This window comes from Rhododendron vialii, chromosome 11a (genome assembly GCF_030253575.1).
Source record: "Rhododendron vialii isolate Sample 1 chromosome 11a, ASM3025357v1".
In the NCBI taxonomy this organism is placed as follows: Eukaryota; Viridiplantae; Streptophyta; class Magnoliopsida; order Ericales; family Ericaceae; genus Rhododendron; species Rhododendron vialii.
The window spans coordinates 34,916,429-34,978,742 of NC_080567.1; the positions used below are offsets into that span (position 1 = coordinate 34,916,429).

General features: G+C 37.6%; 6 protein-coding genes and 1 long non-coding RNA gene across 9 annotated transcripts; 2 read left to right on the top strand and 5 right to left on the bottom strand.

Moving 5' to 3' along the window:
• Window positions 1–19,849: 19,849 nt before the first annotated feature.
• On the bottom strand, window positions 19,850–21,149 carry LOC131308177 (uncharacterized). Its single transcript, XR_009194365.1, has 2 exons — window positions 20,910–21,149; window positions 19,850–20,198 (listed from the first exon to the last, which is right to left on the bottom strand). It is a non-coding gene; the product is annotated as an uncharacterized LOC131308177 (long non-coding RNA).
• A 3,364-nt stretch (window positions 21,150–24,513) lies between these two features.
• Window positions 24,514–26,405, bottom strand: LOC131307732 (ADP-ribosylation factor-like protein 8a). Its single transcript, XM_058334391.1, has 5 exons — window positions 26,287–26,405; window positions 26,155–26,187; window positions 25,929–26,050; window positions 25,160–25,321; window positions 24,514–24,849 (listed from the first exon to the last, which is right to left on the bottom strand). The coding sequence occupies exons 1-5, from the start codon at window positions 26,347–26,349 to the stop codon at window positions 24,732–24,734; spliced, it is 498 nt and encodes a 165-aa protein (XP_058190374.1). The 5' UTR covers window positions 26,350–26,405; the 3' UTR covers window positions 24,514–24,731.
• A 4,123-nt stretch (window positions 26,406–30,528) lies between these two features.
• LOC131307160 (endo-1,4-beta-xylanase 5-like) lies at window positions 30,529–36,282 on the bottom strand. Its single transcript, XM_058333569.1, has 8 exons — window positions 36,195–36,282; window positions 33,771–33,817; window positions 33,383–33,605; window positions 33,093–33,256; window positions 32,889–32,987; window positions 32,206–32,622; window positions 31,702–32,064; window positions 30,529–30,976 (listed from the first exon to the last, which is right to left on the bottom strand). The coding sequence occupies exons 1-8, from the start codon at window positions 36,280–36,282 to the stop codon at window positions 30,602–30,604; spliced, it is 1,776 nt and encodes a 591-aa protein (XP_058189552.1). The 3' UTR covers window positions 30,529–30,601.
• Window positions 36,283–39,916: 3,634 nt separating this feature from the next.
• LOC131308252 (endo-1,4-beta-xylanase 5-like) lies at window positions 39,917–43,958 on the bottom strand. Its single transcript, XM_058335119.1, has 8 exons — window positions 43,890–43,958; window positions 43,653–43,699; window positions 43,295–43,517; window positions 42,986–43,149; window positions 42,780–42,878; window positions 41,192–41,608; window positions 40,599–40,964; window positions 39,917–40,463 (listed from the first exon to the last, which is right to left on the bottom strand). Exons 1-8 carry the CDS (start codon window positions 43,942–43,944, stop codon window positions 40,095–40,097), a joined length of 1,740 nt encoding a protein of 579 aa, XP_058191102.1. The 5' UTR covers window positions 43,945–43,958; the 3' UTR covers window positions 39,917–40,094.
• A 3,503-nt stretch (window positions 43,959–47,461) lies between these two features.
• On the top strand, window positions 47,462–49,117 carry LOC131308323 (uncharacterized). Its single transcript, XM_058335235.1, has 2 exons — window positions 47,462–48,078; window positions 48,833–49,117. Exons 1-2 carry the CDS (start codon window positions 47,470–47,472, stop codon window positions 49,001–49,003), a joined length of 780 nt encoding a protein of 259 aa, XP_058191218.1. The 5' UTR covers window positions 47,462–47,469; the 3' UTR covers window positions 49,004–49,117.
• A 956-nt stretch (window positions 49,118–50,073) lies between these two features.
• Window positions 50,074–54,934, top strand: LOC131308322 (uncharacterized). 2 transcript variants are annotated; one of them, XM_058335233.1, is made up of 15 exons: window positions 50,080–50,297; window positions 50,496–50,585; window positions 50,793–50,934; window positions 51,073–51,153; window positions 51,339–51,421; window positions 51,504–51,610; window positions 51,713–51,799; window positions 51,905–52,014; window positions 52,849–53,098; window positions 53,182–53,259; window positions 53,350–53,400; window positions 53,486–53,572; window positions 53,786–53,836; window positions 54,305–54,382; window positions 54,683–54,934. In XM_058335233.1, the coding sequence occupies exons 1-15, from the start codon at window positions 50,270–50,272 to the stop codon at window positions 54,713–54,715; spliced, it is 1,356 nt and encodes a 451-aa protein (XP_058191216.1). In that variant the 5' UTR covers window positions 50,080–50,269; the 3' UTR covers window positions 54,716–54,934. The 2 variants fall into 2 exon arrangements, with proteins under 2 accessions (XP_058191217.1, XP_058191216.1); XM_058335234.1 differs by lacking the exon at window positions 51,073–51,153 and having other exon boundaries at window positions 50,074–50,297.
• Window positions 54,935–55,465: 531 nt separating this feature from the next.
• On the bottom strand, window positions 55,466–60,611 carry LOC131308397 (uncharacterized). Of its 2 annotated transcripts, none has more exons than XM_058335322.1 (9): window positions 60,351–60,611; window positions 59,749–59,911; window positions 59,488–59,598; window positions 59,092–59,226; window positions 57,941–58,045; window positions 57,651–57,820; window positions 57,434–57,533; window positions 56,526–56,786; window positions 55,466–55,898 (listed from the first exon to the last, which is right to left on the bottom strand). In XM_058335322.1, the coding sequence occupies exons 1-8, from the start codon at window positions 60,440–60,442 to the stop codon at window positions 56,544–56,546; spliced, it is 1,119 nt and encodes a 372-aa protein (XP_058191305.1). In that variant the 5' UTR covers window positions 60,443–60,611; the 3' UTR covers window positions 55,466–55,898; window positions 56,526–56,543. The 2 variants fall into 2 exon arrangements, with proteins under 2 accessions (XP_058191305.1, XP_058191304.1); XM_058335321.1 differs by having other exon boundaries at window positions 55,466–55,906; window positions 60,351–60,558.
• Between the last annotated feature and the right edge of the window lie 1,703 nt (window positions 60,612–62,314).

Sequence of the window (62,314 nt, forward strand, 5' to 3'; positions counted from 1 at the left end):
GTTTTTGATCGCTCTTCCGCTTGACTTCTAGGGTCGTTGGATCTCATCCAAGGATCAATTCACTTCTGCCTGCCGCAATCTCTTTAGATCACGAAATCGGCCCAACAAAATCGCTGCGGTCAAGAGGTCGAACAAAGAGGCTCTTGATCAATTGATTGCAAGGAAGAGTGATCAGAAACTTGTAGAGGATCAATTCACTTCTGTCTGCCGCGATTTAAAGAGATTGCGAAATCGGCTCAACAAAATAGCTGCGGTCAAGAGGTTGAACAGAGAGGTTCTTGATCAATTGAGTCTAGAATTGAGGTTTTTCCCTATAATTTCAGTTTCTTGTGATACTGAAGTTAATGCTCTCTTGGATTTCGATTTTGGATGGACTGGGTATACGTTATCCATTTCTAGGTGCCCTTTGGGCAAGAGAGAATCTCTTAGGCAGTTATGCACCGAGAGTGTATTTTAGATGAAGGAATAGATGGTTAGTTGAGCACAAAATGTGATTATTTTCCTAACAGAAATGCTATTAGCAATGTACCAAAACAAGTGGTCGTGTCATTCAGTTCGAAATTAACACTTTAAACTCCCAATCGAACTAAAACTCTGCCGAAAAGCAGGAGCACAAAATGTGATTATTTCAGAATCTTGGTTCAGATTAATGCAAAAAAAAAAGTTGTAAATTCGCTTGAACAAACTCTCTCTCTCTCTTAATAGGTGTATGTATATACGTATGTACTTATGTATTATGTACGAGATTTTGTCATCTTTGATAAGAAAGTTGCGGGGGAGGAGATTTGGGCTGTGAGAGAGCTCAATAAAGTAATGTAATTGTAACGCTCCGAAAATTCGGAGATATTTTAAAAAATTTTGAAAAGAGATTTCCAATAATAATTTTTTTTCCAGGCTTTAAAATTTCCAAAGACAATTTTCCCAATAGAAATCCATAGATTTACTACATCATTGTTCCAAAAGCCCGTGTCACCATATTACAACCATATCAAATGTAATTTAAGTTTTTAAATTTGTCAAAATATTACGATTTCCAATAAACAAGAAAGCTCTCAAAATATAGTTGATTTAATTTAGTCAGAGCAACTAAAGGACGGTATTCAGAATCGACAATCTCTTCATTGGTTGTCGTCAAATCATTCTTTGCCTACAGCCCTTCTGCTCCGTCTTCAATACCTAGCGTTCGAGTTACCAGGACAACATAGTACCGTAAGCGATAACGCTCAATAGCCAAAACCCACCCAAAACCCATAACTTACAAACAAAGGCATGTACAATACGGTTAAATTAAAAGGCAATTTAAGCAGCAACCGATCAAATTCAATTACTAGCCATTAACTCAGAATTTCACTTGACATACTTTATAGGTTCTGCTAGTAGACTACTCTCAAAATCCTAGGTCCATTAGGCTGCCCTTAGGGTCCTGCTAGGCTATCCTCAATATTTGAGGTCCTGCCAAGCTATCCCTGAGGTCCTGCTTGGCCACCCTAGCTACACTGGGTCTTTCAGGTTGCCCTCGAGGTCCTACCAGGCTACCCCCGATAACACGAGGTCCTGTCAGGCTACCCCCGAGGTCCTGCTAAGCCCACCACCTTTCATCTATTTCCCTTTTCCATTAATCCTATTTTCACGTATAAGGTGATAAATCCACACATCGCAACCAATCCAGGAACCTATTTGTCCAATTTATCAGTACAACAACATATAACGCAATCCAACATTTTTACGAAACATGTTAACAGGCTAACAACAATTTAATTCATGACAATGATAAATCATGCGATAAAAACTAAACACGCGAATTATTTATCATACAATAAAAATTAATCATGCGATTCAATAATCTAACTAACATACCAACATGCTAAAAATATTTAACCGTGCAAAAACACTAATCAAGTAATTAAAACAAATTAAGTAATTCTTTTTATTTCTTCTTTTCCTTTTTCGGACCAAAATCTATGTGTACTCTAAATCATTTTGGAGTGTTGACAGTATTAGAAAAATTCGTATTTTCGAAAAAACTAGGATCGATCGGAGACTAATTAACTTTGGGGTTTTATATTCGATTCCAAAATGCTGGGGTGGATTTATAAACTAACCTAACTCGAGGGGTTAAACTGTGATTATTCAAAAACCTTCAAAATTTTCTGCGGCTGTCCTTCCTTTTTCTTTTTAGAAACAGAGGTAGTGGTGTTCGACGAAGTGGGCTTCAGGCCCGGACTCGACCGGTGACGTCGGGTCCAAATATAATCACACCAAACGCTAAAAATCAATATAGAGCACGATATATACGTAGGGAGGTGAGTTCCGGACTACCTCTCGTCCAGCGAAATGGGTTTCGGAAAGGTTCGACGGCGGGTCAGAGCGGCGATGGAGCTCGGCTGGTGAGGATGGTGCTACGGCTGGAGGTGGTGATCTCGGCTGATTATGGTGAGGAGTGGTGGTGATGGTGGTACCCGACTGGTGGGATGATGGAAATGGTGTTGCTCCGGTCTCCTCCTCTCTCTCTCTCCCTCACGCTGCAACTCTCTCTCTCTCCCGAGTGGGAACAAAGAAAGGAGGCAGGGGAGTTGTTTGTTTCCGAAAAGTAACAATTGGCCTAGGAACAGCGAAGTAGTACAATTCTAGGCTTGATGCGGGCGTGCCTGGGCAGGATTGCTGCCCAAATTCGTATTAAGGCCTGAATGCCTCAAATCTGACTTCGTACAGACCATTGTGTACGACCTAAGGGGTGAGGCCGTATGTGGTTCGTGGTTTGCCTTGTCGGGCTAAGGACTTAATATTTCCTAATCGTGTGAAAAATGGAAAGAAAAGAAGAGCAATGCTTAAAACATAAATAAAAGGACTTTATTAACGGTTTAATAAAGTCTGGTTACAAGGAAATAAAAAGAAATAAAATCTAGGCCGGGCTAGATTGGACTGAAAGATAAAATACTTTGCGGGAATGTAAAGATAATTGAAAAATAAATTTGCATAAGCCGTAGGCTTGATGGTCGGGGACCCTTGCCAAGGCCTCCAGAACTGTAATTTATAGGCAGGGGCTTCAGGCCTTAAGCTGCTTCCACAGGCCTTCATGCATAGCTGTCAAGTGTCTCTCTTGAGCTGCTTCAAAATCCTCCAATGAGAGGCCTTTCTTCTGGTCAAAACGTGCCTTTTACTCCAAGGAAATGGTAAAGGCCTGAGAAATCCTTCTTCCTTGTATAAAACTTTGTAAAAGGGCAAAAAGAATTTCAGCTCCTGCAGCATAATTGCTTGAATGGACTCCTTTTGGGCCCACCACTGCTGAAGACCAATACTTTTCCAGGCCTTCCTACCATTTTATTGGTCCTCTATCTCTTGTGGGCCCTTAGATCCTCTAATCTTGACCTCTTATGGAAGAAGAATCGAGAAACAAAGGCTCAGCCAGATCTGGGTGAGCTGCTTGTGAGCAGCTTGCTTAGGTCTGCATGAATCATTTACCAGCAACTCTAAGGGGCTGCATGTACGTCACCTATCCTTGGCCTTGCTTTATGCTGAAGGATGGGGTCCACTCAGACCTTGAGCTGCTTGTAAGCAGCTTACCCAGGTCTGCTCAGCAAGAACATTTTGGGCCTTTGAGCTGCTTGTGCAGGCCTAAGCTGCTTGTAAGCTGCTTGGGATGTCTCCATGCATGGCTGCCATGTGTCCTTGGTCTGGTTGAGCTGCTTGCGTGCATGGATGCTTGTAAAAAAGGGATATTTGGGCCCACCAAGGCCAAAAATGCAGACTTGGTTGAGCTGCTTGAGCAGCTTGCTAGGGAGAAGCTTCTAGGCCTTTGAGCTGCTTGTGAGCAGCTTGCTTTCCAAGCATGACTAAGCAACTTATGGCCTTTTTGACTTGGTCAGTTTTAGGCCTAAATAAATCCAAAAAAGATGGGCCCAGACCTGGAAAACGAATCTTGGCCTTATTGGGCTAACTAGGCCTAAAAAACTAGTCCGGGCTTTGATTAGTTGGGCCAAGGCCTGAAAATGGGCCTAGATCTGAAAATCAATTTGGGACTTGACTAATTAGGCCATGCTCCAAATATTAATGCGGCCTAGTCAATTTTCAAACTCTCCCCTACCTTTCCAAACTCAATTTGGCCTAGTTGTGGCCACTTTAAATTCTTCCAAAGGCCCAATTCTGTAAGTGACCGATTAATAAGGCCTCTCAAGGCCTGAGACTAACAATCAAGGCCACCATTTGACCGACAAATTGATTTTCTGAATTTTGGCCAAAAATGAGTGTAAACATGAGTATAAATAAATGAGTTGGATTTATACATGAAAGAGAATAACTCTTGGATAAAAATGATGTGTCAAATAGGGAGGAAAAAGATGAGGGAATTAAGGGATTTCGCCTTTTTATATATTATTATCCTCTTTTTTTTCTTCTTCCGAGGATTGAAGAATGTGGGGGGGGGAGGGGGGGGGGGGGGGGGGGGTGGTGGTGGTGGTTGGGTTTGGGTTGGAAAATGATCCGGTTTAACATATTCACACGTTAGGAAAATTAATCGCTGGATATGCGCGAGCACATAATCGATTTTTGAATAAAATTAGGTGTGACGACATAAATAATTTTTCAAACAAAACAAAAATTTTTTTTTTTGATAATTATTATTATTTATAAAATGTCTTAGGACCTTTTCCAGCAAAAAATATTTTCAACCATATGAACTGGTAAAATATTTTTCTATCTTTTGCACAACTAAATACCAAAAAATAAGTAAAATATTTTTTAGAAAAATATTTTACGCCCAAACAAACTGATGATAATTTGTTATGTTCGCTTCTTAAGCAGCATAATTAATTTTACAGATTTTCAACCCCAATAGGTTATTGTGTGGGACGTAGTTAATTTGAATAGACATTTCGATTACCTTGAAAGTGTTTATGGGAAAAATGCTTCGGCTGTTATGTTTATCATGAACTTATAGTGGAACGACGTCAGTTCTGAACGAGTTTAATACAATAGAAGTTATCAGAATTGGGCTCGAGGCACATTTTGGGGCCCCGAACCTCCCTTACACGAGAGCTTCTATTGACAAACTTGCTGCTGTCGGGGTGCCCATTTCGTTAACCGAAGTCGATGTCACATATCATGCATGTTATAGGGTTTTGGTTTTCACATTGCAGAAATTGAACCCCAAAAACTTTTTGAACTAGAATTTCAATGCGTCCTTTTTTATTTCCTATTTCACCCCTTGCTATGGTAACCACAACATTCGCAATATTGGATACAAATCTTTTGACGGAGGACTAAAAAGAGGTGTATATTAGTATGTGTTAGCACAGTGTTATATATGTAGCGATTATTAGAGGGTCAATTACTTTTCACACGTACGTAGGATTTTAGTTTCGGTTCCGACATAGATGCGGTGGCATCCCGTGTAGATCCGGTGGGTGTATATTAGTATGTGTTAGCACAGTGTTATATATGTTGTCGTCGTCTATGGGAGAAGGTGGGTGGGTCGGTGGATTTTGTAGAGAGAGAGAGAGAGTTGTGAGCAGGGCGGTAGTTTTTTTTTTTGTAAAAACTGTGTACAAAACCAAAACCAGGTGGGTTTTGTCTTTTCTTTAAAAAGACATAATGGATGATAAAAAAAATGTTACTCACACAACACTAAATACAACCTCTCACATATATGTGGATCCCCCACACACTATTATGTGTGGGGCCTATATCTATATGAAAGGTTGTATTTGGTGTTGTGTTTGCATTGTTGTGTGTAGAGCATTGTTGTAAAAAAAAAGTGGGTGTCATGTTTTAATATTTTAAATAAGTGTGTGATATTTTTATACTTTTAACATGTCATATTTTTTAAAAATAACCATGGATAAAAAAAATAAAAAACCAATTTTTAATATTATTAAATTTATTAGTAAAACTAATTAATTTATGGCAAAAATGTGAAAAATTAATTATATTTGCATTTATATATACAGTCATTTTCAAATGAGGAGGTGCTTATTTTAGTTAAAATAAGTATCTCCCCATTTTCCGATCAAATTTCAATGATCCGAGCCGCTCAATCCGTACAAAACATGATTTTAAGGGTATACGCATGAAATCAGCAAAAAAAAAAAGACCAGAAAAGGGAGGTCCACATTTTATTGAGTTAAGGCGGTTCTTATGGGAAGTGAACTGATTTTATATATATATATATATATATATATATATATATATATATATATATATAATGTAATACATAATTAAGTTTGTGACTGAACAAAGGTAAATTCGTCATTCAACACCTTTTTACATTGATCATTCACTTTTCCTTATCCTTCCATTTTATTCCTTATCCAAACCAAGTACTTCTTCTATCTCAATTCTTTTGTCCTTTTTGGGGATTCCAACTAATTTAGGAAATACAATCATTACACTTTTGAAAATTTATTTTCCTCATTTTACCTTTCAATCATTACAATTTCCTTTTTTTTTTTGTACTATTAACTAAAAAATGAAAGGGTAAATGAGAAAATTTCTTATTTATTACTCATTTAGTTATCATATGGGACAATCTTTTTGGGACGGAAAAAAATGCTAATTTGGGTTATAGAATTGGGACGGATAGGGTACTATTTAATCTCCCCTCTATAAAAGTCACATCAATGTGGACACACCCTCCATAACTAATCCCCATACTATTTTATCCCCCTCCATAAATAATCCCCCATAATTATATCTGCATCTGGGCTTTAAGGTCACAAGTTTGATTCCCACTCCCACCTCCTTTTTCGCAGAAAATTGTTAATTTTTACAAAAAAATAAAGAAGCTTGAAGACTACTGCCATCAGGACTCGAACATGAGACCGAAGGGTCTAAAGCCTATATTTCACAGCATCTGCCCCGTTCGGCTAAATAAGCCAGTTGACTTATTTTTTTGTCCTTGTTCAAATTTTTTTCGTATTTGTTAATTTTTCGTCAATTTTTTTTTAGGATTATTGCATCATCATGACAAGAGGAATTTAAAAAGTAAAAAATTAAGTTCGAAACATAATTTTTTTGAATAAAGACAAAAATAAGCCAATAAACTAATTTTTTCGTCTTTATTAAAAAAATTAGATTTCGATCATAATTTTTTACTTTTTAGATTCCTCTAGTCATAACAATGCAATAATCCCTTAAAAATTGACGAAAAACTAACAAATACGAAAAAATTTAAATAAAGACAAAAAAATAAGCCAGTTGGCTTATTTAGCCGAACGGGGAAGTCACACGTACATTATATTTTGGGAAAATGATGGCCCATAACGTGTTTTGATAATTAATATTTGCCTTAGACATTTTCAGCATTAAAAAATGTTCTCAATATGTTCTTGGCGAATATTAATTATCAAAATACGTCTTTGGCCGTCATTTTCCCTTATGTTTTCCTTGTCAAACAACCAATATATATGGAAAAGATGGAGGCCCCATTTTCTAACCTCGCATGGGGCCTCAAAAATCTCAGGACCGGGCCTGAATAATCCACAAAAATTTATCGCAAAATTAACAAAAGCGAATTTTTTTTGAATATTGACAAAAAGGAAAAGGAAAAAAAACCCAAAAAGTGCTTAGCGGCCGAACCTATCCTTAAAAGTAACTTGCTAGATTTTAATTGAGATTCTTGCTACTATCATATTTGATTCGAACATGAATGGATAAACATGGGATATTTCGAATGTTGGACTAACGAATGAAGGATTCCTTATCAGCAACTAAATTGTTCTTGCGTCTACCCAATTATGAATAAGTATGAACTAAAGGTACTTCCTCTTTAAAAACACGATAGTGAAAAAACTTTCAATTTTCATTAATCAAATTATAAACAACCTAATAACCCCAAGGGTTACATCTTTATTTATAACCCCAAGGGTTACATCTTTATTTATAATGAGATAGCCTAGAAATACTAAAAAGGAAATAAAGGAAAGATAACAAACTAAATCTTGAAGAACAAGAAAATAATAAAAATAAAATAGAATCAACCTAAATAAGAAAATCTAATCTTCTAGACAATTTACGCTAAAACGGAACGATTCCTATTAAAATACTAAATTCAAAATAATAAACAAAAATGAAGATATTTCCAGAATAACTAAAATATTGGTCTGCATCAGTTTAACACTTTTTTTTTCACGACTTGCGGCCCCTGCCAAAATGAAAAATTGCTTCTGCCATGATTATGAAACTCTATTTGGAGTTCGCTTTAGTCTTCCACCTTTTTTTTTTAATTAAACCAAGTGATATCCGTTTTCGGTGCGCATTGCATTGTAAATTACTTCAAACGCATGAAACCATGCACCCAAAACTACATATATTAAGCGGGATAGAGCTTTTTCTTCCCGGGATTTGAACACATGAAATTAATCTATGATGTGATGACATACCTCATCGATCGATATTTGTAAACTGTTGAGCTAGCTAGCCTTTTGAACTTATTTGTTGATCGGTTATCATAGAATTTACATGATCGCATCATAATAAGAGTATATAGCGCAAGGACTAACTCAAGTACGTACTAATTTGACAATAATAAGAGGGGAATACTACAAGACTGACGATCAATCTTCTTCTTGCCGCCATAACACAAGATACAGCAGCCATGATCACGGTCATTGTAAATGAACTCGCATCATCGAAAATGGCAGAAAATCACATTTCCTGTAATTCCCATGGACTCAAGGCACGCAGCCATAGCCCATTAAGAATCATTACCAAGATGTCCATCGATCACTCACGAAAGGCACTCTTTTTAGGGCCTCAACTCGATCGAGAGAGAGAGAGAGAGAGAGAGGGTGGCTGCTGGTTAATTAGTGGAACATTTTTACTACGTGCATGTTTCTACGTTATTTTGAAGGCGAAAATGGAGTGAGAGAAGTACCGAAAACGCTGCTAATGGTTCGAGGATGCTTCCTTCTGCATTGCAACTATTGGTACAATACAATGGGTCCCTCAAGGCCCAAGCCAAGGATCATATTTAAGCAGAGGAGGGTCGTAGGAAATTTCCTTAATTCTCTCAACGTGTAGATATCTGGACTGTTTGTACAAATTATGTGGTTTCTTTTCTCTTTTTTTGACTTGTTTAAGGCTTCAACTAATGAACACAAACGGTCATATAGGCATCTTCTCGGTATTGTCTATCATTAAGTTGTTAATAACTAGGTTTTCGGACTAGCTAAATTTTATTTGCAAAATAACTAGGTTTAAAATATTTTGCAAATCGTATTTGATATAGAGCTTGTCTGGTCCATAGCTGGGTGCGTCAATCCCAAATGAATTTTTGGAGTCTTTGGGACTTTATTAAGACATTCATGAGTTGTAAGATGACTTCCATGTAGATATGTGAGAAATGGTAGAGTCTTAGAGACACACAAACAAATGCACAAATACTTGCGCATGCACTCTTGTTGAATAAGTAATCCACGAACACGGTAAGCAAACACTGCGATGGTGGAGGGTGGTCATGGGAGGTGGAGAAGAGGATGGTAGTCGTGGTGGTGTTTGGGCTAGGCAAGGCCAGCCCAAGCACAAGGCCCAAGAGACCTGGGTCTTGGACATTTCAAAAATCTCAAATTTTAGGGTCAACTCAACATTTTTATTACTTGGGTTTGTATATAACTCTTTTTAAGCCCAATAGAATGGGAAAAAAAAATGTCCAATTGAAGGTAATGAGTTGTTAGCTCAACCCACTATCTCATAAGCCCGACCAAGTGCCCAACTCCAATATTTTTACTACTTATGTTCGTACGTAATAATTAGTAGAATTGGTTTGGCTTTTTTGTATTATGATATATTGTTGCTGTAAAAATTGTTAAGTATTAACTTTTGAAGGACATATTTTTTTTATTAGACTTTGGATACTAAAAATCCTTGGGCCAGTCCTAGGGTTAGGGGTGATAGCTGTTGGCCTGTTTGGGCTTGGGGGTGTCCTGAAGGGCGGGACATCCTACACACCCTATAGTGCGCATTCGAGCCGTCTATATCGGCAATGGAAACTCGAATTTTAATTCAAACAATGGATAGCTTGTATCAATAGGAGTTCGGATTAAATTTAAACCGTCAATGCCCAAATGGACGGTCAGAACAACCGCTCTATACGCCCTGCAGTGCAGATTGCATTGCAGGAATCCCCAATCTCTTCATGGCTTTTACTACTTTGGCGTCCTTTCTTTCCGAGTACAGTGACGATAATGCCCTCCCTTCTTGCCAAGGTAGCATCAAACTACGCAGTTTCTGTTCTTCACGCGAAATAATCCTCCGTCATAGTAGCTCAAAAATCACCACCCTCCTAAATTGGCGCGTCAAAAAACCTATAAAAGCATCCATTCCTTAGTTCCAAAATTTTCACAAGTTGAAGAGTTATCATTTATCATAGGCTGTTAATTTTTTCACTCTATTTTTTGTTAATGTCATTCTCCTGCAAATGTATTTTTACAAAAATACACTTGTAGAGGAGTGGTGTTAACAAAAAAGGGAACAGCAAAATCATTTCCCTTATCATATTCCTTTATTGATTTGAGGTGTGTCTAGAAAATGAATAGATGGAGAGATTATTATTTTTTATCTTTTTAATTTTTGATCCGCAAATACGCCTTCATAGGCTTTCATTAAAATCCAAGTTTAAAACAGATATAAGAGATAGAAGTGGATTCGAAATCCAATTACAAGGTAGAGAACTACGTAAAGGAAGAAAGGCTACTTCATGCACCACCTAGTTAGCGGACCGCCAAACCCATTTGAAGATAAACGCTCCTTCTTTGGCATACTTTCAGTTGATGAAGCAAGTGTAGCCGAACAACGATGTAAAGGTAAAGGTTATCCATTGTTTCTTGTCTCCATTTAACTACTGAATCCCATTTGTCTGGCTTGAGTGGGATCTGCATAGGACTTGTGGGAATTATGCTAATCTGCATAGGAGAGTGTTTATGAATCTTTTTTATTTGTGTTGTGGATTTCACAGTAATAAGCTAGTTCTATGTTACTCAACCCAAAAAGTTACTGTACCCTTATGCTTATATAGGTGCAGTGCATATTACAGAACAAAAAAGTATTCGAATGTTCAAGGCATAGCATTTTGTGTATTCAAATCTTACATTGTAAGTATTTCTTACATTTTCCAGGCTCCAAACGACTTTCCCACTGAAAAACCTGAGTAATTCTAGAGGTTTTAGGTAGTAGGAGTAATAGATTAATTTTGATCTGGTGCTTGTGAGATGTATGGAATAGCGTGGTCCTCCCAAATCATGAATTCCTAATGGCTGTTTGCTTTTCTGTTCAGGTGTTGCAAGGCCTAAAGATGGGTTCTAACCATATGCTCCTGACTTTGATATTGTTGATGAGGCTTGTAGACACTCCAATCTGGACCTCCGAATAATCTTTAAGTTCCCCGATGATGAAATAAGGAAAAATATACCTTCAAGGCTTGGATTGTTGCTCCTTTTCTACTCCTTCTCTAAACCTCAAGAAAACCCCGTCTCAAACATGTAGGGTGGCCCCCGGCTCAATTGCAAAGAGAAAAATGTGTTTGCTTAATCAAAAATAACTTTTTTCATGACACACCGATGGTAAAATGGGCACACATTTCAATGTATATAACATCTTTGAGTAAAACCAATTGGGTTAGAAAGAGAACTCGACAAGCTTTCCAACGCTTCGAAAAACGCCCAAATCCAAGTTAGGGAGTGTCCAGGGAGCCCCCGCGAAGTTTGGTGTGCTATGCTGTCTCGAAAAACCGCGCGGCATTTCAAAACGCAGCACGGCATTTCAGAAAATTTCAAAAAAATCACTTTGCCGCGCAAGATTTCAATATACAGCACGGCATTTCTCCTTATGTCGTACGGCGTTTCGGGGAAAAGTTCTGACAGCAACAGAAAGTTGTCGGCCACGCTTGCAGATGCAATAGTCCAGCTCAGAAGCCACCTGCCCTATTTGCAGTGCTCATCCTTGGTTCTCTTGCTTATAAATACACCCCCCTCTAATTGAGAAGCACCCCTTCAATTCCAAGTAAAGTTACTCTGCTATTTTCTACACTCTCACTCCCTCTCTCTAAAAACACCCCTCTTGATTCTCTCTCTGCAACTCCTTGCACCCATCACCATACATCTCTTTCTCTCTCTAGACCAACCCACAAGTTGGGCTATTAAGAAATCAACCTCAAGTTGATCTCTCTCTCTCTCTACACTCATTTGCTCGCAAGTCTCTCAAAGCTCAATCCAAGTCATCTATCACTCTCCATCTTCAAGCACATCCAAGCTTCGATCAAAAGGTATAAACATATTCCTTGGGCTAAACTACGTTTAGCTTTGAGGGGAGCCGATCAAGACCCTTCTCAATCTTTATATACTGAGTTTGTGTCTTAAACGAGCTTTATATTCAAAAAGCACAAAAAATAGTCTTTATACCGGATACGCTGCATCGTGCGGCATTTTACAACTCCGCACGGCGTAGTGTATTACGCCATGCGATATTTTATTTCTTTTACATATTCCTTCTTATGTTATTTGGTTTAGTCTGTTTATTACTTCTCTGTGCGAGTACATTCCAGAATCAAGTTTCATGTTAAAAGTCATTTTTTTTTATTTTATTAAATCTTTTAACACTTCAAAAAGACTCTTAACATTACTTTACATGATAAGATAAACAAAATGATCTCATAGATCATTTTTTTCCAGAGATTCGGAAAAATATAAAAAACTATTTTGTAGATATATGGTTTGTTTTGTCATGTAAAAGCGAACTGATTCTGGAATGCGTAGACAGGTAAACCGCATGGCGTTTTAAATACACCGTGCGATGCATCCGGTCCGTCGCGCGGCATTTCATTTGATTTTGGCAGACTGCTGTGATGATGTTGTTTCATTTTCTGTATATTACTCATCATTTCATACTGTGCAGTTTGCATCACAAGCACGTCAATGTGTTATATTAAATCCCATGTCCCTTTCCCGTACATGTTTTAATTAAAATTAAGTTTTTCAAATGATATTAAATCCCCCATTTAAAATGTTAAGTAGAGACCGGTTTTACCAGGCGAGCGGTGTGTTTTTTCAACAAAACCTTCCTCGTTCGTAACGTGGCTCCCAAACCCAAAATCTCAATGTTTTCGCTAGACCAAAAGCCTTTCTTTTCAAATCAAACTCTCGGTTTCTCGGATCATCTATCTCAAAAATTCGGGTGGCGACTCTTTTGGGCGTCCGCCGGTACGGGAAGCCCACAAGGCTAGTAGCAGGAGGGGTGGTGGAGGAGGGGTCTCCTTTTGTTTTAGTGTTTCTGTTGGTTCTGCAGATCATGATGAACAGTTTGCTTCTTTGAATTGCGAATGCTACCATCCTCATGCATAGTTTGCTTCTTATTAAGTTTTTGCAAAAAGATATTAAACTGGATGAGTGGTTAGGCTCTATTATTTCAGATATTTGGGGCTTATGTAATAGGTTGAACTCTATATTGATTATAAATTTTTGTAGAGTCTCAAGGCAAAGGAGGGCTAGTTATTGTATGAGGTAATGGTATAGTCTAGATCTCCCCTTCTTTCCTCTCTCCTCCCATTTTTTGGAGAAAAAAATGTATTTGTTACCTTTTTAAAAATATTCTGGAATTAATAATAATAATTCATATCGGATCGGATTCGGATTTTCGGATCGGATCCGATTTTTACCACTATCGGATGCGAGTCTTATTAGATTCGGATTTGTCGGATTTGAATCGAATCCGGTCCATTCACAGGCTTAATTCCACGGTGGTACAAGCTCAGAGACACTAAGAGTAATCACTTGCCTGCTGTCAGATTCCACTTCAACCTCTTTCATTCCCAACCTAAGCAGCATTTCGCAAGCCACTCTAATTCCATACAATTCTCCTCTAAGGCTGGAGCAAGCACTCACTGTTTTTGCTGCCCCTTCCAATGCTTTTCCCCTCCAATTCTGAAGAACCACAAAGAACCACAGCGAGTTGGCTTTAAACTTCCCAAAGTCCGGAGCCCGCCAGTTGGAAACTTCCTCCTGGGCTGATGGGTTATCCATATGGACTGTAGTAATCACTGGAGTATCAAAACTTTCCATTTCCGCGTGGAGAATGGATGCAATGGTTTTCTGAAGATTAACTGTCGCACGATTGAACACGTAGTCGTTCCTCCCTTTCCAAATGTTCCAAGCAATTGTGGCCACCTTGCCCATAAACTCTATTCCATCTTTTGAGCCCAGTTTCTCAACCATATTAGCTGCCCATTTAGCAACTGTTGCATTACCCCCTAGATCCCCAAATGGTTTAATGTTGCATCCAAACCATACCAGGTCGGCCCATGGGCAAATGAAAAGCATATGATGATTAGGATCAGTGCTCTCCTCCCCGCTGTCACAAATGGGGCAAATGTTGTCTCTAGCACACTTCCTCTTGAACAGGTTACCTTTGGTTGCCAAAATGTCCAAACAGATTCGCCACCAAAAGCTCTTGATTTTATTTGGGACTTTCATCTTCCACAAAACCTTCCAGAACTCCTTTCCGAGCTTGAAAGAGGGACTTGGCTTGGAATGACCACCTTCCATAAGATCTTGATGAGCTACATGGTACCCTGACTTGACCGAATAGCTTCCATTTGAATTGAAGTGCCACACAATGGGTGGAGAGATTAGAAAGAGACGAAAACATAAGAAGAAAAATGAAGACGGCGAAATACATCTCTTTGAAAACTTAAGCACAGTTTTTGCTTATGCCATTGGGATCAAAGATTTTAAAGTATCACCAGATGGGCTTATTAATGGCCTGGTCAGTGCAGGACCCAAAAAAATCCTTGGGCATTTGGCCTAGTGGTATGATTCTCGCTTTGGGTGCGAGAGGTCCCAAGTTCAATTCTCGGAATGCCCCTTGCAATTCTACTTTTATCTCTCACTCTTTGGTGAGAAGCGCACTGCAAAGTTTCTCAATCGTGTCTTTATTTCAATCTATCAGTAAAACTTTACCCCTCCAACCAATTTTAGCTTTCGAAGGAAGGGTCTAGTTGAGCCATGCCTAAAAACCAAAAACACGCACTAGATCATAGACAAGGAAGGAACTCACCATGGCTAGAAGCACAAAGTTGGAACAGCTCCTCACAATAGAAGAATTTGATCAACATCCATCCTCCTGTGCATTATGGGAAGTCAATTCAGCTATTGCAATTTCTATAATTTACAAATAGCAAAATAGACAGCAATTGTAACCGTAAATGATATTACTATGATACAAAAGGCATGTTGTGGATGTAGAACTACACAAGAAGAAAAAATCAGTTTTGGGAATCGACAGCAAATTAGTGAGCAATGGTATTATTCTTGCTTCAATATGCGCGAAAGGTCCTGATTCATTTCTCGGAGTTCCCTTTCGACCATGGTGTCATGTAAACTTAGATAAAATCACATACGAGACAAGACTTAAACGGTTCTCAAGTTCTGCATCCTCTCTAGGGCAGCCCTAATATGCCTCCTCTCTTAGAGAGTAAGATAATGACATGGAGCTGCATTTGTCAAGGAAGAAAATTTGTTTCTCTGGAGATAAGTATTTGACCATCGTAATCTGATCCAGAGCCAACTAAAAACCATGGTGTAGTGGGCCGAAATTTCCCTCAGTTCATAAGGTTCAAATGGGGTACCATCATATTTCGAAAGGACCATAAGGTGTTATCTTTGTTCGTATTTTTGGGACTGTAAATTATTACTTTGCCAAAACCACATCAATACAACCGAATGATTTCAACAAGTAAAGTATTATCCCACAAGTATTGCCGAACATTTGTCTTCAGTTCGCTCGGGAGTTCTTATTATCGTTCGGCAGTTCTTATTATCGCTCAGCAGCTCTTTGTATCGCTCGAAGGTTCTTTATGTTGCTCGGAGTATTTCACCAGCTCAACAGACATCTTTATCGTTCGGTAAAGTATACGGTTGCTCGCGATGTACTACTATTGCTCGGTATGTGGACACGGTAAGTTGTCGTCTTCTAGAAGTTTCTAGAAGCTTCCTTTCCACTTTTTACATAACTTACTCCCTTAGTTTCCTTACTTTCCATTTATAGCAACTTTCTATTAATAACCTTTACTTAGTCGTTAAGTTTCACTCATCTCTTTATAAGCAAGGCTCTCCCCTCAAACTAAGACACATAACACAACACAACTCTCCTCTCCTACAAAAATGGCTTATATTCTCCGCTTTATGTTTCGATTTATCTTCCCCAAGTACTAACTAGCTCGTCGGAGGCTCTACTCGGAGGAACCCCCCTCCGGTTTGCAGGTACGATGTACTGTTCCGACGATGGAATTCAAAAAAGAGCTATGCTACTGGTCAATCATCGGTGAACGTCGAGGTCGGATTTTCACGCCCTCACACATGGGTATAAGTAAGACACACATTCATTCCTGAATAGTAGAATAAACAAATCAGAAGCCGCAGACTCGTTCACTGCCATTGTATTCAGTGCACTATTTTACCTTAGTTTGAACATGGGCCCTTATATTCTAAAGAAAAGTCAACCCCAAAGCTGCAGCAGAATAACTCAATTGATAGCCATTGTATTTTATGACGGGATTTAATGCCTAACTGCATTAAGTTAAACATAGCGGCACATATCAATGAGAAGGTAATGTGGGGAGAAAATATGCAATGTGGTATAAAGAATATAATCTCACTTGAATTCCTCGCGACCGCCAAGATTTAAGTTAAACAAACTATTGAAATTCTCCATCGCGACCAGTCAATCTGGTTGAACACATTATCAATAATAGTTGGGAAATTTATATAAATGGTCCTCTTAGTTTTAATTGAGCCTCATTTTCGTCGTCCAAGTATCAATTGCAACTCTTTTGACCTTCAAGTTTGATTTTCGTACCAAATTGGTCAAATTGATGACTTTTGTCAGCCAAACTGGATGGAAAAAACCCGATTGATGGTAGTTTGAACGTTGCAGTTTGTACCAAATTGGTCCAATTGATGACATCTGCCCTCAATTTGATTTTTTACGTCCAGTTTGGCTGACAGACGTTATCAATTGGACCAACTTGGTAAGAACATTAAACTTGAAAGTCAAAAGAGTTGCAAATGATACTTGGAGGACGAAAATGAAACTCAGGTGAAACTAGAAGAATCATTTTTATAAATTTCTCATAATAGTTTGATTCTCAGAATCCCCTGTTTGGTTTGCTTTACATAACAAGATAGAAAGAAAAAAAAAACCAAGTAGACATGCTTATACAACAAAAAAGATCCCAAACCAGCAAAAAAAAAAAAAAAAAACCCCAAGCATTTGCTTGTACAGACTCTAGTTATATTTGCATCACCCCAAACTCTCGCTGGTTGCAAAATTGAGCAAGAACAGCACCCAGCAAGGGACAAAGTGAATCCTGCCAAAAACCCAGCTCGAAAAGGATTGAAATTTTAGCTTCCGAAGAAACTGTAATACTAGGAAAGGCCTGCAACTGTAACCCCAAAGCATTGACAATTTGCTGCTTCAATCTCTTTGCTGCAGTATTTTCAATCATGATACAGGATCGTTTTTCAAATGTAGGGAGAGAGAGATGGACAAGTGTGAATGTGAAGTGAAAACCCCACAGCTTCTGCACCTTTACTATCTCTTTGGAGTAATATACTTATATTTGTTTTCGTGTCTTAACATATTTTGTTTCGTGCCATTCTTTTTTTTATTTTTGATCTGCTCGCGCCATTGATTTGGGCCACGAACAATTTGGGCGATGTTGGGGAACACTGCTTATGCCATTTTCTGCTCCCAACCCACGCGTTCTTTACTTTATGCACCCAACCAACAAAATTAGGCCCCATTTTCTTCTCATTTTCACTAACAAAAATATTTTTATCAATAATTTTTTTCACTCACATACCCATCAACAATTTATTCACTACAAAAAATTCTCAACAACTTATTCAGAACCGAAAACACCTAACAATTTTTCAACCACATAAATTTCTATAAATTTTTCACTACCAGAGACACCCCCTTAATAAAGACCGCTCTCAATCCTGGGGAAATGTTAAATAACATCTACACATGCACCAACCCCACCTTAATTAGGAGTATATTCTTAAAGCATCTCCAACTCATTTGCCATTAGGGTTCGCCGCAATATTTCCAAATCATGATACGTATCGAGTATCATTTTTTCAAATTGTATAGATCGTAGTGTTCTACATGGTGCTCAACGCTAGTCGGGCAGCGACCTGCCGGCAAGCGCCTAGGCCTATTTGACATTTTTTTCCAAAATATTTAAAAAAAATATTTTTAAGGCAATCAAACTTTGCCGAGCCCCACTAAGACGGCCTCCGTCACCAAGATCCGTCAAATCTCCCTATCCGTTGAACAAGCCGTCGAAGGTGAAATCATGGCGCCTAGGTGCCGCCGGTTAGAACACAAGAGTATGAGTTTATATTGTTTAGTTAGACAATATTTTAGAAAGAGGAAGAATACTAAAGACAAAGTGTTGGGAATGAGAGTATTTGTATTACACTTGAACTCAAACATTTTTTTTTTGCTTGATACAAAACGGTTAGAACTCATCTCTATTTATACTACTCCATGGAAGACTCTAGTACAAAGATATTTTACAAGATAAATTTTGAGGTAATTCTAGAATTACACGTGTGACTAATTCTCACAAATTTTTTTTAGACAAGGATATTTTCTAGAGCAATTTTAGAGTTTCCAAAAACTAGATATTTATATATTCTTCAATAATATCTTCCATCTTTGAGTTTTATCAATTGGAGTTTTGTCAATTGAACTTGTTTGGACTTAACTTTCTTGCGCAAAAATATTAAATTTAGTTTATGCTTCAATAACGTTAATCATAATTAATATACACCGACACCAATGACTAAATCCCAAAAAATTAGGAACGTCCTTATATGTAAAATACAATAGTAACTAATAACCAAGGGCATAATAGCGCAACATGACAATTTGAAGATGAAAACATAAGTATTCAAGCATACTAGGATGCACACCTAAGTAAGTCTTCTATTTAAGATGCCTATTTAATTTCTTCATTAAAAAGTAGATAGTCATGCACCTAATAACACCAACAAACTATGATTACATTTAAAAAAAAATTTAAGATATAAAATTTAAAAAATTGGCATAGGGTCCACTATAGCATGTTTCTAACCCACTAGGTCCACTAATCAAGTTTCTAACCCACTAAGTCCACTAATATGTATTTAGTAAGGCATAAAATTCACTACATTTAAAAAGAGAATTAGTACTGGACAGAATTACCCATCCATTCAAATCCCATCCATTTAGCCCATTATCTCTCCATTATCTCTTCTAGTTTTGAAATCACGCCAATCACGAGTATCTCTCTCTCTCGTCTCTCTTTATTTGAAATCAGTTGTACTAATATAAAGTTATATAACAGTCTAAGATTCTCCTTTTCTGAAACACTATATATAACGTTATATATTCTCCTTTTTAAGTGTTGTCGAAGATTCTCCTTTTTTGATACATTATATATAACGTTATTGTACATATATAACGTTATACATTCTCCTTTTTAAAAGTTAAGCCGCTGCGCGGACCAATTCATATAAGGTTGTCTATGGTTATATATTATTATGGTCATATGTTTATGCATTTATTTGATCAAGTTTTAACAAGTGACAATTATTGAAACCATTCACCCACTCTATCGCTGCACATATAACATTATATGTTTAGGACTGTTAAGTCGTTACGCGGACCAATTCATATAAGGCTGTCTATGGTTATATGTTTGTGCATATATATGTTCAAGTTTTAACAAGTATCAATCATTGAAACCATTACGTCCGCCAATCAAAACATATGTGTTCAAAATAAATAAAAAAATGGATTCAGAGTCTGCTATTGCTCAACTACGTAGTTATAAATTTGATCGATAGATTTACAAAACGGATTCAGAGTCTTCTGAATAGCAATATGAAAACAAGACAAAGAAATTACACCAAAAGACTTTAACCAAATTAAAATTCTAAATCTAATATTCTTGGCTGTCTTGTCAGGATCAACGATCCTAATGTGGCTCTTCAACGTCATGAGATACCTTTGGTAGAAGGATTTGATGTGGAGGGCTCTTCTGAGGTTGGAGTTCATCCTAAACTCCACTATCACGGTGTCATTGTGGTGATACTCCAATTTGTAATAAATTGGATTAGGCACTTCATGAAACCATACTCCTATTTCTTGTGGATTTGTCATTTCTTCACATATAAGAAAAAAGTTAAACAAATGGAAACACATAGCTTTATATGTTAAAAAAAGGATTCAAGAATTCGTATATTACCATATATGTTTCATAATATCAGCTGTTAAACGAAAACCTAAACGTTATATATCTCATAATATATGGTTATATGTACAAAATAAATTAACATATATTTATACACAAAAACTAATAAACTGCTAATTTACGTTATTGAATAGGTCCACACAGCGGCTTATAGACCTGAATATATAACCATATATGTTTCTCAATAGCAGCAAAAAAAGTACAAAAAACATTCCAAAGCCAGCAAAGAAACAGTTTCAGTGCAATTGAACTACCGTTTATAGACCTGAATATATAACCATATATTTATGTATGCATAAATATACAACCATAATCATGTATAACTATATATATAACCATAAATAACCTTATATGAATTGGTCCGCGCAGCAGCCTAACAGATCTAAACATATAACCATATATATTACCCAACAGCAGCTAATCAAAAGTTCAAAAAACAAACCCTAACATATCTGAACATATAACCATATATGGTACCCAACAGTAGCTAAACAAACGTACAAAAAACAAAACCGTAACAGATCTGAATATATAACCCTTCACATAGAAGGATAAAGAAAGGAAGAACAGGACTCTAATGCTTTTACTGGTGTATAAACCCTTCAAATGCAAAGAACCATACTGAGGGACACAAGGCGACGAAGATCGAGTTATTTGTTACGATTTGGAAGGGCACCTGATGTTTTGAACAGATATATGATGATTAAGGTGTCGGCGACGGTGGTAGCGGTGATGGAGGGTGGGAACTCGGCCATGGTGGTAACGGCCATGGATGGTGACGAAGGGCGGCGAGGAGGAGGAGAAGGAGTGCACCGCGGCGAGCAGGCGAGGATGAGGAGGAGTGAACCGGCGGCAGTGAGTAATCGGTAGGGACAGGATGTGACGGCGACGGCGACGAGATATTTGTTGCTGTTCTCTCCCTCTCTCTCTCCTCGCCCCCCCGTTTGAAGGAAATGGAAAAGAAACTACATATAGTGGGCTATATATAGGGCTACATATAGTGATTAGGGCTACATATATTGGGGTATATTGGTATTTTTGTAGGCTAGTGGACTTAAGGGGTTATGAAACTTAGAAGTGGACTAGATGGGTTTGAAAATTGCTATAGTGGACTTATGCAAAATTTTCCCAAAGGAAAAGAAAAGTTAGGCAACACACGATTGAAGTATGGTTCTTTCTTCTATACAAGTCCCCTACATTGAGATTGAATTTCTATCAAATAGTTTGAAACATGTCATAATTAGACTAACAACTTAGATTGATGCATTTGAGATTCCGCTTTTTGAAATAAGGTCGGATTTTTTTTTCCAATGAGGAATCGTAAGATACGTAACATATTAGGATACGCGTATAAATCATAAGATACGCGATTGTATCATAGGATTTCTATACAAAAAAAATACAAGGTGGAACATGTATGACACAAATCGTAAGATACGTATCATGTATCATAGATCTTTAACAACTAAGCTGACTACAGAAAATACGGAATCTTGAAACCAAAAGGACAACAATTTAACGTAACAAGCATAAAAAGCCTGGCCTTCAAGGAGGCATGGTTTCCATCTTGCGGCAAAATTGTACCCCAGTTTGGTCTCTACATTGAAAATTATGAACTTAGGCAAAATTACAACAGCAAGCAACTTAAAATTTGGTATATGAGCGGGAATCATCTTACGATCGATAATGTATAACTTTACCGGAACAAGTCATCGGAATTAATTTAACAGGGATTCAATGCTTGAGGGACAAACAAGCAGTACTTTGTACTCATCCGTAATCTTCTGATGGAAGACTGATGCAGCGGAAGCTAATGAAGAATGGAACTACTAAATTGAGTCCGAAATCCGTTGATTCGTAATAAATATCCGGAGATCGAAATCCTTCTCTAAACCTGTTTAGTCTGAGAATCCCCAGGAATAAAGGCATCAAACACTTTGTTGATTCCGTATAATACCAAAGAATTTGGCATAAAAGAGAACACTCTTTATAATTTAATTAATCATCAAAAACTCAATAATCCTAAGACTTACAACTCTACTTATAATCAATCCCAGTAATACTAAAAAGGTAAATTGAAATTAAGAAACTACTTCCTTGTTAACTAAGATACTAAATAAAAGGAAAATCAAATCAACCTACCTAAGTACGGAAATAAATAATTCTAGACTAAGAATATGAAATCACAAAATTTCCTAATCAAGAGCTAATTAAATAATTACTATATTCTTCATGAATTCATGGCTGCATCAAAGACTGATGATGCCATGTAGGCACGTCAATCTTTGTATAAAATTGCCCAAAAACACCAATAATACGTACAGCTCTCAAAAGATCGAAGAACGTACGTACAAACCACTCAACTCCTCTCCTTATTACCAACCCTAATTTAAGGAGTGTAATCATAAAAGATTATCTTCTAACAAACATGGAAAATACGTACTAGTGGAGTAGCTCTTTGCAGCTGATTTCCCCGCCACTTGCAAGTACGTACAACAATTAAACCAACCAAACTCAGCTAACTAATGAGTACAAACCATCGAAGCTAGCATGACTAAACTACTCATGAATTACCAAAACTCTATATACAACCAAGTCAAACTCACAAATTCTAAGAGTCTAACAGAAGAGTGATCGATAAACTACAAAATCACATGGAAATTGTGGAGGACTGCACTGAAACCCTAACAGAAGAGTGATAATCCAGTCCACCTGTTATTGCAATTCAGAAGTTGAGATAAATCACCGAATCAAATTCATGTTCAGATTATTGGCAACGAAGAACTCTGGAACGCTTAATTGAACTAAAACTTGGTGTTTGTCACCATACCTTGGTTCTTCTGCCGCGAAGAGAACGAAAATTAGGAAAATGGAAATCATCTTCGAGTCTTTAAGATGCGAGGTCCCAGAAAACCACGTAGTTTTTGGGCCAAGGTCAGGTACATTTTAGTAATCCGAGCTATTCATCCTGTAGAGGTTGGTGGGAACTCTGGATACGAGAAAAATCACGATGATTCGATATCGATTAGTATGTTATCGAATTGAATTTATCTTATGAGAAATGAAGTTAAAATGAGTTTGGCCACACCGGATCGAATCCATGCCACCTTAAACTCAGCCTTTCCGGACGCGATCTTTTAGGCCTAAGAACCTTGGATACCTGCACGGCCCATTTTTGACCTGGGTCGGGTCCATTTAAATGATGTGAGCCATTAAGGCCCCTTTTGCTAAGAAAAATAAGTATTTTTTTAAAAATAAATACTTATTTTTTGAATTAAAGGTGTTGTATTATGAGAGATGATCTGTCTCGTAAGCAAAAAATAAGTAGTTAAAAAATATAAACCTTAGCAAAAGGGGCCTAATTCTGTAAAGCTCATGGAAAATATTAAATGATAATAAAAGTAATATTAATTAATACCAATTTACGTATGATCAGAATACGTTTATCTTTATAAACATGGGTCCAGAGCCTTTAGCTCAAGGTGCGGTCGTTTTAGGTCTCAGAAAATTCACGTATTTTAAGGGTTCCTCCTATTATGGTTACCCATTTATAGTGGTCTAGTAAAAATGGCCCATTTCTAATTTTCACTCTAGGCTCCGAAAAATCAGAAATATCAAGTTGGGTTAAAATGTGATATATATATATATATATATATATATATATATATATATATGTACGCAGAAAAGTAGCCAAAATAGTTTAATTAAGGAAAATGATTTTTGCATTGCACTTTTTATCCGCTTGCACTCTTTTTCTTGTATTTATTCATGTGAAATGACATAAATGCCTTCGATATGAAAAAGTGAATTCTTAAGTAAGGATAATTTAATAATTTCACACAAATAAAGACAATAAAATGAGTGCGAGTGAATACAATAATCATTCTCATAGTTAAATAACGAAGGCCGAACGTCGTAGGCGGAACATTTCAAGGACATATTCTTATGTTTGGTAACCTACGGCCATTAATACTTTTGACATATGCTTAAATGGAGAATTCCATTGCAAAGCATTTGACTCTCAAATAACCTTTTGCTAAAATACTAACCCCATAAGTTGGCCTTCAGTTTTTCCTTTCCAGGTGGGTGAAAATGTACTGAATAGATATTCCCAAGCACAGAAGGCTGAAGCTCCCTTAATATGTATCAATATCATCAGGTCTTATGGAGCAAAATCACATGAACCACAAGGTCTATAGGATACAAAAGTACGTAATAAAATGTTATGCACACCATAAGTTCCGGTTCGAAAATTTGCATTCCAATAGGGGTTGGCAGCCATCATCCAGGATATCCACCCAGAAATAAACTAGAGATGTCAACCCAATCACGTGAAGAAACAAAACGGTTCGAACACTATGAACCGCGCCAACCCAAGAATCAAGCTATATCTACATAAAGAGAATGATGTCCGCAAAAAATAAAAATGGTGGACAACTGAGCCTCAGTTTTTCACTTTGGAATGCTTTACAAGCCAGTCAATAACTGTATCAATGTTGTTTGAGTTCTTGCACGAAATCATGAAGCAACAAACTTCCCGGTCTGAAATGCCATTGAGATCCCTGCACCACATATAGCAATGTTATCAACAATCAAGGATGAATAGACATGCAGTCCTTCGACAACTGAGAATGTTGGAAACTTAAAAACCAAAACAGCATTTATTGGGGTACTTATTTCGTTTCTTTTGTTGACACGTGATAATCTCACTCCACATTTAGTCATTTACAATGAACCGAAAAAGAGGAGTGGCTAAAATTGGAGTGGGAAGATCATTTCAAGTTTCATTGAACCACAGAATGAACTACATGGCAACCGGCAGAGCACCACTTTATTGCAAGGCAAATTAGAGTGACTGGAGTATATGCTTACATTTCATCTGTCAAAGCTTGTTTAGTCAATGCTTCGGGTTTGTCAGTTTTGTTACCAAGTACCAGCAACGGAATACCACTCAACGAGGGTTTACTCAATAGGTCATGAAGTTCACTTCTTGCAACAGGCAAGTTATCTTGATCTGCAGCATCCACCACATAACTGCATGACCATAAAAAATTGAGTAAGAAACAACATGTGAAATATTAGAGGGATCCAATTGACTGAACCTCTACAATGCCTCATCTTAAAATCAGCTGTAAAAGTTCAATGGTGTACAAGATAATACATGATAATAATGTAGTCAAAACCAAAGGCATATTTCTTTTCTTTTTTTCAAAAAGCAACCAAAGGCATATTTCAAAAACATACTAATTCTAGTTTGAAGGCTGAATGGCATGCTCTCACCTTATCCGCTCTATCATAGTACATCAACGAGCCGTTAATCGACAAAAGCAAAGAAAGAGACAATGGACACAAAAGGAACATGAAAAACATAAAAAATACAAGTAGTAAAGTACTATAGTAGAGTCTGCAGTGTGACTTCCTTGGCCTTTATTTCACTGTCCGACTTTCATTTGCTATTTTGCTTTCTTGCTCTAACCACTTACTTGTACTGTGGTGCATTCTTGCTAAATAAGCTAACTAATTGTTTCTAAGAAAGTTAAATGAAAATAAAAGAATAAACAGACCGCAAAAGTGCAGGGGAGACAATTGTGACACCAAAACAGACAAGGTAGTCAAAAAAGTAAACAAGGCCAAAACATACACAATGGCTGAAACTGCACGGCAATATCTCTCCCACATACTGCGAAACCGGGGTTGGCCTCCAAGATCCCACATCTTTATGGTCACATTACCTTTAGTAACCTTTCTCATATTAAATCCCACCTGCAACCAAGGGATAAAATAATCAAAACAACAGGCAACGGAGCACCAGTATACTGAAAATTAGCTTCTAGCTAAAGTTCCACACAAGGATATAAATTACACACCGTGGGTATCATGTCTTCACTATATCCACCAGTCTTGGAATGAAATGCAACCAGTCATACAGCAATTAGCACCACATTGTATGAAATCACAAAGGAAAAATGCCCAAAAGATCTTGATGAATTATGACTTACTGCAATGACATTTACAAGTGACGTTTTCCCTGCATTTTGAAGGCCTATCAGAGATAGTTCCATTTCTTGCTTGAAGAAGAAGCTGCAATCCACAAAGTACAGAAATTAGGAACAAAACAAGTACAGTTTATTGGGACACCCGCTTAATGTGCCAATGGCCCGAAATTAGACTTACAAGGTGCAAAAGGGGTTGTTTGATACCAAACATTGCATGGGTACCGTGAGAGGCAAGGAAAATTAATAACTTAAAACCAGGTTCTAATCCAACCAAACAGAATGCAGTAGTAAATATCCCAACTAGACAATATGATCCACGGAATGCTGCCCATAGAGACATAATAACTAATAAGAGGCATAAAAGTCGGCAGGCTATAACTGGTTTAACCCCATGCCAGAAGAAGTACCTCTTATATGTCAGAGCGGAAGATATTAAGTCGATCAAGAAGATCTCATATAAAAAAATACAAAAAAGAAAAAGTATGGATTACTTGCTCATTCAGGAAAGAAACTTTTGGTACAATTAGAAATAAAACTGAAGATACATCATAAACTAATGGCCCAGAGATACCTATAAGTGACAATTGTGGATACATTGGACCAATTATATTAAGAAATCGAGGAGAATGCCTTTCAAAAACAAGAAATCAAGGAGAATGTGCCTTAATTACAAAATTTGAGAAGTTATGGAATGTGAATCAGGAGTATCATTCCACTATAACTGTATGAGTGTAGCCAAAATGAAAGTTTTGAGGTCCATAAAAGGTGTTACAAATTAAGATTAGAACAATAAATGAGTGCATTTTGGACAGAAGTTAGACTTCACCATGGAAGTTAGAAGTAGCTCCATTGAAATAAAATGAAGGATATTTGTTTGTAATGGCATGTTCATTGGTAACATAGAGCAAGCGGCATGTACATAAGGAGTAAATTGCAGTAGGTTAAGGGTGCCAGAAATTACAAGGAGGATAAGGGAAAGATCTGTCTTCAACTAACTGAATTCATGTTTGTTGGACTTTTCTAGTCGAATTTCGGGTTTAGTTCCACTTTCAACTTCTATTTTATTGGAACTACTGATTACAATAACATTTGGTCGATCAAAAGAACAATAGTATTAGCTGCAAACAGGACCTAGATGCAACAACATTCAAATGAAGCATTGCTGGGAACGGCTATGAATAACCTTCTCTTTCTTTTTGGCCTTTTTTTAGGTTTGGCAAGGGGTGTTTGCATTAATTCACAACTGTTCTTTCTTATTGCTCTACTGTCTTAAAAGCTTTCCGGTTTCCCTTACTGTAATCTTTAGGAGTTTAAGATAGTTACATATAAATGTCATCCTTCGTAACATCTTTCTATCTCATAGAATGCCATGATCATAAAAATATAAGGTCATCCAGAATTCCCAACCTCCTAAGACTCCCTTTTCTTGCAAATAAGTGAAAAAATCTAAAAAATAAACTTAGGAGTTATGCTAGCATAAAAATATCCAAGACCGATAATTGAAAGCCAGGTAACTAATTAAAACCCTATTATGTATCTGTTACAAGTAACAAAGCTATATTACAATTTACAACCTCACAAGGACCTAAGCAGGTTTAGGCATTGGTAAAGCTTAGCTGAAAATACCCTGATAACTTGACTTGTGTGAGTTTATCACTCTCACTCAACTTCTGTACGAAGTATGCAACACCTAGGATCCAGTTCAAAAAGCTTAGTTCCATTACTATAAAAGATTAAAAGGATAAAACAAGGCAGGGCCGCAGGGCTAGAATCGTTCTCTGCCCTTAACCAAGTATGACTATATGAGTATGACACTACCGTAACACTGCCTCCATAGTAACATAAATCATAAACTCTTGAAAAAAGTCATTAACTCTTGAAATCAAAACTAGTGAAGGAACGGGCCGGTCACTTTCGGGAAAAAAAGCCTAAATACTTGTAAAAAATATTCATTCACTAATCATTAGAGATATAGGGTAATGATTAGTAAAATAAAATTTTACTAATCATTACATACAAATATAAAATACAAAGGTTGTGTTTGGTTGGTAGTTTAGTTTAATTTAATTTTGGTAGTGGGTAGAGAGAGAAATATGATAATAATTATGGGTAATGATTGGAGAGAGATAGAAAGAGATATGAAATTAATAATTAGAGATATAGGGTAATGATTGGAGAAATATATAGGGTAATGATTGGAAACAAAAGTAAAACTAAAACTAAATTGGCAACCGAACAAAGCAAAGTCTCCAAATAGGCAAATACATACTCCCTCCATCTCAAGAACGCATGAGTATCACTTGAATATTACTCGTATTGCATTTTTAGAAGCAAAAGTATCAATTATGCATTTTTTTCATTCTATTAGGCCTTAAAAAGAGTTCTACTCAAACCCAAATAGTAAAAATATCAAGTGTCCCTAAAATTTTAAATTTTTTGAATGCTCAAGACCCAGACCTCTTGAGCTTTGTGCTTGGGCCGGCCCTGCCACCCCCTTTTAATCTCTCTGTACCACACTTAATTTGTAAATTTACTATTAATTTGCTCACTTCTCTTCTCAGTAGCCACCCCTCGCTCCACCTTCCTCCTCCTCGCCGCCCCCACCACCCCCTAGCCCAAACACCAACACCATCACCATCACCCCTAGCCCAAACACCGCCATGACTACCATCCACTTCTCCACCACCCTCCACCATCGCAATGTTTGCTTGCAGTGTTGGTGGATTACCTATTCAACGTGAGTGCATGCACAAGTACTGTTTGTGGCCGAGTCCAAAAAAAAAAAAAGTACTGTTTGTGCATTTGTTTGTGTCTCTACCATTTCTCGCATATCTACATGAAAGTCATCTTACAACTCATGATCAATGTCTTAATAAATTCCCAAATACGCATAAAAGTCATTTATGATTGACACACCGAGCTATGGACCAGACAAGCTATATATCAATACCATTTGCAAAATATTTTAAAGGTTACATGGGGTTATTTCTCAAATAAAGTTTAGCTAGTCCGAAAACCTGGTTAGTAAAAATACAATGACGACAATACCGAGAAGATGCCTATACGAACGGCTGGGTTCGTTATTCGAAGCCTTAAACAGTTAAACAAGTCTAAAAAAAAGAAAAGGAAACCACAGAATTTGTACAAACAGTCCAGATATGTACACGTTGAGAAAATTAAGGAAATTTCCTAGGACCCTCCTCTGCTTAAATATGATCCTTGGGGGACCCGTTGTATTGTACGTACCTATAGTACGCAAAACAGAAGGAAGCATCCTCGAACCATCAGCAGCGTTTTCAATACTTCTCTCACTGCTTCATTTTCGCCTTCAAAATAACGTAGAAACATGCACGTACGTACGTGAAAAAGGTCCACTAGTTAACCAGTAGCCATCTCCTCTCTCTCTCTCTCTCTCTCTCTCTCTCTCTCTGTGTGTGGAGTTTGAGGCCCTAAAGAGTGCCTTTCGTGTACGTGTTGGAGAGAGTGATCGATGGCCATCTTGTTAATGATTCTTGACGGGCTATGGCTGTGTGTCTCGACTCTGTGGGAATTACAAGAGATGCGCTTTTCTGCCATTTTCGACGAAGCGAGTTCATTTACAATGACCGTGATCTTGGCTGCTGTATCTTGGGTTATGGCAATAAGAAGAAGATGAATCTGTTTTCCTGATCATCAGTCTTGTAGTACTCTTGTTATTGTCAAATTAGTACTTGAGTTAGACCTTGCAATGTATCCTTCTTATGATGTGATCATGTAAGTTCTATGATAACCGATCATCAGATAAGTTCGGAAGACTAGTTAGATCAACAGTTTACAAATATGAAATATCGATCAATAAGGTATGTCATCGCCTTGTAAGATTAATTTCAAGTTCAACTCCCGGCAAGAAAAAGCTCTATCTCGCTTAATATTTGTAGTTTTGGGTGCATGGTACGTTTCAAGTAATTTACATTGCAATATTGCGCACCTAAAACGGAAATCTCTTGGTATAAAAAAAAAAATGGTGGAAGACTAAACCGAGCTCCAAATAGAGTTTCATAATCATGGCAGAATCATATTTTCATTTTTGGGAGGGCCGAAGGTCGTGAAAAAAAGTTTCAAACCGATCTAGCCATGAGAAAATAACTAGTATGGTAGAAATCTTCCTCTTGCCTAATTTATTAGTCACTTAAGAGAGTCCCAGATAGACACAACAATTTAGTTGCTGATAATCCCTTTTCAATATTCCTTAGTTCTACATTCGAATTTCGAAACATTCCATGTTTATTCCATTCATGTTAGAATCAAATATAATAGCAAGAATCTCAATAAAATCTAGCTAGTTAACTTTGACATGCAGTCTTCTAGTCCTTTTCTTTGATTGATCACCGTTCCCTGATCCAACCTTGAACCCTCGAGCCACTTGTGAAGAAACGCCATACGCATTCGGGTGGGTGACAGCGACCTTATAATCTCCATGAAACAACCGAGTCTCGAATCGACCTTTGGAATCGGTGGTGCCGGAAAACCCCGAGGGGTGGCTCCACTCTCTTATGAGCTTGTCTACAACGTCTCCGGTGGGCAGATTTCTGAAGTTGTTATCTGTCAAACACATTCGCCAGCAGCCCTCTGGCCGCCATGCCGCCCATATTACTATCCCCTGGACATTTGGGTGCGCATGAGCTTCCCTTAACACCTGCTCTAAGTGCAAAGCCTGAAAAACGGAAAATAATATCAGAAGAACGATATATACCCCTTAATTTATAGCCTGAAGAGATAAGAAATGAGAAATCATGCTGATAAAAAAAAATTGAGAAATCATAGAAATGTTTTAGATGTGTTCTCCAAACAAAAATAGGAAAGAATTTGAATATGACATTAGAATGTCCTAAGGTTCTTTTCTCTTCCATATATTAGACTAACTATAGCTAGAGGAAAATTAACATTTCCATAGAATTAACATTTGATTGCTCTATTTATGCATGGGCCTGAGGGAGGCCGAGGACATAATCGTTTTGCCACAACACTATCCATAGGAGATGCCACCGCACCTATGTCGGATCTGAAACTAAAATTTCACATGTAAAAATAATAGTTACTATATATATAGAACTGTGTTAACACAATATACAACTCTTTTTAGTCCTCCGGCCGTTGAAACATTTGTATCCAATATTGCGAATGTTGTGGTTACCATAGCGAGGGGTGAAATAGGAAATAATTAAAAAAGACGCATTGAAATTCTAGCTCAAAAAGTTTGGGGTTCAATTTCTGGCTATTGTAGTGTAGGTTTCTGCAATGTGAAAACCACAACCATATTCCTAGTCAGTTACTTTCAGGATTTCAAAATTAATCAAGGTGTGCGCAAGCGCATGACCCGGATAACTAGCTATCAAAAAATACCATATATATATGACATGCATGTAACAAATTAGTCACCTGATTGGGGCCAGATGCGACATCGACTTCGGTTAACCAAACGGGCACCCCAGTAGCAGCAAGTTTGTCTATAGAAGCTCTCATGTAAGGGAGGTTCGGGGCCCCAAAATGTGCCTCGAGCCCAATCCCGATAGGCCCGACATAACCCCCCATTCGAATCTCCCATATCTTCTCAAGGTACTTGTCCGGCTTAGAATCTCCATCGTACGTCGCTTCAATCGTATTAAACTCATTCAGAAACAACGTCGTTCCTCTGTCAAGCTCATGAACCTTGCCAAACAAAACGGCCGAAGCATTTCTCCCATAAACACTTTCAAAGTAATTAAAATGCATATTCTCATTAACTACGTCCCACGCAATAACCTGTTGGGATTTTATCAAAATAATTGGTGTTAGAGCCGGAAAATCCGTAAAATAAATTATGGTGCATAAGAAGCGAACACATGCAACAAATTATCATACCAAGTATTTTGAATTAGAACTTATAAAATTTCCAAAGATTACCTTCCCCGCGTATCTTTTCACGACGGAGTTCACTCTCCTCTCAACAGCCAGTCGAAATTCGTCAGCCGCCAACGATTTGGCCCATTCGGGAATGTTCTTTGGATCGTTCGACACGACGTTGTGGCCGCGGACCGAGACTCCATTTTGGGCCGCGAATCGGAGCATGGAATCGGGCACCGAGAAGTCCTCGCGGCCCCGGGCCGGTTCGGTGCTCCCCCACTTCATCTCGTTTTCGAACGTGGTTACGGTGAACCTGGACCTGAACCAGTTTTGGTAGGCCAAGTTGGTCAGGATGTAGCTGGTCATGGCGCAACCCAGTGGAAAACTGGGCCTTTCTTGGGTTATGGAGACAGTTGCGTTTGCTAGAGGGTTGCCTTTGGCATCAACTGCTAGGAGCTTCACCGAGCTTTTCCGAGCCTGCCAAAATTTTATTAGTTTTGATATTGAAGTCGCAAGCTTTTGCTTTGGAAAAACCCGAAATTTAATAGAAACCAATAAATGAGAGAGGGTACTAGCAATTCTTTTTCAGACCTCCAGGACACCCAAAACAGTACTAAAACCTCCGGGAAAACAAATGAACGGTCCAGAACTCTTCTCTTCAAAACCAAAACTCATTAAATCTGGATTGTTCATTTGCTTTCCTAGAGGGTTTCCTGGATAGAATCATTTTTGATTCTTTTTACCTTCTCAATGCTTAGACGTTGATGAGATTTCCACTGCTCTTTGGTGAACGGTTGTAATGAAATGCTGTCTGCCCATATCTCGGTTGATGCATCCGAGCTCTGTAGAAGGCAGGGGATGAGTAAAATCGTAAGAAACCAATAACCCAGAAAACTTTAGCACGTTACGAGTGCAGGTCAAAATAAAAAAGAATTCAAAAAGAAAACCTCAAAATAGAGGTCAACGGGGCCAGAAGAATTCACAATGAGGCCACCCTTGAGCATGGACCAGCACCCGGACTTAGCTACAACCCAACCAGCATGTTGAAATCCAGACATTGTCTTGAAAATGGCACCTACTTTAGCATTTCCTTGGCTTACTTGTAACCAAGCTGCGTTCAAATAGCAAAACACATTTCATTCACATCCTTAACAGAACACAACGAGGAAAAACAATTTACGCGGTCCACTCGAATATGTTGCAATGCTGTTTTCTATAAATTAGAAGAGCAAAGTACCGGAAAATGTGTAGAATTTCCCCTTCTCCAAGTAAAACTTTTGGGAGAAACTGTCGCGAGGTCCGTGTCTGTTGGACGCAGCGATGAAATTATTGCCTCCTTTCGATACTTTTTGCTCTAGGTATGCGTCTCCGAATGCAGTCCAACCCTTCAAGCCATGGTCTAATTCTGGGTTGGCGACGATTCCTCCGCCGTACTGAGGTTTGAGAGGGGTGGCCAAACACTGAGAAAATTCGTAAGAAAAAAGGAAATATTAATTTTGAGGTGGGAAAATTTCTTTTCAAACTAATTTAAGGTCTTTAACGTGCAATTAATGCGCGACTTTGAAATATTGAGTAAAAAAGAAAAAAAAAAATTTGTAAGTAGTGGAAGATGTATGGAAATTTACGTCGAGAGAAACACTATAGTCATAGGACAATGCTTCAACTTCCAACCCTGCAAAAGAGCAAAAATATACTGTATTAAACAAAAAGGTAATTTATTTCATTAATATAACAAAATATTACTAAAAGCGGAAGAAAATAAATAAAACAACCTCAAGAGAACACAAACTGTATTAGGAAAGGTATACCAAGCTACTGAAAATTTCTGTCACATCATTCTCCTAAATGAATCTACCACTACACCCCAAATATCAAAATTTTTAAGCGAATATTCTTTGCACTCTAAAACGATCCAAGCGATTCGAAAACCAAAACCGTCCGTATATAGTTTTAACGTGTTTCTTGCCCTTAACTTTTTAGTTGTGCTGCATGTGAATGTGAACAATGAAATCTTTCCCAATTCTTTGTCTGGCTCCACCCCTCGGATTGGTTTCTTCAAGGCATCCGTACGTATCAATGCTATTGTCATACTTTCATTTCAAAGCTTGTAAAGTTTCTTGAGCAAGTATAATTCAAAACAAATTGATTTTTGGATTCTTTTGGTCTTTGTTCAAAAAATCATGACTCTTGAATATATTTGTTTACTTTTTCGATTCCTCTCATTGAGATAAACCATAACCCAAAAATATTGACGTAAAACTAATAAATCCTAATTTTTTTTAAATAAAATAATCCTCTCGAATTATTTAGCCAAAATAGGTGAATGATTACACCTAAAATTATTTTACTTTTCCTACATGTACCCTTAAAATATATTCACCTAAAAGCATAATGATTGCTCCTAAAAGTATTTTACTATTTTTCAACATTTATCCTTCAAATTTTTTGAAAATTTAATTTATTTCAAAAATAAGGGCAAAAAGGAAATTTTGTCCATTTAAAAGTCAAATTAATGGACAAACGAATTGTGACATATAAAAGTCTAAAAGTGGACAAACAAATCGGGACGGAGGGAGTAGTGTTTTTGGAATCATCTCTCTCAATTACAAAACTTGAAAACAAATTAAAAACAAGCAAAGCAAGTAGTGGCCGGAGACAAACCTGATAGAAAAATATGAGAAAGCAGCAGAAGAAGAAGCAGACTGTTTCTCTCTCTGGCCGTCATTGTTTTGGATGGGATTTCTTTTTCACACCCGGCCCTGAATCCATTTCGATCAACAAATTAAAAGGCATGCAACATATATATATCTCTTTTGCATTGCACATTACATAAGAGTTACATCAGTATAATTAAGGTCATCTTATATATTCTCCCAGCGCGTCACGTATTGTTGTCCATTTTGAATAGAAAATGAGAAGAAAAAAAAATGAATGGTTTCTTTTTTTGGCTCTTCTCTACGGAAGTGACAAGGGAAGATGGAGTAGTTGGGATGTATGGAGTGATCTTAAGCTGAAAAGCATTTTTGAAAAGTTGAAAAGTGAAATAAGTATGTTCTCTTAAAAAGTTAAAATTTCTAAAATAGACAAACAGTTTGAAACAGAAAGAGTATGCGTCCTTGTGCTCTGACACTTATAGTTTATAGGACATCATGCTCCCGACAATATATGTTCCTACATTGGCGTGCATATAGTTTTGTAGGACATCAAACAGCGCGCAGCTCCATTCGTGGTTGATAAGCCAATCAGATTTTGGCGAAACCATTTGCTATATGCATGGTACCAAATTTAGCTAGCGATGGGCTTTGGTTTTGCCCAAGTTTTCGCATCCCCAACAATAATTTGATCTCTAAACTGCTTTGCTCCAACAATAGAGAATTGATGATTGAGCCAAAAGGGACATTACACCAATGAAGCACCATTGTATTGTATTTTTTTTTTAGCATTTAACCAAAAAAAAAAAAAAGCTTTGCCAAAACAGCTTAAACCAATAAAGTTGTTTTCAGAGAAGAAGTTGGAAAAATTATGTATCGAAACATACAAATATATATATATATATATATATATATATATATATATATATATATATATATATCGGCGCGGTTAAAAAAAAAACCCCAAGTTTTCGATCGAATTTTGATGATCTGGGCTGCTCAATGTAATCAGAACATGATTTTAAGGGTGCCCGCGAGAAATCAGCAAAAAAAAAAAAGACCAGGAAGGGCTTCATCCGAACAGCTTTTTATTGAACTTTATTGGACGGTCCACTAAAAAACTTCTCAAATCAAGCCCTTCCCGGTTAGTTTTTTTGCCAGTTTCTTGCGGGTACCCTTAAAATCACATTTTGAACACATTGAGCGGCTCAGATCATCAAAATTTGATCTGGAACTATGAGTTTAAGATTTGGAGGGTTTTTTTTAAGGGTTTTTTAAGTATCTCCGGAACCGCCCCATATGTGTATATATATATATATATATATATATATACAAAATTACATACTTGTTAATTAAATAATTGCACATAATTGGCTCCCTCAAAGAAGAAAGCCTAACCAGGAGGAATATGCAGAATGCAGATAATACAAATAACCAAATTATTAAACTCCGAGGACATATGAACGTAAGACACATCTATAACCATGTGATTTCAAAATAGAGTTTCGAACACACACGGATGAAATATATCGCTCTTGATGCATGCCAAAGCAAACATTGTCATCCAGACCCAAAAGGGAAAAAAAAAAAAAGTACTTGGGTTCAAGCCTGAAAACCCCCTTCCTGACTGGAAGTATTAGGGGGGAAAAAAGGGTGCACACCCCTTTTAGTTAAATTAAATTAATTAATAATGGTACATTATTAAGTTCCGGATTTTACAAGGATATACTAACTATTAGCTTAACACACGCGCACACAGAGAGAGAGAGAGAGAGAGAGAGAGAGAGAGAGAGAGAGAGTACTTATGTTGTGGCAGTACGCTAATAACAACTAGTAAAAGACAAGAGAGAGAGAGAGAGAGAGAGAGAGAGAGAGAGAGAGAGTACTTATGTTGTAGCAGTAAGCTAATAACAACTAAAAGACAGGAGAGGATATATAGTAGAGATATAATTTATAAAGCAATTTAAAGTAATGTTCTGGCTTGATTGCACAAACACATACTATATATATAGACGAAGATCTAAAGGATGGTCCCCCAAGTTATACTCACGAGGTGGGATTACGAGGTGGCTTGTTGAAGGAAACAAACTCTTCTTTTATATCTGATCTAAAATCAACCAAAATGGTTTGACACAAATCAATGTGTTTCCAACCTTTGGACAACTTTCAATTCACCAACTCATTAGAGTGACATTTGAGAGAGAGAGAGAGAGAGAGAGAGAGAGAGAGAGAGAGAGTCTTGGGTTGATAATATTGAGTTGTAAGTAAAAGCTGAATTCTGAATATGTGATAGCCTTGGATAAATAGTTCAATTTGCACTTATATATTCAATCAAACAAACCGGCCGGAAGCATGCGTGCGTTAGTATCATTTAATTTGGTAGTTTCTATGTATAGCTTGTAACCTTGTTTACAATTTGTAGCCACGGGACAACTACGACGTGCTTGATTATTAATTAGGTGGAGTTTGGCCGAACTTATTTATTTTAGCATATTTTTCTTGAGTTTTTGTTAATTTTGTTTTTTATTTTTTAAATTATTCATTTATCTCGACAAGGTGATTAAGAAATAAAAGAATATGAATCACATCACACAAAATATAATATCCAAAAAAAAAAAAAAATTGTTTACGTATCTTAGATTATTTTTGTTTTACTGAACTTTTTCAGCTTTTAGAAACAATTCTTCACTTAATTAAAACTAATGTAACATGAATAAAAATTCAAATTAAATAAAAATAAGTCAAATTAAATACTTCTTAAGTCTGGTCACTTGGCTTTTTAGGCCACTACAGGTATTTTGGGCTTTGTCCCTTTAGAAGTGTTTGGGTTTTGTTACTTCCTCCGTCCCAAAATGTTTGTCCAATCCACAAAAGGAGGAGTAAAAAAATAATTCATTTCTTTCAAGAAAAAATTCAAACTTTTTTTATAAATTAAAAGGATTCATCGATATCTAGTGAATTATCGGAAAAAATTTGAATTTTTCTTGCGAAAATTGTATTATTTTTACTTTCTCGTTTTACAAACCGGACAAACATTATGACATGAAAGGAATATTAATTACCTGTATTTTTCAATCTTTGATTAGAATCCTTATACCCTTTTTTCTATCAATAAATATTACTTTTGCAGATCAAAAAGTTTGGCCACTTGGCCAACCCTCCCCTATTTCTATTCTTCATGAAAGAATGACTATAGTGTAGTACTTAGCTGACTTTTAATGCACCAAGTAAATCTAGTTTTCTTCTGATTTTGCTCTAACTTAAGACATCTTTTTCCACACGGTAATCCTCTTGAAATACCATTTCCCACTCGGTTACCCTCCCAATTAATTTTGATGACAAAGTCACAAAGTCATCATCTAACTCATAATTAAGCTTCAATCATTGCTGAGCATCAAGTCAGAACTAAAAATTAAGCTTTAAAATAGCACTTAAAAGCTCACGATTAGCTCAAATTCGGATAGAATACGAGTCTATGTTTTTATACTTTTCTGACTCCTCTCGTTGAGACGAAAAATATAATATAATATAAGATTTTGACATAAATCTTGTAAAAATTGATTAAAAGAAAGCAGCCAAAAAAACTTTGATAAGAGAAAAACCCTAACAATTAAGTTAGGCCAAACTCATTTTTAACAAAAACTCACCGCTCACTTTTTACGGCTCCCTCCACCGCTCTTATCTTAACTGTGTGGATTTTAAAAAATAACTCTTCCTTGGAGGAGGAAGAGTTACCATTGATTGCCACTCTTATATTTTTTTAAAATCCGAATATACCATTAATTGTCGAGACGAATGTTGAAATTAAGATAATAATAAAAGAGAGTAGTAAAATCGTGCGGTGGACATGTACGTAACACCGCTGCATCATTCTTAATGACTTGCCAAAGTTAAATCTCTGGTCAATGGGACCCGTAGCTTGGACTTGTTCACCAATTATTTTGTAGCCTAAAAAGTCCATGGCACGGGTGGGAGTGGCAGAAACTACGGGAGACGGTGCAAATTAGTACTTTTTATAGTTGCGAATCTAGGAAATTAGTAGCTAAATTAAGAGGCTAATTACAACATGATTTTTAGGAATTCGGTCCAGACCGTGCACAGTCCTAATTTTATCGATGCATCTTTGGCCCGTTTGATCTTTGTTTTTATATCCAAAAATTAATGAAAATAATTTCCCGAGGAAAAAAAACAATAAACAACCGAAAGTGAAAAAATAAAACCATACGACAAAGTGTTGGAAGCCAAGTCAAGTCAATACTTTATAGACAAAAAAAAAGAAAGAAGTGCACTGGAAGGCAAACAAACCAGTCTCTATCTCCCCACAGATCAAGCAAAAGAATCCAAATATGCACTTTCCTAACACCCTCCAAGTATATGATTTCTTGCGGTCGTCAACAAAGTAATGTCCGATAATTTGTCTTTACTTAAATGGTTACGAGTACTATCACGTTGGCACATGGTACTCGGGAAACCCAGAATAATTACTCCGTTGAACTTTGCCTTGATCAAAATGGCCATTTTCGTGCATATCTTAACCAAATCGCCCCCTAGTTTTTAACATTCTTTTATCCTTTTTGTATTCTATAAAACTTCTTCAAAATACACAAGCATTTCACTTTCCTTTGCAACTCTGATTGTGGCTTCATCCCTCCCTGGTGAGCGCTATGTATGGAATTGAAACACCATTTAATGATCTAGCTAGGGATCCACATGTGAGTTGATGGCTTTGGGTGTTTTTCTTTTGTTTTTCCTTCTTAAAAATCATACAGTAGTATTTTTCGTCAATATTAATTAAACCAATTGAAGGCAATCAATATCATGCAATTGCAAAGGATATCGTGCTTCCAGCCAAGTGGATTGTAACCATGGACCCCTTTTTTCCACAATCTACATATATTCTCACATCGATTAATTTCAGGGTTCTAAAGTTAATTAATGATCCGGCGAACCCTCCAGTAATCTTAAAGTTTGAAAAATTTAAACTCCATAGGTTTATAAAGGATCCAACTCGTCTTTAGCCTACAGGCGGATTGGACCTCACAACCAGGCCAACGGGGCTCACGGCTCGCCTCAATTCTTTTTTTTTCCTTTTTTCCCTGATAGATTCAAAACATTCATTATTAATCATTTCAAGAGTAGCCACTCATGGAAAAAGTCATAAATATATCGATAAGCCATTGATCTCATACATCGGTAAGTGATTGAATTTCATTCGAAACATCTCTTTTCAGAAATCAGTTTCCTTTTTTCCAAACACTATTGTCGGAATCACATACTAATTCCAAAAGATGAAACAAGTCATATAGAAACTTTAACATGTACTATTTTCTTCTGGGACTCGTCCATTGGACCAACCTCGAAGCTTTGATCTACCACCGACGACCCATTGATATTCGGGTGGGTAACAATGACCTTATAATCTCCATGAAAGAGCCGAGCCTCAAACCGACCCTTGGAATCCGTGACGCCGGAAAACCCTTCTGCCGGGAAGGTCCCCCACTCCCTGATGAGCTTGTCGACGACATCTCCGGTGGGCAGATTTCTGAAGTTGTTATCAGTCAAGCACATAGTGTAACAGCCCTGCGGCCTCCACGCCGACCACAGTGATATCCCACGGACACTCGGGTGCCCGTGACCTTCCCTTAACACTTGCTCTAAATACCCAGCCTGTCCACATAATTAAAACCATAAGTTTCAGTTTTTTTGAATGTCAGTAATGAAATAAGTTGGCGTCGTTAAAGATTATCGGATAAAAACACTAGCCGTAGCAGAGCCAGAATTCATAAGCAGCGGATCAAGTACCTGATTTGGACCGGATACGACATCTACTTCAGAAAGCCAAATGGGCAACCCAGTAGAAGCAAGCTTGTCGATAGTGGCTCTCATGTAAGGAAGGTTGGGGGTCCTAAAATGTCCCTGCAGACCGATACCCAGAGGCCCTTTATACCCTCCGAACCGAAGCTCCCGGATCTTCTGAAGGTACTTGTCGGGCGAAGAAGCCCCATCGCCCGGCTCTTCTATCGTATTGTACTCATTCAGATACAACGTTGTCGTTCCACCATCAATCCCATTGACCTTACTGTACAAGATGGCCGAAGCGTATTTTCCAAACACGCTTTCATAGAAATTGAAGTGCAAATTCTCATTCACCACGTCCCAAGATATAACCTGTCACAAAGGAAAACTGGTTATTGGTACAAACATTTGAAACGTGCCCATTTGCGTTAACATTTTGGTTTTTCGATTTTACGTAGTAATAAAATAAAGGATGTCAAATTAGAAATAAAGTAACCAAGGCTCTGTTCTTGTAAATTTATAAGTCTAAAACTTATTTCGGTAACCATTGAACCACAAATACTAATATTGGAATCACAAAATTCAAAATGACATCGTACCTTTCCGTAGTATCTTCTCACGATGGAATTCACCCTGTTATCAACCGCGAACCGTAGGTCCTTGGGGGAGAGAGATTGGGCCCACCCGGGCACGAACCGCTTGTCATCCCACAAGACGTTGTGGCCACGGACGGAGATCCCGTTTCGGGACGTGAACCGGAGCATGGCGTCGGGCTTGGAGTAGTCCTCGGGTCCTCGGGCGTATTCGGTGCTGGTCCACTTCATCTCGTTTTCGAAGGTGGTGTACTTGAATTTGGATTTGAACCAGTTTTGGTAGCCGGTGTTGTATATGATCTGGTCGCTGATGGCGCACCCGAACGGAAATCTCCCGTTGATTTGTGTTACGGTGACCGTTGCGTTTGGTAGCGGGTTTCCGTTGGCGTCCACTGCTACGAGCTTCACCGAGGACTTCCGAGCCTGTAAAGGTCCAACAAGTGATTAATATGTTGAAGTAGGAAAAATGTTTTTACAAAATTTTGGATTAGCTCAGAGCAGAATCAAATTCTAGTTCAGCCTTTGCTGAGGTGTACTATTCGGGAGGCAATCCGTTTTGCACTCTATAAGGTCTATTTGTATTCATTTATTTGTTGATTTGAATTTTCATGTGGTTTTTAATAATGGTCACAGGGCACTTTCCTTATATACTGGAAGTGAAAGCGAGGAAACATGGGGTAGAAAGAAAAGTGAAACAAAAATCCATTTACAAGAAAATATTCGTAGTTTTGTAAACTAAACCATTTAATTTTTTACCATTAAAAACTAGTAGTAATTATTCACCTTAAATTATGAAATTACATGGGCTATACAGACAAAGAAAAGGTTAATTATTCATTCTCTGCCTATGGTATATGCACACACATAAAATAAATAACGGGGAGGGTACTTGTGAAGAGAGAGAAAAAATTAGATGGGGTAGTGAATACCATAGATATAAAATGGGAAGCAGGGGTGTGCAAAAAACCCACGTACCCGTAGACCCGACCCGAAAGGTCTCGGGCTGGGTCGAACATGTGGTTCGGATGGGTGCGGGTTCACTTTCTGTTAAAAATTAATTTTCTGTTTGGAGTTCGGGTTGGTGCGTTCCTTATCCGTGGGGTCAGACCCAACCCGACGTAAAAAATCGGGCTCGCGGACGGTTCTTACCACCTGTCGGTTCGATTTGCGGGCCTAAAATATTGTTATCCGACATGATCGGGTCGGTGCCGGGTCAAACCCGACCCAACCGACCCGTGCACACCCCTAATGGGAAGTCACATAAGAGTTCACTATTTTCACCACACATAAAAATAATAATAATAATAACTTTATTTTAGTATTTTCTCTAGTTTTCATATACTAAAATCCATATTAGTATAAACCTTTATTTTTGATATTTTCTATTGGCTTATACTAATTTATATGGATGTACAGAAGAAACATAATTTTTTTAATTGGGATTTTTGAGGGATTTTTTTTTTAATTTTTGATCATTTTTTTTTAATTGGCATTTTTAATTTTATAATTTTTTTTTGGCTTATACTTTTCATCGCTTTCACTCTATTCCAAGATCCACAAAGAAAAAAAGAGAAATTAAGTAGCTCCTTTTCACCTTCTCTATGCTTTGTTGTTGATGAGATCTCCACTCCTCTTCGGTGAACGGTTGTAATGAAATGCTATCCGCCCATATCTCAACCGATGTATTTTTGCTCTGCAAGGCATACAAGAAATTAAGTCCCTGAGCAATGACTTGAATTCCAGTGTCTCATCATCTGTGAGGCTCGCAAAGAAAACCATGGAGAAAAAAGGCCAGGATACCTCAAAATAAAGGTCAGCAGGGCCTGAAGCATTAACAGTGAGGCCACCTTTGAGCATGGACCAACAACCAGACTTAGCAGCAACCCAACCAGCATGTTCAAAACCGGATTGTGTCTTGAAAATTGCAGCTACTTGAGCATTTTCTTCGCTTACTTGTAACCAAGCTGCATCAAAATATATAGTCTTTAATTAACAGAGCAGAAAGAAGAAGAAAAATTCATGTAGTCGGCGAGAAAATAAATGGAGTAATTTCTAACTTGGTTTGATTCCGAATTCTGTACATATTGCATGGTTATCACTAAATCGTACCAGAAAACGTGTAGAACTTTCCCGTCTCCAAGTAAAACTTTTGCGAGAAACTATCGTGGGGTTGGTTCCGGTGGTGCGCAACGATGAAATTGTTGCCTTCTTTAGATACTCTTTGTTGTACTTGTGCGTCTCCGAATGTAGTCCAACCCGTCGTGCCATGATCTAGTTCTGGATTGCCAACAATTCCTCCCCCATATTGAGGTTTGAGAGGGCTGGCCAAACACTGGATAATAAATTGGAAACAGCAAACAAATTCAGTATCGATCATTAGAGAATTACAAAATTATGTGAAATGACTGATTTTTAAATCACGGAAATATGAAATATATAGATTAAGAAAAGAATGCGAGAAATTTACTTCGATTGAAGCGCCATAATCGTACGATAATGCATCAACTGCTAACCCTGGAAAACATAAGTACACAAAAATTTGCTCAGTTCGACCTTTAACCCGTCGGTGTACGTGCATTGGTTTATTTTCAAGATCTTTTTCGAATTAATTTCTTCTAACTTCTTTTTCGTATGCATTATAAGATGCAAAATCATGTCATTATCGTGAAAATGACATTATTTCATAACACGTAGGGAAACATACCTGAAAGAAAAATTTGACAAAATAGTAACAGAAAGCGATTGTTTTTCCCTTCCATCGTCGTAATTTTTGGTGCATGCAGTAGTACTGCAAGTCTACATATTTATAGGCTCTCTAACATTACCACCTTAACTATTTTGCTCTCTCAATGCAGATTCTACTCTGACTGTCCATAAATCTCACAAATAGAAAAAATAATTACTCCAAAAAATGTGCTTTGGTAAATTATTGATTGGCTTTAAAATCCATTCCCTAAATTCTCGTCCAGATCAGTATTTTGTTTGGTTTAAGAATTTGATTCTTAGAATTTGATTCCTAGAATTTCTGTCCACATCAAGGTCACATGTTATCCAGTAGTACTAGTACCGAATCTGATGAAATATTATAGCTTACCATCCCAATTAGTATACGAAAATTTAATTAGAAAAATTATCATAACCTAATTGGGATTGTAGGTAACAATATAAACAAAAGGGTGGACTTTGAAAATTTTGAAAATAAAATTTGATTTTAACAATTGTATCCTTTCCTTTTGTATTCTCGTAGGTCTAAATTTTGGCTCCGTACCAATTTCGTGATGTGGCATTATCCATTGTTCCAACTATTTTTTTTTTTTGAAACGGCAAAAAATTTAGAAAAATTTAAATAATCATCATCTTTATCCATGCCATGTAAGAATTCATACCACCCACTTTGCATGCTTATGTTTTCATCCTTGCAATGTGTGAATTATCCTTATTACCCCTTTATTATGATATCTATATAGATATATACATTTATGGTTTTCTAAATTAAAAGGATTGGAATGAATATTAATCTCTGCAATTAAATGAGATACAAGTTTTTCGATTTCATAGTAAATTATTGTAGCATTTACCATGAAATATGTTTGTATGTTTCTATCATTTCATGGTTAATTATTTGAACCATTTATCATGAAACTATTTCATGGTTAATTATTTGGACCGTCTACCATGAAACTAGTCAAGCAAAATCTGTTAGGCCGTTGCGTGAACCAATTCATATAAGGATAGCTTGGGATGTACAAATACTTATGTTTATATCCCAAAATTTTTGTTTATATAGGCCAATAATTTTAGGATGTAAACATAAGTAATTTACATCCCAAAATTCTTGTCTATATAGGCCAAGAATTTTAGGACGTAAACATAAGTAATTTACGTCCCAAAATTTTTGTCTATATAGGCCAAGAATTTTAGGATATAAACATATATAAGTATTTGTACATCCCAAACTATCCTTGTATGAATTGGTCCGTGTAGCGGCCTAACAGATTTCGACGGACTAGTTTCATGGTAAATGGTCCAAATAATTAACCATAAAATGATAGGAACATATTTCATGGTAAATGCTATAATTACTTATCATGAAATCGAAAAGCTTATATTACATATATGGTTTAAAATCAAGCTTATATATATAGTTTAAAATATATACATATATACGATTAACAACACTCAAAAGGCAATAGCGGTATTAAAAATATGAGAAGGACGAAATCATAAGTTGCTGAAAAGAACAGAATGAATTCATAAGTGAAGAGGGCAACAAGGACAAATTTTTAGTCTCCCAAAAATTTATTAGGAAACTTCATAATGATAATAGAGTACATCAAGTGGGGTGAGAGGGGAAAAGATGATTCAACCAAAGGTTGGATAATGGGCCGAGGCCCAAACACCTGTGGGCAAAGCCCAATAACATCCTATGGGCCTCCAAATATCCAAAATGAAACAAATAAAGCTCAAACAAACCACCATGCCTAAAATCCCAGAAATAAAATTAAGCCCAAACCCAAAAGCAATCTCCTAAACAACGTAGGCTATGCCCAAAAAACCCAAACATACCCAGCCAAAACACCAACTAGTCCTACCCACACCAAAACCTAACCCTAGAGCACTGTTACGTAGTTTTCGAATGACCTTTCTCATTACATATTGGTGTGGAAGTCAACTAATACAAACCCTTGGGTAGAATTCACTCTTGAAAACCGGCTTACAAGGAAAGGGTGCCCAAAAGCTTATATGTACATGGCCAGTACTTAGTTGATGTGGGACATTAGGATCGCAATATACCACCACGCTCCGCAATCGATGTCCACGGCAGCCCAATCTATCAACACTGACCCGATGGTAGCCCTTTTTCTTTTTTGGTGGCTCCACCCACCCATCCATATTCAATACTTTTTAAGTATTTTAATCAAGCCTATAGGTCGCCCCCTCCGCGGGTTAAATTGCAACGTAGCGGCTAGCTCTGATACCAATGATACAAACTCTTGGGTAGAATTTACCCTTGAAAATCGGCTTACAAGGGAATGGTGTCCAAGAGCTTATATACACATGGCCATGTCCATATTTATCCGATGTGAGACATTAGGATCGTAACATTAACACAGTTTTGTGGTGAAGTCTGACCAATGTATGGTGATGAAATCATCAGGTGACGGTACCCAAGAGTAAGTAAAAACTTTTTTGAGCCAAAATACCCAAAATTAAACAAATAAAGCTCAAATAAACTAACATGCCTAAAATATCCGAAAATAAAATTAAGCCCAACCCCCAGAAGTAGGCCCATAAACAATATAGACCATGCCCAAAAAACCCAAACATACCCAGCCGAAAACCCAACCAACCTAGCCCAACAACCCACATCAAACCCTAATCCTAGAGCACTGCTGCCTAGTTTTCTGTTTTCCAAAGACCTTTCTCATTACATAATGTTGTGGGAGTCAACACAGTTTTGTGGTGAAGTCTGACCAATTTATGGTGGTGAAATCATCAATCTATCTTCTCCTTCTTGAGAGTTCATTGCAAAAGGAACAACTCCTTAGTAACTACCTGTCAGAAACAGGCCAACGGGCACTCTAATGCCTATCTATTCTCGTCAATAGTAGATATACACATAGAGAGTAGACACAAGGATTTGTGACTTGCAAATTGCAATAAGAAGACAAATAAGGGCTACAGATATGGAGAACGACACTTTTTTGCAGTGGGAAAAAAAAAAACACAAAACGAGCCATCTACCAAGTATTTTCCTTTGAAGTTTGTCTCTCATTCGCACACTTTTTTACTAGCGTCGTATCAGTTAGATGCAAGGAACAACACTCATCTTTTTGTTATTCCCTTTATTGAATGGACACAATGCTAGCGTCTGGTGTAAGGAGCAACAAAATGTAAAAATCAACTTTCGGAGTTGTTCTCTGTATCGAACGAGGACGTAGTGGAACATAAAAGTACGTATATGAACCCGCGTATGTATGCGGTGAACGATAGGCCGGGATAACAACACTTGTGCTCGAGGAGCAGTGAATGACACCCCCTTCCCCTCCAAACACACATCAATGGGGTGGGTACGGTTGATGTGGTGTCCGTTCAACGCATTCGAATTATCCAAAAGTGTTTTGAATGATTCAGATTAAAAATAATCTCTTAACGGTCCGGATGCACTGAGTCGCACCATGTGGTATCTACCCGACATTAAAAAATTCTGCCACATCAATAGGCACCTGTCCGCCTTTCAAGAAGAAAAAAAATAGGCACCTGTCCTACATCTACCAGTTGAGATGTATCAAGAAATTCGTTTTGCTTTAAAATCAATTTTCCAAGGAACGTTTTGTGAGAAAATCAGAGAAATGGGATTAACCCACATCCTCCCAAATCCCCAACCTAGATTTCCAAATCCAGTGGCACAAACACCTAAAACCCATCAAAAAACTCCACTTTCTTACACTTCTTGCTCAATTTCCCGAATGCCCTCACTCAATTTATCCTCCCCCAGCACAACAACGAAAACCCATTTCAATCCTCTCTCCAAAATCACCAAACCAGAGGCCAATAGTATTCCCACCATGTCTGAAATCATGGAGGCATCGAAATCCCAGAAAATTGGCCTTGAGATTCGATCAGTGGGACCCTTTTTCAGAATCACCGCAAAAAGCTTGGAAACCCGGAAAGAGCTGGGGAGAGCTGAGGGGCTAGTCAGGGTGTGGTTGGGAGGAAAGATTCTTCACCTGGACTCGATTAGGTTGCGCCGAGAGACTTTGGGGATGGAAAGATCAATTTTTGGGATTGGTTTGTTCGTTGGAGCTGTTGCTGTAAGATATGGGTATGACTGTGGTTGTGGGAAAGCTGAGTTACTGGCCATCAATGACTCTGATCTTTACCATTCCAAGGTTTTTACTCTTTCCCCACCTTTCTGTCTCATGTAAGGGGGCTCGCTACGATTTCATTTGACAATCTATAAATGGTCCATTTTGTAAGTCTAAAAAACATCCTTTCAAAAATGTCGAGTCGATGAAATATGGGTACGATTTCATGTAGGAGCTTGATCGAATCGTATTGATTATAAGAGAAATGGATAGATCGTCCATTTCGTTAGTGAGAATTATGCCTTGTTCTGGTAGATATGCTGATGTTCTCAATTTTATTTGTCATGTGGTGAACACGTATAGTTTTACAAAATGAATGATTTGGATCGAATCGTTAAGTAAAATTGTGGTGGATTCCAATGTTAACATGACAGGATAGTATTGATACAGTCTTATGTGTTCTCACTAATAGCTTTTGATAACTTAGGTATGCTCGGATTTTTTTTTCATCAGCCAAAAGTCGGTATTGTTAGAATGATTAGATCATCATCTTGAAAGATGAGTTGAACTTTTGTTCTTCTTTCTCCGGGTACTTAAGCGCGTGCCGTTGGGGGTCTTTTGACCTTCTTGGCGTGTTCTCAGTATTATTACCCAATCCATAATGATAAATCCACACTTGAGTAGTGATTCTTTATTTCGTGTTCCTAGGCACAACATTTTAGTTGTGGTTCAAGTTCATGTTGTCGGTTTTCAGACTCAATTCTGCATACTTTTGATTGCAAATTTCCAAACATAGCCTTATTAAATCTTGAGCGTGGGCGTTTTGATGATGTCTCAGCTTGTTAAGTTCTACAAGAGAATCGGATTCAGAGCTGTGCGCGAAGTTACTGGTTCATCACTCGGGGACCTTTCGCATATGCTGGTTTGGGGAGGAATTGGGACTCGAATGGATGCCAACATCTCAGAGCTCCTAGTAAAATGGTGCACCAGATTTAAGCCCCGGAATTGATTTCCCCCATCGATTTGCTCTGCTCTGTTTTCGTTTTTCTGTTGCGAATTTGTCAACCATTTTACTGCAATTGTGAATGAAAAGAAAAATTAATGCTTGCTGAGAAGGGAAAAAGAGGTTATATTTTTTGTGGTTCATCTGCACGGTAGCAAGGATGAAGTCAGAGGAAACAAGTGGCGGCGGCCGCCCGCCACAACAAGGATTTTAAAAAATGCATGGTGGTAGATTTCGCGCAAGTAAGAATTTAAGTTTTCTCACTGTATTATCTGTACTTTTCCCCAATCTATAAATTAGCCCAACATATTCATCATCCAAACACATATTTACATGTGTTCGAATTTTATTTTTAACCAAAAAAAAGAAAGAAAAGGGACCTCATGAGATGGGTTAGGGTGGCTTTGGAAGATAAGGAGCATGAAAACATATGCCGATTTCATAAATCACAACTGTGGACTTGTATTGGGTTCACTTTGAAAAGAACGGTTCACTTTCTAAAACTCATCGAGATTGTTGGTGGTTTTTCTTAAGAGAATTGTGTTCCGAATAAATTGCGATCGATGTCAAATGAATATAGCTTTGAACAAGATTGACGATCTCAACAAGTTTTACAAAATGAACAAATCAAATCATCATAACAGACCCTGTACAAGCCTACAAATGGACATATTGCACGTCCATTTGCACCCTACCACTGGGGTAACCTAACTTCGAGTTCCAACAAGCCTACTCCTTATTCCAAAGTATATGGATCAAAGTGAAATTTAAACCACACAAAAGAGATCAATGGTGAAATTTGAAGTCATTGTTTGTCATCATGGGACATAAAGGATCATTTAGGGCGAATCCTCTCTTAAGGTTCCAACCGTGAGGTGTGCACAGGTTCCAATATACCAATATAGTTGGTGTTATTTTTTGAACGTAGGTCTCTTATCATTTTCTAAGTGACATGTACATTCAACGATTCTAAATTTATGCAATAAAATATGAGTATACAAGCTTCTAAAAAAAGGACAAAACATAGTACCTTAATTAGAACAAAAGTTTAGATTCTTTTTAGATCACTTCCTTTTCCAGTCCTTGTTCAATTAGGAAATCAGCGCACCGTATATATACATGCATGTCTCCATTCTTTTTCTCTCTCTCTCTCTCTCTTTCTCTCTCTCTATCTAACTGCGCTTCCTCTGACCCAACCCTGCCGCGAAAACCACTCCGTTCTCAGACGGCTACTTCTCTTCAACCCAACAGAGAAAATACAAGCGGTCAAAGATGGGTCAGAAGAAGATGGTGGAAAGACGTAAGTGCTCATAATCACATCCTCAAATTTCAATCGGGTTCCTTTAATTTCAGCAAATTTTTCTCCAATTTATATCAAACCCATGGGTAGTTCGTATTTCTTGTCTCCAATTGAAGCCCTTTTGTTCGCACAGACATCGTTCTTTACCAAATTTTTGCATATTCGATGCAATTTACAAGTAATTACATGGTACAACAGGTATATCGATGAAGGGCGTTGATCTTATTAAGGTAGATGAAGAAGAAGCTGCAAATTTGCGTAAGGGTCGAAAAAAGATGGTGGAAAGACGTAAGCCCTTTTAGTTACATCCACAATTTTTTCAGCAATTTTTCTTCTACTTATATCGATCCCATTGAAAGTTCGTATTTTGTGTCGATTAAAGTTTTACCCAAGTCACTAAATGTCTTCAATTGAAGCCCTTTCATTCTCGTAGATACCGTTCTTTACCAAGTTTTCGTATGCGATGCGAATTTACAGTATTACATTGTACAACAGGTACATGGGCGAGAGCCGATAAAAAAGATAGAGGTATATCGGTGAAGGACGTTGATCTTAAGGAATATGAAGAAGAAGCTGCATATTTACGTAGCCTTAGAACACTGGACGGCTATGTGGGTACGGGTTTGTTTTCTAAAAGGTAGGGGGGGTTTTCTTTTGTTTTTGGCCTTTTTCTCTCCAAAATTTGGGTCTTGTTTTGTTATTGGTTTAGCTTTACGGTAAGTTAGTTTTGGAAAGAGAGTGTATCTAATTGATATGCATTAATGTTGTTGTACAGAGAAGATGTTAGAGAAGAGGCTTTATCTGAAATTGTCAAGGCTTTTACCCATAGCACAAAGCTTGAGATCGTAGAGACGAAGTATGCTGAGTCTTTTTCAGAATTTATGTTTTTTCCTTGTCTGAATTTATTTTGAGGAGATTTAAATAGGATGATGGATTTGGGGATTTTGACTTGTGGTGAGTAATATATATGTGAAGATACAGCAAGTAGAAACATATGTATATGGATTACTAGTTTGAGGTTTGCATTGGTTTTTGCAACAGATTTGCCACTATAATGCTTCGGTGTCTCAATTCGCTGAAGAAGGGGTCTGCTAAGGAGATTTGTTTGGCAGCTAAAGCTATTGGTATGTCTTGACTTTCTAATCGAGATGGAATTCTTTTTGTTTCTATCAGATTGTAATTTGGTCATGTAACATTCACGTGTAGGATTACTAGCCGTGATTCTTGGTCCTGGGGATAGTGCAAGGGAATTATTTGAAGAATCTCTTTCAACATGTTCCCAAATGCTCGGCTTTCAAGCTGAGTCTGTAAATGTATGCTCCCATTTATTCTACTTTGATGGTATATAAATAAGCTTGATAGTGATTAGAGAATAATTTATGACTGTTTGCAACCATTCAATTTTGCTGGTACAGGTATTGGAGTGTTTAGCTATCGTGACTTTAGTTGGTGCAGAAGATTTTTCAGATATTGAAAGATCGATGAAATTCATATGGAAATATGTATGTACTGTACACATTAGAATTACTCAACAAGGTGCATATAACTATTATGATCATATCGAATTAGTTATATGATGAGCTAACTGTTATTTGTTTACTGCTCAGATAAGTTCAAATGAGGCATCAACACCTGTTCTAGCTGCAGCAATATCTGCTTGGTCACTCCTCCTTACCTCAGTTGATGAACGGCAACTTGATCACAAATGCTGGCAAGGGTAAACATCACAACTAGTTCATGAACAGTCATTATAACCAAAGATAAAAAAGAATACCTTAATCTGTAGTTACGAATACCTTAATACTTCTTGCATTTGGTTAAAAAAAATCGTTCTGTGTTTCTCGTTTTTCCGTGTTATTATACTTTTGAATGGAAGTTCTGACTTCCAACCAAGACAGCAAGTTTCACATAGCTTTAAGACAAGCAAGACCTTCAGTTGAAACTTGCTTGAGGTGGTTTTAATTTGTATCTGACTATGTGGTCACAAGTTCGGCTCATGGAAACAGCCTCTCCCCTTGAGGGTGAAGGCTGCGGAGTCGGACATCCAACCCCTCCCCAGGTTGTGGATGTCGAATGTAATGCTTCAACCTGATATAATAATATGTGCTTCAACCTGACAAAAGTTACCAAGTTCCATAGCTTCCGGTCGGCTATCTGAGCATCATTTTCCTACCCTTACGGGAGCTTAATCCACAGGAGGTCACTCACAAAAATAGATTTACTCTAAGCTAGGGCCTAACTAATCATCGAGTATGTGTTGTAAATATGCAGTTGCGAATATTCTAGTGGAATTGTTCTTTTTTTTTCTATTTTCCTCATATTTGTGGACAGTTGTCATAGTTCACCATGTGTTTGGCTTCCCATACCTACCGTGATTCATCTTTTTGGCTTGACTTCCAAATTAAGCCCGTTGTTGGAGATTCACCACACTGAAATTACCATTTTTTCTGTACTCACTGTTTAAGATTTTCCAAATTGATTTTTAATTGTCTGTATGATTTGTTGTACATGTTACGAGGAATAACATTTACATTGTACTCATATAAAACAGGGTAATCTCCCACTTTCTAAATTTGCTTCATGATGAGGAATCTGTCCGGGCTTTATGTGTTGAAGCTCTTGGAGTGATATTTGAAAAAGGGTGTGTTGAGAAGTTTTCAGCCGAAGCTTATAAAGCTTTCATGCAAAGCCTTGATGACAAAGATGATGAATTTTCATATTTCAAAAAATGGAAGTATGAGATTGTGGAACAAGTCAGTGCCGTATGCGACCCCAACTGGAAAGTTTCAAAGCTTTTTAAGGTGTTCTTTTATTTCAAACATTCTGTCTCATATCTTGCATTTGTAGTTTCTCTGGTATGATAGTCTAAAGTTACTTGTTTTAGGAGGGACATACATTGAAAAAGTCTATGTTCATTTGTGGAAATAGCTTAAAACTTTCGACATTGGCTCAGCTTAAAAAGGTATCCTGCTAATCTCATTTTTTGGATTTATTTGTTTCCTTATTGGGTTTCATTTTAGTGTCTCTTAACAACTTTCCAAATTCACTGCAGTTTAACTTTATAAAGCAGTTTTTGGGAGATGGATTTGAAACGCATGTGATGGTTAGTTTTCTCCTCTTATAAATTCTATGCGGATTTTCTTGGGGATAAGTTGTTTTTATGTTGGATTTTTTCACGTTTAATGCAGGAAAATGAGTTCCTTCACAGAGTCCTTCGCTTCAAAGTAAAAGAAGCTCCAAACGGCCCTGAATTATATGTACCTGAAAATGAAGAGGTTAGTTTTAGAGCTACTAAACTTAGATTGTCCATTTAGTAGAGTGTCAAATTAAAAAAAAGGACAGGGGTTTAAAAAGTTAATCACAACACTCTTCTCTACTGTTCCATAGAATTTCAATACACTTTAATTTCGATAATGTTTAAATCACCGACATCTACTTTTTTTCTTGTTTGATTTTCTTTTTGTTTTAACTAACATTTGGTTTGGCAGGTTACTGTCCGATACTTCTCACTGGACATAAGGAAGGACAAATGTAAGGAGGTACTGTAATATTTTATGCCCTCTATTTGCAATCATCAACTTTAAAAGGACGCTTGCTTTCCTTTTTTTTTTTTATTGTCTTCCTAGTTGGTTTGTGCTTCGCGGTGTGGCTTGTGGCCCAATCTGTTGGGATTTTGTCTTGTTGTTTTTGTTTGTTTTTTTTTCTCTTTTGGACCTTATTATTCAAGCTCAGCTTTGATTATAATGTCTTCTTTACTTCGATTTTTTTTTATTAAGTATGCGTTAAATTTTGGTTGGGACGAGTTAGGAAAACTTAAATTATATGTTTTTAATGCCAAGATTGGAAGTTATGAGCACTTCCATTTCCTGCTCTTTCTAAGATCTATAATTTCTACATTCATTAAGGCAGAGGGAATCCCGGCGTATGTGCTTTATATAAATAAAAATTTGAACCTTAACTGAATTGCTGAATGAATGGAAGTGGTGTTCACTTCTCTCTTTGAACAGAAATTTGAGAGGTCGCCTAATTCTCTGGTGAGCAAGGCAAGGACTCAGTTGATGAAAAAGCATCGCATTCTAGCACAGGTATTTATTTTGCTTTTTCAACTCTATTTTCCAACTAGTAATGCCAAACCCGTGAGCACAATTAACACAGCGATCTTAGAATCACTTCTACACCGTTATAACTTATAAGTGGCACTTTTTAAACTTCCCTTGAAGTTTTCTTGTATGATACGATTTAATTCAGATGTCAGAAGCGAAAAATTGTTATACTAAATGTTGTTCCGAACGGTTCTCAACGGAAGTCCATTCTTCTAAATTCTTTTGTAGCATACATTTATTTACTTACTTGACGCTGCATTTTGTGATGTTTCGTGTCTGTAGGACAGGAAGATGGGTGACTTTCTAGCATGCTAGAAATTTTCCAGCACGTACTTCTTATTTTAATGGTAATGGGTGCAGTTTCTTGTGTTTCTTTTTCCTCATCAAGAGTTGTAATTTATTTTTTTCCTTTTGTCACTTTTGGCTCTATTGGATTTTAACATAATTATTTTGAAGTAAGATTTGTTGCTTGATATACGCGCGCCATTGGTTGTGCTCCTTTTTGTAATAAAAATCCCACTGTGTTGTGTGTCAGTATGCATGCTGTGACTCGTGACCGACTGGTGCGATGACAAGTATCTATGTGCCCCTTCGTTGCAGCTCCGGGTTGAGTAACGAAAAGTCACTCCAAATTACCCCTCTCAACCTTACAATTAGAAAGACAGACCAATGCCTTAATTTTGTTAATGATCATAGTGGTGAATGAGTTTCCCTCGGTTTCCGCCTTTACAAGTTCTTTGTGTTGTGAATATTTCAAAAATGCCTAGAAATCGTTTTGGAAGAATGTGAAGGAAGATTAATCCTTGGATTTTCCAATCATTTTTCCTCCCCGTAGCCATAGAGGAACTTGTAAGCTAGCCCATTATGGGTTGTTTCCACTGCTGGAAACGAGATTTTCCTCCCAACAAGGGTCTCCGGTAACTGCGTTAGATGCCCAGTTCACTTCTGACAACATGTTCAGATAGATAAAAGATAATGAGAAATTTAAATACGTGAATAATTTTTGACAATCAGGTGCCATCAAATGTTTGGATTTCCACCAAAATACTCCAATGATGCCAAAAGTTAACAGATAAAAAGAACGCTTGGTAATATCTTTTACATAAACCAGCAGTTCTGTCTTCAAGTTTACAGTGAAACAGATGAAAAGACAAACTATAATCATAATGAAGAAAGAGCATTTTAGAATGAGAGAGAGTTATTAATTTACAAAGTCTCAGTTGTAACCGCCATAATAACGGAATAACCACCATTCGGCTGCCAATTCCATTCACCAATAACGTAGTTCCTGTGCCATTGACATTGCAAGGACGAGAAGGCTGAGAATTCATCCAGCTAATTTACAAAACTGCAGATGTTGAAGGAGCAGATCCATCATTAAGCCAAGATAAAACCCACTTCTCGTCGGTCCAAGGGGATAAATTCCCTGCAAGTACGTATAAACAATTTTGCGTTTCCAAACAAAAATCGCTGCAAACACCCAACTGAGCATCTTGATCTGGAAAACTGCAGACATGTAAGAACCATTTTTCCTCGCACATTTTAAACATAAAAGTAACAGCAATAAGCTTTCTAGAATGACTGCCAAGATAAATCAGTGATACATGTTTTATCACAAGCGTGCACGCACCACAGAGTGATCAGCTCCCTTCTATATAGTTTCAACTACTTTCTATTGTTTGTTAGTTGTAAATCATTTAATTTCAATCCTTACTGGATGATGTAGGAATCTAAGAGCATGAAGTTCAAGCCCTCTATAGGAAACTAAAGAGGTAGTTAAAGTCCTGATTCTCCTTGTTAGTGCAGGGAAGTTCCAGGAGTTGGGGATCGAGCCTCCCTGGTTGTTCTAAACACTTTTACTTTTTCATGGGAGCAGCGTCTGTAATTAATTCAGGCGTAATACAAAAATAAGAGGTCGGCAGAGGAGTCCTCAGTCGCTTTCATTCCAAGTCCTAAAACACTTCCTATTCAATTCCTAAGAGGTATTTCAGGGAACATAATCAAATTCCAGTTTTGCAAAGATATAACACTAAAACAAACATGCTTATCCAAAAAATAAATAAATAAACACTAAAACAATCATGCAGAATACTTCCTTGAACTCTTATAATGAGAAGAACCAAACCTGGAAATTTGGCTGTTGTCATAGACTAAGATCTTCAATATCAGCTAAGACACCTGCACTCCCATTAGACCTCTTATCAGGTATGTTAACCACAAGCTGACCGCATGCGCCACTTATATCTTGACCCATTTGCTTACGAATCGTTGTCCGTATGCTATAGGTTCCCCTTAGTATTTTCTGGAATTTAATAACCTTTTGTTCACTGCTGGTTCTGAAATGACTCAGAGTACCAATTGGATTAAACGGTATCAGGTTGACAACCTGCTAACAGAGGCACATGGGAGCACAATATTAGGAGTCTTCTACGAAAAGTAAAGACAAGCAATATCCATTGTGCAAAATGACCCCCAATTTCGGACTATCAAATTGAAAAAATAGCACAAAGTCATGAAGAATATGTCCTCAACGCATCTACACACGACAAGGAACAAAAATAGGGACAAGTGTTGCAAGTTTCTCTTCAACAGAGTTTCTGACATCTTCGTAACTTCAATTGGTTTAAGACAAAACATCCTCCGGTTCAAACCAAAAGGTGTTTGTCCATATAGAGTACACTTAATGACCTAAACCAAGTAACGATGGTCGGTGAGTCCAAAAGCTTCAAGATTATGGTAATCACTAAGGTATGTTCATTTTGAGTTATCAGAAGGAAAAGAAAAACTCCAATCATAATGCCTGACTATTTAACGTCAATTGAGGGAAAGGGCTGGGAAAAGCTTCAGTTTCCTTTATATAATTCCTTGACCTAGCATGAAGGAAAAACTGGCTTCATGTAATACAGAAAACACTAGTTTTTGCTAATCAGGGTAAAAACTCAAGCAATAAAAAATGCCAATTTAGGAATTAGGCATGTGTTCATTATGCTAATTTAGAGAAGCACAATGCTGATGCAAAAACTAAGAGCTCACCACTTCGAATGTCTCCAACAATTGGCCAAGCAGGTGGGCATGCTGCTCTTCATCATTCACGCCATCAAGCAAAATGTACTCGATAAATATTTTTTGCTGACTAAAAATTAGACCAAATGAGTATACTAGCTTTGAAATGATTGCCAAAAGATCAATGGCTATTAATATGACACTGACACTTTCTCAGGAGCAAATAAGATTTTAAACAACTTCCCACCTGTTCTTCTGATATTCTCGTAGAGCATCCATAAGTTTTTCCAAAGGAAAAGCCCGAGCAGCAGGCATTATCTGACAACGGATATCTTGAACTGGTGCATGAAGCGACACTGCTAGGTTCACGTTTGGTATATCACCGTGGAACTTCTTGATGGCATGTGTAATACCAACCTACAGAGAATTAGTCAACCCCCATCAATGTAGTTTAGGTCAAGCTGTGAGCTGATTGTACACTTGACCATATTGTCCTAACAACTAAAACGTAAGCATAAGATCAGAAGTATCCCATACTGTTGACACAGTAACTCTCTTTGGAGACAGCTGAAATGGAGGTCCTGTCATAACACGGACAGCCTCTACCAAGGCAATATAGTTATTCAATGGCTCCCCCATTCCCTGCAAAGAAAAATGAATAGAAAGGGGTTATATAATGTCAGCTACACTGGAGTCATTACTTTTAAATGGGCATGTGAGCATTAATACTAACATCCTATCTGGAGAAGCAGCAAATCCAAACAATGTTTTATCACACCATCAGTCACAATTTTATTTCTCTTATGGTTGAAAATAAAAATCAAAATACACTGTAAAGAACTCATTAAACGATTGTATTGTGGAGCCATAGTTTTAAAGAGAAAGGACACAGCAATGCAGGCTCCCGCTTAGAACATGGTCTGGTAGAAGCAGTATGTAAGTAGCCTTGCGCCAACTCAGGTATTGGGACTGACTCCAAGGTTAAGGCAACACGTTTCATTGAGAGATTAATTCTCACAACTCAAATGCATACCAAACCCTAGGAGTGTAAAATATTCCCATCGAGACTGAAATCAATGGTTGCAAATTAGGAACTCCGAAGGGCTTTTATTCATCCCTAGTGTTTGCGCGTGGATGTATGATGCATATGGCATTTCGACTGATCATATAATAAACGAAAGGTCATCTCACAGTAGTTCTGTCTGTCACCTTATTCCGCTAAGTGTTTGTGAGTGAATTACCAGATTGACCTATTCTGCCATCACTACCTCCATATTCCGCTAAGAAGGATTTGTCAATAGGTTTAAGCCAGTGATTAAATATCGTGGATACAGAACTATTGCTTTTGAAGTCAATCATAACACCATAATTTAACCAACCTATGGAACATTAAACACAACACTTAAAGATCTTAGTTGTACAATCAATTTTCAACCTTCTGTGTTTCGAAGCACACAAAAACAAAAGAAAAGAAAAATATTTCAACCATTTCCACAAGTTATCTTCCCTGATGCTTTGCAATTTTAAAAGTGGCATTTAAGTTTCTCACCAGAAATAGGTTCTTAAAGGGCACCTCATAAAACAAACAGGAAAAATGTCAAAAATATGAAAAGCCAATTGATATCTGACCTAAGTGATTTCCTACTCTGGCGATATTAACTCTACAGGAAAGAGAAAAACAGAATTACCATGAAGACAACATTGCGTATCTGTGCCAAGCAAGAGGCATGCACCAATTGCTCCACAATTTCTCCTGAAGATAGATTGTTTTTAAATCCCATGCTTCCAGTCGCACAGAATTTGCAACCCATTTTGCAACCAACCTGTAGCAGAAAGCAAAATGTGGAAAAGCCATCTAAAAAGCAAGTGGTTCTAAAATCAACCCCCCAAAAAGCCAAGGCTACTGCGTAGGCATTTAAATGCCATACCCCAACCAACAATCACTAAGATAACGATACACTTAAATCGAACCGAGGTGTAAGTAACACTTGCATCAAAGGCATGGTTCAGACGGCAAGTAACCAAGGTGTAAGTAACACTTGCGTCAAAGCTGCTAACAAAGCTAAGTTAACAAGTAAAACTACCTGAGAGGATATGCACAAGGTAGCCCTTGGACCACCGGGTCGAGGTTGTCCACCATACTTTCCCAAACGTGTGTCATACCTCATTATTACAGCTTCTACAAATGCTCCATTCTGCCAAGGAGAGAAAACCCATAACAGCTTGCATCGTAGAAAAAAACAAAGAGGCAAAAACATTCACAACTGAATTTTCTTTTTTGGACAAAAAATTTACACCTCAATCTGTAAGGTGTCTCAGAAGCAGTTCTTTTAGAGAGAGAGTACCTGTAACTTAATGAGGAGCTTGGTAGTAACCTCGTCGATGGACTCGAAGACAGAGTGGAGTGTGGAAGTTGAAGGTTTGAACTTTGATCTAAGAAGAGGGTAAGCCGACGAGGGCAACGAAGGAACATCATCCCATTCACTGTTTGGATTCTGAATTACGTACCTACATACATGCACATATTGGTGTTACTAGTACGTGAACTTGAAAGTCCTCTTTGAAGCTGGCTCACACTTTATATTCCTAAACTAGTAAACTACCCTTCAACTGAGCAAAAAACTGCCAATAAAGAAACCAAATTGTCATCCCAGATTTCTTTTCTCCTCTTTCCTACTTTCACGTCCCAAATTTCATTACAGATTAATCTCAAAATTTAATTTTTTTTTCTCTTTCCATCTTTTCCAACACGCACCATGTGTGCCCGGGCGTCTAGTATATACATACGTACATACATTAAACACATATTCGCGTTTATGCACACAATGAACACAAATGGACAAGTCAACATCCTCTACACAGTAAGATGAAAAAACATGCATTCACACACATATAGTAGCATATAAATATACGTGTAGAGAGAGAGGGAGGGAGAGAGAGGATTTACTTCCAAATAAGAGGGATGAATTGGGAATTGATTCCGGCGTTTTGAAATTCGGCTCGAACCTCAGCAGCATCGAAGATTGATCGAAGTGCCATCCTTCAACTGCCTTCAAAATCGGTATTCGAGTTGGATACATGCAGTCGCTGTGTTCGTTACTTTGCTAAACCCTAATTTTCACTACCTTTGCAGTGCAGAAGACGGAGGCCATAGTCGTTCAATCTTACGATCGGAGCACGACGTCGTTTCTATGAATCCTCAAGGGCCTAACTAGGGGCGCCCGCGGATCAGTTTTGGGCGGATCGGTTCTGTTCCCAATCCGATCCGCTTATAGTGAATTGTTATTTTCTCCATCCGCCACCCATCTGTGAGTTGCGTTCGGTCAGATTGATTTGGATGGAGTTTGGGCGGATTTGAGCCTGAAATTTTATGAATTTTTTTGGTTTGTATAATGAGATTTAATTTGTTTTTTTTTTAACAACAAAAAGAAATTTTATTAATCTTTGAAATTGTTATAAAGATTAAAAGGACAAGAGAAATGATATCATTATTCTAATTTTGTGCCTAGTCCAAGACCTAATCTCTTGATTGGCAAGATACCAACCAAGGAAGCGCCCAAATGGACGCCCATACAACATTTGGGACCCGGCCCAAATACTTAAAGGCCTAAAAGTCCGGATAACATGAGATAACCCCAATCAAATAAGCTCAAACACCTAAAAGGCCTAAAAGCCCAGATATAATGGACAAGCCCAATCAATTAAAGCCCAAAAAACCCTAATAGCACAAAACCTAACCTAGTTGTCGCCACGCTTGACCCACCCGACCAACACCCAGGCAGCCAAAACCACCAAAAGCTGCCACTGACTGCCTCAGCAAAGCAAAACAACCACCAAAACGCTGACCGCCCCCACTGCTGTTAGGCAAAACCAAACCAACTCAGGAGAAGAGACGGGTAAAGACTACGAGCAACATTCCACCGCTCGCCAATCCAAGCCTTCCCATTAGGCGAACCGAAAATCCCAACAGGTAAACTGGCGGTCGAAAACCGATGGAAAGAACATCGTCCAAGAGAAAAGGCAGTGGTAGGGAGCAGGGACGATGAGAGAGGAAGGCTCAAGACCATGCCCAACGGGAAGACACCACCGACAGAAAGCTCCACCATGAAGCAACCCTACATGCGAACGAGTAGCTCCTTTATCAGAGTCCACCACCGACAGACCCGCCACCACCAACATCATCTCTGCACTTGCAAAAAAGGAGAGAAAAACAGCAAAATAGGAAGAATAGATGAGGCCCGGCTGAAGGAGGGCACCTCCCCCCGGCGAAAGAATTAGATCTAGTTTTGATTTAAGGGAGGCTCCTTTTTTATATTCAAATGTAATAGAACAAAAAAATATACTTCGATTGTGTTTTGCCTAACTTTTCTTTCCCTAAACAAAGGGAACATGAAAGCCTTAATGTAATAGACCCTGTTGAGAGATTTGAAATTTTATATCTTAAAAAACTTTTTTTTTAAATGTAAGCATAGTTTGTTGGTGTTATTAGGTGTATCGACTTTTTAATTGTATATTAATTATGATTAATATTGTTGAAACATAAACTAAATTTAGTATTTGGCACAAGAAAGTTAAGTCCAAATAAATGACAAAACCCAAAGATGGAAGATATTATTGAAAAATATATAAATATCTATTTCTTAGAAACTCTAAAATATCTAGCTTTAGAAGCTCTAAAATATCCTTGGGAAATATTAGAGTTTTTTTTGTGAAAATTAGTCACATATGTAATTCTATAATTATCTCAAAGTTTAATATCTCTGTACTAGAGTCTTCCATGGGGTAGTATCCATAGGGGGTAGTATAAATAGGGACAGGTTCTAGCCATTTTATATCAAGCAAAACAAAATTTGAGTTCAAGTGTAATACAAATACTCACCTTCCCCACTCTTGTTTTTAGTATTCTCCCAC

Bases quoted from the DNA above. Each gene is read 5' to 3' on its own strand.
- LOC131307732 (XM_058334391.1), bottom strand. From the start codon at position 26,349: ATGGAACTATCTCTGATAGGCCTTCAAAATGCAGGGAAAACGTCACTT. The intron at 26,051-26,154 runs GTGTGTAATTTA...CCTTGGTTGCAG, and splicing joins GTGAAGACATGATACCCACG to GTGGGATTTAATATGAGAAA. The intron at 25,322-25,928 runs GTATGTTTTGGC...ATGGTCATGCAG, and splicing joins CGTGCAGTTTCAGCCATTGT to TTATGTGGTGGATGCTGCAG.
- LOC131307160 (XM_058333569.1), bottom strand. From the start codon at position 36,282: ATGGTTATAGATGTGTCTTACGTTCATATGTCCTCGGAGTTTAATAAT. The intron at 33,818-36,194 runs GTTAGGCTTTCT...GCTCTTTTGCAG, and splicing joins CATTCTGCATATTCCTCCTG to GGTTGGAAGTTGAAGCATTG. The intron at 32,988-33,092 runs GTTTTCTTTTTG...TGCCTTCTACAG, and splicing joins CCGTTGACCTCTATTTTGAG to AGCTCGGATGCATCAACCGA.
- LOC131308252 (XM_058335119.1), bottom strand. From the start codon at position 43,944: ATGGAAGGGAAAAACAATCGCTTTCTGTTACTATTTTGTCAAATTTTT. The intron at 43,700-43,889 runs GTATGTTTCCCT...TATGTTTTCCAG, and splicing joins TTGTCAAATTTTTCTTTCAG to GGTTAGCAGTTGATGCATTA. The intron at 43,150-43,294 runs GTACGATTTAGT...ATTTTGATGCAG, and splicing joins AAAGTTCTACACGTTTTCTG to CTTGGTTACAAGTAAGCGAA.
- LOC131308323 (XM_058335235.1), top strand. From the start codon at position 47,470: ATGTATCAAGAAATTCGTTTTGCTTTAAAATCAATTTTCCAAGGAACG. The intron at 48,079-48,832 runs GTTTTTACTCTT...ATGATGTCTCAG, and splicing joins CTGATCTTTACCATTCCAAG to CTTGTTAAGTTCTACAAGAG.
- LOC131308322 (XM_058335233.1), top strand. From the start codon at position 50,270: ATGGGTCAGAAGAAGATGGTGGAAAGAC. The intron at 52,015-52,848 runs GTAAACATCACA...CATATAAAACAG, and splicing joins GATCACAAATGCTGGCAAGG to GGTAATCTCCCACTTTCTAA. The intron at 53,099-53,181 runs GTGTTCTTTTAT...TACTTGTTTTAG, and splicing joins AAGTTTCAAAGCTTTTTAAG to GAGGGACATACATTGAAAAA.
- LOC131308397 (XM_058335322.1), bottom strand. From the start codon at position 60,442: ATGGCACTTCGATCAATCTTCGATGCTGCTGAGGTTCGAGCCGAATTT. The intron at 57,821-57,940 runs GTATGGGATACT...AATTCTCTGTAG, and splicing joins AGAGAGTTACTGTGTCAACA to GTTGGTATTACACATGCCAT. The intron at 56,787-57,433 runs GTGAGCTCTTAG...CTCTGTTAGCAG, and splicing joins TGTTGGAGACATTCGAAGTG to GTTGTCAACCTGATACCGTT.